This window comes from Leopardus geoffroyi, chromosome C3 (assembly GCF_018350155.1).
Source record: "Leopardus geoffroyi isolate Oge1 chromosome C3, O.geoffroyi_Oge1_pat1.0, whole genome shotgun sequence".
NCBI classification, from domain to species: domain Eukaryota; kingdom Metazoa; phylum Chordata; class Mammalia; order Carnivora; family Felidae; genus Leopardus; species Leopardus geoffroyi.
Window position 1 is genome coordinate 117,132,875 of NC_059338.1, and position 72,089 is coordinate 117,204,963.

General features: G+C 35.9%; 1 long non-coding RNA gene across 1 annotated transcript; it reads left to right on the top strand.

The window, feature by feature from the left end:
* The first annotated feature begins 35,295 nt into the window (after nucleotides 1-35,295).
* LOC123584815 lies at nucleotides 35,296-44,660 on the top strand. Its single transcript, XR_006705690.1, has 2 exons — nucleotides 35,296-35,802; nucleotides 44,470-44,660. It is a non-coding gene; the product is annotated as an uncharacterized LOC123584815 (long non-coding RNA).
* Nucleotides 44,661-72,089: the final 27,429 nt, after the last annotated feature.

A 72,089-nucleotide genomic window follows, 5' to 3' on the forward strand; every position in this document is an offset into this window, starting at 1 on the left:
AGAGCATGAACAGGGGAGGGTCAGAGGAAGAAGGAGACATAGAATCTGAAACAGGCTCCAGGCTCTGAGCTGTCAGCACAGAGCCTGACGCGGGGCTCCAACCCACAGACCGCGAGATCATGACTTGAGCCGAAGCCGGACGCTTAACCGACTGAACCGCCCAGGCGCCCCTACAATCTTTGTTTTAAAGACTACTTTGTCTGATATAAGTATAGCTACTTTATATTTTCATTTGCATTGGATATCTTTTTCCATCCTTTCACTTTTAGTCTGCGTGTATCCTTCCATCTAAAGTAAGTCTCTTACAGGCAGCACATGGATGGGTCTTGTTTTTATCAACCACTCTATGTCTTTTGATTAGGGAATTTAATGCATTTACATTTCAAGTATTACTGATAGGTATATTCTTATTGCCATTTTGTTAATTGATATCAGAGTGTTTACACTTCCTCTCTGTTCCTTTCTTCTCCTGTTCTCTTTCTTTATGGTTTGATGACCTTCACTAGTGGTATGCTTATATTCTTTTCTCTTTATCTTTATTATATCTGTTACACATTTTTGCTTTGTACTTACCATAAGGCTTATTTATACCACTTATACCAGCTTCTATTTATAAATCTATTTTAAGTTCATAACAACTTAAGTTTGAATGCATTCTAAAGTGCTACATTTTTACTCTTCCCTCACCACCATATTTTATGTTTTTGGTGTCATATTTTACATTTTTTTATCTTGCATGTTTCTTAACTAACTATTGTAGTTACAGTTATTTTTTACTGCCTTATCTTTTAACCTTTATATTGCCTTTATAAGTGATCAATCCTCTATCTTTAATATATATTTACCATTGCCGATGAGATTTATACGTTCATATGTCTTCTTGCCCCTAATTAGCACCATTTTGTTTTCAGCTTAGAGAAGTTCTTTTAACATTTCTTATAAGGTCAGTTTATAGTTGATGAACTTTTTTAGCTTTTGCTTGTTCACAAATGTCCTTATCTCTCCTTCAAATCTTATTGATAGAGTATTTGGTGGATAGAGTGTTCTTGGTTGGAAGGCTTTTTCTTTCAGGATTTTGAATGTATTATGTCACTCCTTTCCGGCCTGCAAAGTTTCTGCTGTGAAATCTGCTGATTGTCTTAAGGAGGTTTCCTTGTATGTTACAAGGTTTTTTTTTTTTCTTGCTGCTTTTAAGGATCTCTCCTTGTATTTAAATTTTGATATTTTAATTACACTGTGTCTTGGTATGGGTACTTTTAGTTTATATTTGGAATTCTGGACTTCCTGAATGTGGATGACTGTTTTATTCCCCAGGTTAAATGGGTTTCCACCTTCCATTATTTCAAATAATTTTTCTGTCTTTTTTTCTTTCTCTTTTCCTTCTGGGACACCTAAAGTATAAATGTTGGTCTGATTAATGTTGTACTATAAGTCGCTTATGCAATCTTCACTTTTTTCCTTTTCTTTTTTCTTTTTCTATTTTTCTGCTCTGATTGAGGTCAGGTGTTTGGGTTTTTTTTTTTTTCCCCCAGAAGAATTTGTTCCATATGTAGCTATTGATTTTGTTATGTCCATGGGAGGAGGTAAGTTTAGGACCTTCTTACATTGCCATCTTGAACCAGAACCCATCTAATTGCTTAAAAAAGGGAACTTATATGATTTTTGTTGGCAACTGTGACTGTGAAAATACATAAAGTAAACTTCATTTAAAATGGAGTTGGAGGGGCACCTGGGTGGCTCGGTCGGTTAAGCGTCCGACTTTGGCTCAGGTCATGATCTCACGGTCTGTGAGTTTGAGCCCCGCGTCGGGCTCTGTGCTGACAGCTCAGAGCCTGGAGCCTGTTTCAGATTCTGTGTCTCCCTCTCTCTCTGCCCCTCCCCTGTTCACACTCTGTCTCTCTCTGTCTCAAAAATAAATAAATGTTAAAAAAAATTAAAAAAAAAAATGGAGTTGGGAAACCCTGCAAGGTGAGCTTTCATGCACATACCACAGTACCAGTTGCAGCTTGCATAACCAGCAGGAAGAAGGAAGATAAGAATTATTTTGATACGAGAATACATTTTTCATTTAGAAAGATCCCTCCCTGTCCCAGCAACAATGCACTAACCACCAGTTGTAGTTAATAAAAAACTGCCACAACCTGAAACTCTTGTTTTCTCCAATGAACTTTTGTTTAAAATAACCCACCCAATTTCCTCCTTTCTAACAAAGCTGAACTTTTCCTTTTCTCTTCTGACTTGCCTATGGTTCATCATAGCTTGCATGTCCTGAACTGCAATTCCTCTGCTTACGTGAATAAATTCATTTTGCTAGTAAACTAACTGACTATTTTATATTTAAGGCTGACAAAACGCTGTTGTTCAAGTCTGCTACTAAGAATGCAGATTTTAGAGTTGTGCTGTCCAATAAAGATATAATGTGAGCTACATAGGTGATTATATAATTTCTAGTAGCTGTATTTAAAAAGATGAAAATATGGGGCACTTGGGTGGCTCAGTTGGTTGAGTGTCTAGCTCTTGGCTTCTGCTCAGGTCATGATCTCACAGTTTCTTGAGTTTGAGCCCCACATAGGCCTCTGTGCTGGTGGTGTGGAGCCTGCTTGGAATTCTCTCTCTCCTTCTCTCTCTGTCCCTCCCCCACTTCTGCTGTCTCTGTCTCTCTAAAAATAAATAAATAAACTTAAAAAAAATAAAAAAAATAATAAAATATGAAAAGAAATAGGTGGTAACGTTAATAATATATTTTATTTAATCCAATCTATCTGAAAAATTTCAGGACATGCCACCCTAAACTATGCTGCTGTGCTTTATTGATTATTCTGACAAGATGACATTTGAAAAACAACAAATTCAGGTAAAAGTTTGCTAAAGACAGGTCCTCCAAAAGGAATTCAGTTGGCAAAAATCTCAACTTGGGAGGATTGGGTCTTATCACAGAGGAGGAAACTGGATTTGGATACCACACCCACACAAACTTGTCACAGCTATTATGTTTTCCATTTATTCCTGTAAGAGTTCATTCACCTTTTCTAAAAATTATTGACTCTCTCCTAAGTTGCCTACATCCCTTCCCTTTTTTCCTGTTAAGAGGGTATAGAACCTCTCAAATCCCATCACATTTTGGAGTAGTCACTTTTTCTTTTCCTGTTGCCTCTTGGCATGTAATATTAAAAATTAATAAATTTCCATACCTTTTCTTCTATTAATCTGCTTGTTGTTAGCCATCAAAGCTAGAGAAGTAGAGGGAAAACATTTCTTCTTCTACATGGTCAAACTATTATCTTTCAAAACTTTTTTGGATACTAAATCTTAAAATTCCAGTGTGTGTTTCAGATCTATAGCACATCTTAGTTCAGACCAGCCACATTTCAAGTTTCAATAGTTCAATGTGGCAATGAGATGCCACAATGGACAGTGGAGATCTAGAGCTTTCTGCTTAGAACTCAGGACTGGTACATGCTGGTTATGCAATGTAGAGCCTTTGCTAATGTTCAGTTTCCTCTTCTATAAAATAAGAATAATAACATTCTTACTTCATCAGGTTGACATAAGAATTGAAGGAATTCTGTAGGTAAAGTATTCATCACACTCCCTGAAAAATAGTCTGCTCTCAATTAATGCTATTTTGTTGTTGTTGTTGTTGTTGTTAAGGAAAGGCTAATGATAGAACTCAATGTGTTGTGAGGAGGTTAGGCATATTTTCTTACAAACTGAGGAAACCAATTTTTGATTAAAGATTGATCCTCTAATCTAAGAACATGTGATTCCTCACTCCGTCTTTAAGATGATACTTCTAATTGTAAGGAAATTTAGAATAAGCAAAAAAGATCACTAATGTCTCTAGTGGAAAACTATGCATTGTTTAGATTAGAGCACACTTTCTAAGTTATGTGAGCCGAGCCTTTCATTGCCTTTGAGCTATTTTACAACACTGAAAATAGTAGATAACTGATAGCAATGCAAAATAATTCTTGTTCTTAGACATGCAAATAAATTCTGTCTGGTGGAGGTTCAATTGACTTTCCTCCTGTCTCCTCCCACGGGAAAAAGGTAGTTTTGCATCCATTTGTAAATTCATTTCAACATTTCTTTACTGGGGAATTTTACCCCGTATACTTGCTTTGAATCAGTTGTAGTATCTACCTGATTCCATTGTTAATAATTAGTTAAATAAAATAATTAATATGTATTTACTATATATTTATGAGAGTCATGATTTTATCCATTATGGACAATTTTCCTTTAACATACTTATCTTGCACTCTATTATCAAATTTATAAGAGCCATTATGAGCTCAATAAAAATTCAGTGAACTTTAAAGAATTAAGGATCATCTTTTTTCTATTTTGATTCTGGTTGTGAGTAGACACAGAATCTCTCTGTGGAAGGTTTGATGACACAAATCGTGTACAATGTTTGCCTTTGAAAACAAGAACACAGACTCACAGAACAGGGGGAGAGAGAGATAGGAAAATAATTATGAAAGAAAATACTGTTCCAACTGAAGTATGTACAAGTTGCTAGAAGTCATTAGCTGGCAGAAGTGATGGGCAGAGGTGTTCAGGAGATGCTTCTCTTGAGGCAGAAATCTTTGAGCTAGTGTTGAAAACTGAAAAGGAAATCTTATGCTTGAAAAATGGAAGAGAGGTCATTTGGGGCACATGCTGTGATGTATGTGAAGCTTGCATTTCTTCTCTATCCGTGAATTTATACATAAATTGCTTAATTAAGAAAATGCCTCTGTAAGACTCTTTTGCTTTTATGGCCTAAACGCATAAATTTGACAAGTGCATGCAACCTTTTATAGCAATTCAAAACTATTAGGGCTATTTCCTCTGACTTGCATCAAGCTGAATAAACACACTCTGTTCAAGTGGAAACTTGTTATGCTGCCTTTCTCTGCCTTTCAAAGCAATCAAAGCAGGGTCCTTGAAGCCTGAGTGTCTCACCTGTGCTGCCTAATGGCTCATTTATTTTGTTTATCCTGCTTTTGGGAAAATCAGAGTTAGCTTGACATTTGCATTGCTAATAAATCGCTTTCAAATTGCATTGGTACTTCACTTGGTTTAGATTGGTAACTTGCATTTGAACAGGACCATCTGGTCATTGCTGTTAGGTTTACATATCTTTAGAGAGTCCTGTTTTCACCTAAGGAATATGTACACATAGCAGATATTGGTGTCCATCTATGTGATTTTCTTCATTCCAAGTCCTTACAGTACCAGGTCTTTTATTTTATTTGCATGTCTCATAGTTAGATTAATCATTCTTCTTGGATTCTTGGTTCTAATACCTGATGTGCTGGTAGGTATTATCATCCAACTGATCACCCAGGAAAGAAATCCATGGTACAATTTTAATCTGCTTTCCGTCTTTTCTTTTATTCAGTCAATCACCAAGTTCAATTCAGCTCAACTTTGATCCATTTTCAGAATTAGCTTTTTTCTCTTCATTCTGAAGGCCTGTGACCAGTTTGTCCCTTTATCATCATTCACATAAATATTAATTTATTTATTATTTCCCCCATCTTTATTATTTCTTTATTATTTATTCATTGTTTCCCCGTATCTTTATCCCTTCCCCGACCATCCTTCAAACCTGTGCTTCCCAATTATTTTTACTTCCTGGCTTATATAGAAAATAATAAATTTGTAAAGCATCCCGAGATAAACAGAGGAGGCTGCTCATTTGGCAGCAACTGGCTCAGAAAGTTCCATCCATTCTGAGAGCTGATTGGAAAAGTTACTTCGAAACACTTACAAGCCTTGAAGGCGAAACAGTATGCTGCTATATCCTGGTTGGGAAGTTCTAATATACATTAATGCCATGTTAATTAGTTAATTGTTTCTGCTATAAACATTTAAAAACCCCACATAGTATCTCCATTGCTAACAGGACAAAGTTTAAATTTTTCATTTTATTTATTTATTTATTTATTTATTTAGTGTTACTTTTTCTCCCCCTGAAGTTAAATTTGTCATTTTAGATTGAAGGCATCTCACAATCAACTCAAATATAATATTTTTCATCATTATTTTCCATTTCTCTCCTATAAGAATGCTTTATACAGTTATCTTCATTTATTCTTTTTTTTTCCCCCATAAAACCTTCAGCATTTCTTCTTTGCTTTGAATGCTCTCTCTACTTCTGACTACATATCAGGATATCTAGTCCTGAGCATCACAAAGAAATGTTAGTCAACAACATCTACATAATTCAAAATTGAAAAACACATATAACTCCAAAACCAGATATAAGATTGCCAAGTAATAAGACATATTCAGATAAGAAACGTAAACTGGTTAAGAATAAAAAAAAAATGGAAGAGAAAAATGAAACTATTAGATATGAAGTTTTAAGTAGAAAATACGAATGAGAATATCATAAAATAATCAGTAATTATTTCTGGGATACTTACAATGTAACAATGACTGTTCTCAGTGACACATATCTAAGTTAATCTTCATAATAACCCTATGAAGCAAAATTATTATTATTGTCCTCCTACAGATAAGAAAAATGAAACTCAGAGATTACGTAACCTGATTAAAAAACAAACTATGGGTCTTAGAAAACTGTTATAAAAATTATTTAAAACATGAGGAAGACAAAAAAAAAGACAAAAGTGATGGATGAGTCAAAAACTATGAAAAGTCCAAGATATTACCCTTCTTGCAAGTTAATTGGCCCATCATATTTTTGTGGATGCTGGCAGAAAGCACAAGATTTTTGGTTCAGAGACAAACGACTTAACGACTTAACTACTTACAGCCTTGTAAGTAGTACAAACTTTATTTTTGTGTGACCTTAACCCATAGTCCTGAGATTAGCTCAGTTGGATATTGCAAATGCTTTGGGTTACATCACATTTGAGGAATGCTGAATTTAACTAATCCTAATCTTTTAAAATAGGCAGTAACCAAATCTGCCTGACCTTTGCTCCAGAAGGAAATAGTACCCTTATTGGACTAGATATCAACGAAATCTGTCTTCTCTTCTGCAGGGAGACTGTCTTTATCTTCCAACATTTTCTGCTACATAAGTATTCTTGAAAATAGTCTGGAACGAAAAGAAAGTTAATAACTCTGCTTATAATACATGCAGAAATATGAGAGATCCATGGAGAATTGCCTCCCAGCAATAAGAAAATGATTACTATGAACGACGAAGACTGTGTAATATTCTCAGTAGTATTCCAGAAGGATAGTGGGAGATATGGGCTTTGAGTTATGGAATGAAGAAGTCCCTGGACTCAAAAGCATGGCATAGAAAATACAGTCAGTGAAATTGTAATAGTGTTGTATGGTGACACAGGGTAGTTACATCTGTGGTGAACATAGCATAATGTATAAAGAAGTTGAATCACAATGTTGTACAACTAAAACTGATGTAACATTGTAGTTCAACTCTATTCAAAAAAAAATAGTACTATATAAGAAGAGAAATAGCAAATGAAACAGAGATAAGTATTAAACGATGTGAAAGAAAAAACAAAACCTTCCCTAAAAACTTCACACTCAAAGGGAGAGCAAAAGTTGCAGCAATCACAAGAAAAATTCATAATAGTTGCTAAACACCAAGTTAAATTCTGATTATTCATGACTATTTTCTCTAAGCACTAAAAGCAGATTGCCTTTAGAGACAAAAATCAGACTAGCATCCACCTAATCACAGAAATGTCACAAAACCAGAAAATAGTAGACCAACGTCCACAAAAGTCTGAATTAAAAAAGATGTGACTTAAATATTTATATCCTATAATTAAAACATACACATATAAAATGGCAACAGACACATTCTCAAATGCATAAGACCCTATGAATTATTAGAAAAAGAAACAAACTTTGGTTATTTGATTAAATTCACCTTATCAAGTGATGAAAATAATGGGACAATGTAACATCATGTGCTTCTTAATGTGATGTAATATAAAACAAAACATCACTTATAAAATATTCTTATCAAAAATTTTTAATCTGAATCAAATCAACTCTGTAGAAATAAATTACTGGAATACAGAGGATAGGAGAGCAATTTATTTATTTTGATTTCAAGTTAAAAAAATTGTTTTTAATCTTTATTTTTGAGAGAGAGAGAGACAGAGTGAGAGTGGGGGAGGAACACAGAGAGAGGGAGACACAAAATGTGAAGCAGGCTCCAGGCTCTGAGGTGTCAGCACAGAGCCTGATGTGGGGCTCAAACTCACAAACTGTGAGTTCATGATTTGAGCTGAATTAGGATGCTTAACCGACTGAGCCACCTAGATGCCCTAGATTTCAAGTTTTTAGTTAAAATTCTACTTAGTTAACATATATAGCAAAATTGGTTTTGGGTATAGAATTTAGTGATTCATTACTCACGTATAATACCCAGTGCTCATCACAACAAATGCCTTCCTTAATATCCATTAAGAGAACAATTTAAATGATATTCAGAAGAAATAATTGGATATGTTCAGAACCTGGAATATTTTGCCTAAAACTGGCATGAATTTTTAAAAAGTCATTGTTACGAAAACAAGTTGTGTTTCTGCTTTAGAATAAAAGAGAACTAAGGGACATAATGATCCTGGACTGTATCCTAGAACAACAACGGTGAAACTATCAAGTCTATTTTGAAGCAATTAAAGAAATTAGAATATGGACTGGATATTAAATATTATGAATAGCAGCATTGTAACTATGTTGGAGATTCTTTATTCTTAGGAGATACACTATTTAGGATTAAGTATCACTGTGTCATAAATAAATAAAGAAATAAGTAATAAATAGGGGTGTCTGGGTGGCTCAATTGGTTAAGTGTCTTTCTTTGGCTCAAGTCATGATCTCACAATTGGTGAGTTTGAGCCCTGTGTCTGCTCTCTGCTCTCAGCATGGAGCCTGCTTCATATCTTCTGTCTCTCTCTTTCTCTGCTCCTCCCCTGCTCTCTCTCTGTCTCAAAAAAGATCAAAAGCAAAAACAAAACAAAAAAAAAACTTAAAATAAATAAATGATAAATAAGTAAATAATGTACATAAATAGCTAGCAAAAGAAGTATATATAACTAAAATCACTGTGGGGACATAATTGTGAATCTAAGTAAAGAGTATATGGCTATTTATTGGTATATTATTTTATCTGTCCAAAAGTTTAAAATTTTTCCAAGTAAACATTTTGGGGGAAACATAAAAAGCTCAAGAAATCAGGTGTAGTAATGTGAAAAGATAGGTAGTCATATATTGAATACTTATATTGAATCAATCAATTTAAATACAGAAGTAAGCAACTGTGGGTGTGACATATTTAGAATATAATAAAATTCGCGTACTCTGAAAATGTAAAATATATATGTGAGTTACAAGAAGGAGAAAAATAAAAGGTGAATAGAGATACAAATGCATAAGTTTCATTATCTTTCATGGTATTTACTTTCAAATACTAATAAATCAACAAATAGATACCAAAATGTTATTAAAAGTCATAGAAATTGCCCCTGAAATATTTAATATAGGCTGTAAATTAACTAATAGAAGGAAAATTCTCCTTTACACTTTCCAAGAAAATAGAAACCAGTGAGTAAAAGCTAGAAAATGAAGAGCCAGTTAAAGACAGGAAAAATAACATAAAATTAGGTGTCAAAATATTGATCAAACATATCTATCATATCAATCAATAAAAAAGAGGATGTTCATCAGTTCGAAAGATTCTAAGATTGGATTAAAAGGAATTCAACTGTATGCTTATTCAGAGCTACATCTAAACAAAGTGCCTCCAAAGTCTTGAACAGTGATTATTAAGCAGCAGATACAATGTTAATTGTGAGGTGATACAATGGTGAAAAAAAGATATTGTACCAAGCCTCATGGATCTATAGTTTAATTGAAATTAGAGCTCAAAAGAATAAAGCAGGATAGAGTATGGTAAAGTGAATAAAGTCAGGAAGTCAGGTAAGGTAAAGGTTGAATGAAAACGAAAGCCAAAAATACACCAGATGAACACAAAGACAAACATCAGACAAGGTTGACTTCAAGACAAAATATATTCAGCAAGGTAAAGAGGGGTCACAAGAGAGCTCTGTCATGAATCTTAATGTCCCACAGCATAGCATAACATTCATAAAGCAAAAGCTTTAGGAAATTTGAAATAAATACAAAAATATGGCAAGGGTAGTCAAAAATACTTATGAATATAGAATATAGAGTACTAAATAAAGTAGCTCTAGTAAACATACCAAAATTTGTATCCTCAATTCAGAGAGCAAACTTCTTGGAAACCACGTTTGCAAAATTTGACCAAATATTAAGCCTCGAAATAATGTCAGTAAATTCCAGTAGTAAAAATGGTATAGACCATGATTGAATAGAAGTAGAAATAAATTGGGGCACGATTAAGCATCGTACTCTTGATTTCGGCACAGGTCGTGATCTGACACTACTGAGATCATGCCCCATGTCAAGTTCTGCACTGAGTGTGGGTGGAGCTTACCTGGGATTCTCCCTCTCTGCCCCACCCCCACTCATGCATTTGCTTGCACTCTCTCAAAATAAATAAACATTAAAACAAGTAGCAGTAAATTAAACATCAAAAATAGGAACCTAAAACTTCAATTACCTAAAAGTTAAGAAGAAAAAGAACTAAATGATAAACTTCTCAACATTTTTTTTAACATATATATTTTTTTAATGTTTATTTATTTTTGAGACAGAGAGAGACAGAGCATGAATGGGGGAGGGTCAGAGAGAGAGGGAGGCACAGAATCTGAAGCAGGCTCCAGGCTCTGAGCTGTCAGCACTAGAGCCCGGAAGCAGGGCTCCAACTCACAGACCCTGAGATCATGACCTGAGCCGAAGTCGGACGCTCAACTGACTGAGCCACCCAGCCAACTTTTTTCTGAACAAAGATTCAAAACAGAGTATTTGAAATACCTAGAAAATAAGGATAATGAAAACACTGAATATCATAGTTTATGTTATATGACTAAATCTGTCCTCAGAGAAAAATACAAAGCCTTTAGCATGCATATTACTAAGAGATAATATTATATGCAATCATACAAGAAGGTTGACTAAAATTCGTTTTACACACTATAAGACAGTTAAGAAACAAGGTCAGGTACAAACACAATATATTTACACAAAAATTAACCACAGTTTTCCCATTTACAAACAAAAATCTGTTAGGAAATATAATGGAAGAAAATATACTGTTTAAAAAAATGGAAGAAAATATACTGCTAGCAAATATAATGAAAGGAAATATAATAAATAAAATAGAAGAAAATATACTGCTTAAATAAAAACCATAAAATAAGCAAGAACATTTTTTAAAAGGAATGTATAGACGTCTATAAAAATATTATTTATAATTCTACTGCACTGAGGTGTGGAATGCATGGAAAATACTTTAATGCTTCTTGTTTTTGGATAAAAAGATGCCACACAATATAGATGTCAATTTCAATTCTTCCTTTTTCCTTTTACTAATCTATGAATTTGATATTATCCCACACGATAAAAGGAGTGAAGAGTCTTTTTCACTTTATTTTTTTTAAATTTTTTTTTTTCAACGTTTATTTATTTTTGGGACAGAGAGAGACAGAGCATGAACGGGGGAGGGGCAGAGAGAGAGGGAGACACAGAATCGGAAACAGGCTCCAGGCTCTGAGCCATCAGCCCAGAGCCTGACGCGGGGCTTGAACTCACGGACCGCGAGATCGTGACCTGGCAGAAGTCGGATGCTTAACTGACTGCGCCACCCAGGCGCCCCAAGTCTTTTTCACTTTAGATGTCTCTTTTTTGCCTTGAATATTTACAGAATGCAGGAATCACTACTATAATTCCAAATAAAGAATAAAAGTGAAACAAACCAACAGAATCTTGAAGGACTTTTAGGTGTGAACAAATGTCATTGCTAATAGCTAACACTTAGGAAGTGTTTACCATTTAAATGGATAAGTTTACTTAACGCAAGGCATTACCAGTTTTTACATGGTAAATCACAAATTGTGAGAATGACTGTTCTGCCACATTTTCATACCACACATAACCTTATCATTTTTATGAATAAGAGGTATTTCATAGAACCCTACATCTGAAATATGCTCATAAACTGTCACTATGTTAGACTGGCACCACTTCAGGTTGATTTATTTGGGTCTTAATGGCTTTTGTTTGTTTTAGACTCCTGTATGAAATTTAAATAGGAAGCATTAGTAGCTAATATACATGAGCAGTTATGGATAGTTAATGTCTAGAAGAGGGCCAGGTTATGAAAAGATGCCCCTGGTGATCATGAGGATAGAAGATGGATGGGGGTGGGGGGGGTGGTGGCTGAGGACTAAGAGTAGAAGTGGGAAGGAAACAAAGAAAAATGTCACCACTTGTGTCTTGTTATTGTAATTTACTATTCCCACAGTTAGAGTAAATAATTATTTAATTTGAAATCAGTGTCTCAAAATTCATTGAAGAGATTGCTTGGAAGTGTTTTTGTTTTTTTACTTGTTTTAATTTCAAAATTTTTATTAATGATCATTTTTAATGTTTATTTATTTTTGAGAGAGAGAGACAGAATGCGAATGGGGGAGGGGCAGAGAGAGAGAGAGGGAGACATAGAATCTGAAGCAGGCTCCAGGCTCTGAGCTGTCAGCACAGAGCCCATTGCAGGGCTCAAAATCACAATCTGAGATCGTGACCTGAATGGAAGTCAGACGCTTAACCAACTGAGCTACCCAGGTGCCCTATATTCATGATCATTTTTAAAAATTAGACTTCATGTGTCTTCATTATTTATTAGGAACATGCAAAACGTATTCTTGTAGGTTTATTATTTAGAAAACAAAACATCGTTGAAGTTTTAGAACTATGCTTCTGATATATAAAGACCATTTCTTTTCAGAATCATCTTGATGAGTGGAAGGAGCTAGGGACTGGTAGGTGATACTGAGAACTGGTTTCTTTTTTTTTTTTTATTTAAAAAAAAATTTTTTTTTCAACGTTTATTTATTTTTGGGACAGAGAGAGACAGAGCATGAACGGGGGAGGGGCAGAGAGAGAGGGAGACACAGAATCGGAAACAGGCTCTAGGCTCTGAGCCATCAGCCCAGAGCCCGACGCGGGGCTCGAACTCACGGACCACAAGATCGTGACCTGGCTGAAGTCGGACGCTTAACCAACTGCACCACCCAGGCGCCCCTGAGAACTGGTTTCTAATTGCGGGTCCATCTCTGAAGGACCCTTGGGCAAATTATGCTCTGCACACTTGCTTCTTAATCAAATGTGGGAGATTTACTGTGCAGATATGTGGAATAATGAGAATTTACCTACAGAGTAATTTTGTAATACTGAGTAAATAAACCTAAAGCCTAATGACTTCCGTACATAAATCTCAGTCATAATGGTAATTTCAGATCTCAGTAAATCATTTAATGTTAGAGAACAAGGATGATCATTTGATTTAATCTATCATGGACAATTTTCTATATTTTTCCTACTTTTATATTTCCATTTGAAAGAAGAAAACTGATAAAAACAGTAAACATTTGGAGTAAACATTTTGTGTTATTTTTGTTATGTCAGATTCCAAGCTTAATTTGCTATAATTAGAAATATTTTCCTCTCTCCTCTCCTTTTTGTCAAAAAATTTGTTGGGATTCTTAGAAATGAATAAATGACCTCCCTTAGGGAAACGTTGGAAATTCATGAACTGTGGTTTCTGTGGTACCTGTGAATTCCATGTGTAAGAGACCATTCTAGAATTAAAATAATATGTGTGTATATATATATATATATATATATATATATATATATGTAAATGGGTTGGAACCTGGGTATTTTATGTCCCCTTTTTTGTAGTCTTGTCAATATTACCACAATAAGATACCTACATATACTCTTTCAAATCTAGTGGTATCTCTTGGATTCTTTTCTGATGTAGCATTTTGGATAATGGACTTAGCTTCTTTTAGTTCCCTAAGGAAGCTGGATATTACATGTAACAAATTGATAATTGTGATGTAAATGTTTGCTGTCATGACTTTACCTACACTAAATATACGAATTTTGAATGGAGGATCTAGATCTGTGTTTAACTATCTATATCTACATAGTAGTGGAAATATTAACAGAGCTAGTCTTTTGCTAACTCAATATTACTAACTAGATTAAATATGTTTCTAAACTTAAAAAAAGAAAACTAAACACTGACATATTTTGAGCACTTACCTTGTACTGAGCATTTTCATATTTAATTGTTTATAGTAAATTGAATTTCAAAAAAATTGATGAAATTCAATTTGTCTGTTAATTAATGAGTTCTTGTGTTTCAAAATGTTTTGTGTACCTCAAGTATAATATACAGTTCCTAGATTCTTTGAGTTTTTTGTTTTTAACTGAGTAAGAGAAAATGGGAAACTGGTGAAAACTACCACCACACTTTCCTTTGTAGTTTTCAGCTTGCAAAGTAGTCTTCTGCTTCCCCACTTGGTTGTTATTATCCTCCTGTTTGATTCTTTTTGACATCTTTTATAAACAAAGATTTGGACAAATTTTCACCACGTGATTAGGAAATTTGGTCCCTCAGTAAACCAATTCTGATTACTAAAAGATGTCAGTCTGTCTTGCATGATGAGAACCATAGGGCTAGCAAGTTGAAAATATCGTAACCTAAACAGGACCAATGGCTTCTTCTGGCATTTGAGTACAAACTAGCTTTTGCAAACTAGTGGCAGCCCCTGTGACAATTGCCATCGTTTCTTTTCCTCATATCACTGTTGTTCGTTCTCTTGCCCTCTATCTGATGACAGAGACAAAGACCCAAGAGTGCCTGCAGCAGGACAAATGGCAACAGCTCTCAGCTCTATTCACTTCCCCACTGAAAATATGATTTGCCTTTCATTCATTCAATACATATTTACATGTGATTTGTTGAGTACTTCTCATCTGCAGTATACCACACTAGATATCGCAGAGAGGGGAAATGTAAAAAGGGACCTAACGACCCAATTGGTGGAGAGGCAGACATAATATATACAATAGAATAAAACAACTATTTTGTTTTCTAAAAACAAGTTGTTTTCTAAAAACTTGCCTCTTCAATAGAGGCAAGCAAATTGAATTATGTCTTAACGAGAAGATGCTGAACAATTAATTCTCACAGGGGTAGTGTACAGGAAGATTTCATGATGGAATTGGATGTTGGAGGATAAGGATTTGAATTTTATTCCAGACTTAAGGAGCACTATGAATAAAGACACATGGTTCTGAGCATATCAGTAAAATTATGAGTGGTTGGACATGATGTCTCACTGGGTAGAAGACTATAGTTGGTAGGAATGCTAAAAAGTAGTTGCCAGGCATATGACGAAGTGCCTTTAGAGCTATGTGAGGAAATTTGGTATCAGAAAGGACATACCAATTCTGGGGAAAAGATATGGACAAACAGATGCCTACTGAGCCTAGTGCAATTATGGGTATAACTGGGCAAATTATGTGTAAATAGAATTTTCTTTTATTTTTAATTGGAAGAAAAACAATGTGGAAGTCATAAGATAAGTAAACATTGTTGATGTCCGTCCCATCTTACACATATGCTGACTCTAAGGGCCTGTGTTCCTGTGCCTCTCAGCCTGAGAGCTTTCTATAGTGCTATAAAAATTTATGCAGCCCATGCACAGGGCAGCCTGTAAGTGAGGGATTTAATGTCCTAAGAGTCAAACTTTAGTAGGTAAGAGAAAAGACTGTGAGGATAAATATTCCAGCTTCCTCATCTGTTGAGAGAAAATTCTGAAGCAAACTCAAAATGATTTGTCAGATGGTCCTTAGCGAAAATGAAGTCTAGTCATATATTTACATTAATGGTTCCACTCATTAATGTATAATTTGTTGGGTTTTCTCTGTTCTCTGTCTCATTTCTGTATGCCTTCACTTGTGCTTCACGAGACCATTTCTACATAAACTATCTGCAACCGAGCCCTTTGTCCCACTATTTTTTTGGAGGTGGGTAGCCCAAATTAAGACAGTTTGTATTAGTAGTTGCCTCAGAGAGCACACCCTCAGACTAGAATCCTGGAAATGCAACTATTGTCCATCAGATGGTAACAAGAAACCCTTTGTTGGTGAGTGGGTGATTTGCAGTAGCACAATCATTTAAACTCTCACTTCTTGGTGGATTGGGATAATGTACAAGTAGATGTAGAAGCACTGGCTCAAGCAATGTATAGCACATGGGAAAATGTGGGAGCAATGGTCATTTGAGAGATTTTGGAATTAGATAGCTTTTAGTAAATATTCCAGATAACGTGAAGAAAAAAAAGGCATGCTAAGAGGGTTACCCGACTACTAACTCAGTGTAGGCTGGGATATCCAGAAGATCTCTATTCAGAAAGTTCAAATGGTAGCATATAAAGAAATTATTTAAAAGTTTAAATTTGCTACCATATTGAAAAAAAACCCTTCAATTTCTCTACTAATTTTCCTCTCTTTGATGCCTTGGTAAAACGCATGGGTGCCAGAGGATGGGGAACACCCCCTACAATGATTCAAAGATGGATAAAATTAGTGAAGATGTTAAGGGTCCAATGATCTGGGGCCATACTAAAACAATTCTCTGAAGAGAATGACATTATTTCACGTTGTACTTCTTACCACTGAAAAAATTAGGTGAACGTGTTTGTTTCATTCTTTTTTTTTTGAGGAATTTTTGAGGAATTTTTGAGGAATACTTCTTTGACCCGTTTATTCAGTGACTTTGATTGATGTTTTGAGAGGAGCCCAGAGGTTGAGAGGGTCCTACAGTCAGTTATAAAGCGTGGCCATGCCTTATGCAGAAGAGAAATAGTGATCTATTTGAAAAGCAATCTCTGCCATGCTGTTGGGAGCCAGTAGCAACTGAGAACCAGACCATCGGGTATTAAATTACTGTGAAAATGAGTTGCCTATCATGACCTGGGATCTGGCAGATCCACTATGGTCATAGGTCAGGTGGGCACAAAAGCAATCCATCATGTTTTATCATTTGGAGTTGGGCCTGACTAGATCCAGAGTACGTGATTCAGATATGTGAACTAGTGTCAGATGCATAAACGAGGGGCTTAGTCCTACATGTCACCTAACTATGTCAATGCCTCTCTTTCAGCCAACAGCTATTTATTTATGAGCATTCCCTATGACCAGCTTACAGCAGGAAGAAACTCAGGTATAGCCCTTTCATAGGTCTGCTCAGTATTCTGACATGAGCTGAAAAGGCAGACTACTGTCACAATAAAACCTCCTTTTTAGTCCTAGAGAACAGTGGTAAAGGGAAATCTTTCCAGTGGGGAAGAGCTGTGGAAGGAACAATTGAATAACTTTGTGTGGAGGGATAAGTTGTCTGATGTAAAGATATGCATGCAGTAGTCTTGGGCAGAGGTGAAGGGATGGTTGTTGGTCAGAACATGAGAGAAACAAGATTGAAAGATTGGAGGCAAATTGTGTGAAGGAAAGGTATGTGGATGCTTCTTCAGGAGTTGGCTCTATGTGTTTAGATGCCCCCAGAAGCCTGCACTGTAGAGGAGGCACTCAACGATCAGGATGACAATGTGATTGATGTATCCTTGCTCGTCCCATTTCTTACACTCTGGGCCCAGGAAAAGGCAGAGTGATGACGATAGAGGCTCAGTATATAAATCCAGCAATATGGGCTTTTTGGCATGGCCTTTCATGGCTGCCACTAAAATTTAAATCTAGAGTCTTGTTAGTGTATGTAGTATATGCAGAAATCATTTGCGTATGAAGTTTAAAATCTGGCCTGCTTTGCAGACTTAGCAAAATGTTCTTGTGTCTTAATAACTAAAAGTCTTGAATGCTGAAAGAACTTCTTTCCCTATTTTTTTTTTTTTTTGCCACAGCTGAGGATACATATTGAAATCTGTACTCCTATGTTTAAGACCCTGTTAACATGAGCCCTGCCTATTTAGAACAGCTACTCACCTTTGGACAAATTGACCTAACAAAATTAAATTCCTGTATCGCCCATACTCACAAAGCCAAAGACTGAAGGTGTTCTCCCAGATGTACCTGATAAAAGCAATATGCACAAAGTATAAACCAACTATGAAATGTAATACAGTGTGTTACAAACAACTATGTTTGAAAACTTTTATGGCCTTGTGCAATAAGCCCATAGCCTAAAGCCATGCATCCTGGCCAAAAACAGCCAGTCTCCACAGATGTTACTTTATTCTTCACATACCAGGGCTTATATATGATTAGCAAATTTCCTGGCCCAAATAATCAAATACTCAAGTTTAAGGGGACCAATCTGTAATACTTTCTGTTGTTGTTTTTCCTTCCCCTTACTTGAATACAATTAAAAGATGGGCAGGAAAAAAGAAAACATCAGCTTTGTTCCTGAGTTAGAGAACCTGACTTAATTCTTTGGCTTCCAGTATTTTACACGAACTTTGACAGACATCATGGAGACAGGGACCATTACCTGCAAGACTAAGACTTGAGTGTTCCCTCTCTTCAAGCAAGCACTGACAAGGGAGAGCCCAGAGTGGCTCAGACCTATATGTTTGTTTTCTTTTCTAGGACTCCCCAGTCAGTTACGTCATTCCTCATCTGCCAGGGACAACTGAGTAAAAGGCAAGGATTGGTCAAGAGTACTAGTCGGGGAAAGTTCCTCCACACTGCAGTATGAGGACTAGAGTTCCAACTGAAAACAGATCACTGTTTTGAACAAAAACACTTTACCAAGGGGGTACTTGACCTGTGCATCTGCTAGAAGAGGATTTTTTTTTTTTGCCTTGCCTATCATTTAGTTCAAGTCTAAGACTTGATAAGACTTGAGATGACAAGCCTTTACTTGACTTTCTAATCCATACTAGAAAGTTTAATTTTACATGTGAAATTAATGTGAAAGCATTAGTTTACGAATTAAATGATCTGGACCCTACAAATCACTTAATACTTGCCCTCCCCAAGTCTAATTTTTCTTCTATCTGAAATGATGGTAGTCAGAGATTGTGAGAATTCAATAGCATATATGAGAATGTTGTAAATAAGAAAGGATTAAATATAAATGTTAGATGGTAAGTGGTACCTATCTGAAATTCAATGCTTGTTTTGTCTAAATACACGATTAGATAAATATAGAAATTAAGGTCAATTACTACTAGCGTTTATAATGTTTGTGACAAATCATACTTGGAATGTGTTTTAGTAATTTTCCTCTTAAATATAAAAAAAGTGAAAATCACTAGAAATCTCATCAGAGAGAAGTATCATTAATAGTTTGGTGACAGTACCACAATCATGTTGTATATAAATCATGTTATACAAACTCCTTTGCATCTTGCTTTCCCCAATCAATACATTGTAGAAATCCAGGTCCCTTGATATCAATCTAACATTTTTTAAAAGTTTGTAGGATATTATGTGGGTATATGAACTGAAGTTGGTCTGATTATTTCCCGCTTGATCAGTATTCATATTCGATTGTTTAAAAAATACCACTGCGAACTTCCTGGTGTGTGTGTGCATTCTTTCCCTATGGGGTAAATTCCTAGATCTGGAATAACTGTGCCAAAGATAAGTGTATTTTAAATTCTATCAGGCAGTATCAGATTATTTTCAAAAATTGTGTTTCCTACCAAAAACATACCATTGTATATTCATTGCTGTTTCACCATCAGTAAGAATGAGAATCTTCTCATTTGTTTCATAGATGTTTGATTTACCTCAAATATAAATTTCCAATTCATAACGTTTATCCGTTTTTTTTCTATTGGTTGCTTTTTCTCATTGATTGTGAAAACTCTTTTTACATTACACGCATTCATGTTATTGAAGATATTTTTGCAATCCATTTTTGTTTTGACTAAATGTGTGGTATCTTTTGCTTTTGAAAGGTTTTGTTTTTTATTCTTCCATTGTGAACTATTTCAATCTTTCATTGTAGTGTCTGGATATATTTTCTTATATTTCTTCCAAAAATATTTGTTTAATTGTTTTACACTTACTTTCTTGTACCTACTCCATCAGAGTTTTATCCCCCCAACCATCAGAAGCATTTGACAGAGTTGATCACTCCTTCATTTTTGAAACCATTTCTTTTCTTGGCCTCTTGGCTATTACGTTGCTTCTGGAACCCCCCCAACTGACCTCCCACTTTCCACTCTTATCTCTGAAGTCTGTCCTCCATAGACATTCCAGTATTATATCTACAAAATGTAAATCATATACAATACAGTTCAAAACCTTCCAGTGATTTCCCCTTTTGTTTGGCATAAAATCCAAACTTTTTCTTGGGAGGTGTTCATGATTGGGCCCCTGTCTTCCTCTCAAACTTTTCCCCAGATCATACTCCCTCTTCCCTCCAGCCACCACTTTTGTCTTTTGATCTGCAATCATGCTAGGCTTACACCTCCTCAGACCTTTGTACTTCCTTTTTTTCCTAGTGAAAATGTTTTCTCTAGTCGCTCACAGAGCCCTCACATGCACTTCATTCAGGACTCAGCTCAGATGGTGTCTCCTCAGAAAGGCTTCTTCTGGTTATTTTATTGTAGTAACTCTGCACCTGATTTTATAGATTTCCTTGTTTCTCAAATTATTGTCCCACACTGGACCCGAGTTCCACGAGGCAGAGACCTAGTCAATCTTTTCATCGCTGTATTCCTTCTTCCTACAAAAGCCACAGTAGGTCTCCAATAAATCTTGAATTAATATATGAATACATGAATTTAATCTATAATATATCTGGAATTTTTAAGCATGTATATAGACTTTATCACTCATGATCATTCTATAAACACTAGGATCTCTTTGTGAACTTTCTATTATGTTCCATGGATTGATCCAATACCACTCATCCAATGGTTTATTCCTGGTCTGACTGTATCTCAATTGTGGAAGGATTTGCCACGTTTGTGAAGATCATAATGAATTTCCACAGCTAGAACATCACTGGTATTCCTCTGTTTAGATTGTTTTTTATGACTTAAACATTTTTGTTTGATTTTTAAAGGTCTGTGCCTTTATGTACTAATTTCTCAATATTTCTCAATTCCTAAGCAACATGTTATTCTTTTTTGTATCCTTTCTGTGAGATGGTACAGGATGCCTCTAGTTTGGGCACAGAGGCCTTGATTGTATCTGTGAGTCACCTACGAAATACAATCTCTTAGTTCATTGTACTGAGCCTCCTTTATTATTATTTGCTAACCAATCCTCATGTGTCTGACTTACCTCCAAGATTTCCCCAGGAAGGTAGGCCTTCCTGACATCGGTTCATTGGTCACAACTGCTTTCTCCTGACCTTTTCTATTCTATCTGCCTAGGAGCTCTTCCTTTCTTAGTTTCCTGGTTAATATCCTTTAGATCTCTGTGCAATCATCATTTCTTCAGGGAAGCTTTCTTTGTCTTCTCTGATAAAGCTAGCTCCTATTATTAAACATGCTCTCAGCTCAATGTACTCTCTTTCTTCGTGTTTCTCAGAGTTGCACACGTGTACATTTTCTGAGATTTGATGACGTCACCACCTGAATTTAAGTTCACTAAAGGTAGGAACTGTGTCTGGATTTTACTCTGTATTTTATCTGCAGCATCAAGCATAATGAACTGACTCATCACAAGCATTCAGTAGGTATTCATTGATTAAAAGACTTGGTACTAAACATTAGATAAACCACATTAAAATATATCATGCAACTGTGCCTGGGAAAATGTCTATTTTGTAGATTGATATCACCCTCCTCTTTGACATTCTTAAAGCTATTCTGTCCTTTCAATAAACCTATGAATAACGATTCAGGTGAATGAGAACTACATAGAATTTTGGAACACAGGCAGCCACAAAACCATTCAACATAATGTAAACTCTTATCTGATGCCTCTAATAGGAAACCAATGCTGCGCAAAAACAAAGCGCTGACTAGCTTTCAAGAGTGGCAAATTCAGCAATACTTTCTGGTGCTCTAGGAAATTATTAGCAATAAGCATTCTTTGGCCTGGCTTGACCCACAAAGCATTAAGTTCATCGTTCATTTTTATTGTTTCCTACTTGAAATGCTGTAATACTTTAACAAATTATCTGATCATCTGGTACATAGAGATCAGTTCACTTAAAATCCTGCTAATTACTTGTCATCCATTTAGAGACTATTGACTATTGTACACTAATTTTAAAGAAATGACAATGTTCTCTAGATGCCCATGGTATTAATGTTTACCATATTGCTTACTGAGACAATTCTTTATTTAATTAATCATCTTTAGCTAGCAAAACCTCTGAGTGGCAGCAAGATCTGCCAGTCTTGTCCAATCTGATTGTGTTGTTCATCTGCATTTCCACTCCTAAGAACAGAGTTCTTGATGATATTTTTGGAATAGCTACCTCATGGAAATTGGCTTTGAAGAAATGCTGAGGTTTATTTCTCTAAACTCTATGTTTTAATAATGTCACATTGGAAAGGAGCTTTACTATCATGGAACATTTTAGGAAGTATGTTTAAAATAGTTGAGGTTGGTGCCTGTCAGATGAATGTCTATTGGCATTGCCACAGCAAACATCTATCTTATACAATGGAGGAAGTTTCTGGGTTTTTGTGTACATTTCTGTTTCAAAATTTTTAACAATTTTATTTCTGATTAACTACAAATGTGTGGTCATTAGTGAGAATATGAACTCTGAGCTTCCTACAAATTTATTTTCCCAAAGAAAACAGAGCACTTAAAACACCAAGTATTTTGAATATAAATAATTATAAAAGTTTACATGAGAGATCAAGACTAAAAAGGAATGAATCATTTCCACCAGAATTCAATTTAAAACTCTGTCTCTATAACAAAAACAAAGATTAAAAAGGTCTTAACTCCAAGAACAGAAAAGGCAATATTTAACATATATTAAATGTAGTCAGTGGGAATTCTGCTAGACATTTTATTAAAACTTATTCATAATAATCTCGATTATTACGCACACAAATTGGTTGGAATGCAAAAATAAACGTTGATTCTTAGTTGAAAAAGTTCTTCTTTTGAAAAGCATCTTAAAGAATATTATGATCCTTCCGAATCCAATAATGTAAAGCCTTACAGTCCACCTCTATTCGCAATCTTATCCCAAGAATTCCGTCACATTCTGAAAAATACTTCATCTCATGTATCTTGAATACTTGTAGCTAATTTAGTCAAAAGAATATGATTTCATATTCATTGATTAATAGTCGTGAATGACAGTACATTAATTTTAATTTAGAACCAGAATGTACTAATTAATAGCGTGCATACGCTACTCTCAAGTACATGTAATTGACACTTAGAATATTCACATGATCTTTGAGCACATTAGAATGCACATGCAACGTAAGAACCATGGATGCATTTTATGAGCTTTGGAAATAGAGTTTGCTGTGTTTTAAGTTGTGTCACCCAAAAAGATTCATTGAAATCCAAAGCCTCATTCTGTGAATGTGAACTTATTTGGAAGTATGGTCTTTTCAAATATAGTCTGGTCAAAATGAGGTCACATTTGTTTAGGGTGGACCCTAGTCCAGTACGACTGGTGTCCTTCTAGGAAGAGAAGAGATACGGGGGAAAACACCCATGTGATAACAGAGGTAGAGATTGAAGAGCTGCAGCTGGCAAGCTAAGGAAAGTCAAGGATTGCTGGGAAGCTACCAGAACTTGGAAGAGGCAAGGGGAAATTCATTCTCCCCTACAGACTGCAGAGGGAGCACAGGCTTGCCTACAGCTTGATTTCACACTTCTAATCTCCAGATTTGTGAGACAATAAATTGCTGTCCATTGTTCATGATACTTTGTTACAGCAGCCCTAGGAAAGTAGTATGTGGTGAAAAGGTAGAGATGTTGGTGCCTGTCAATCATTTGCCTTTTCAGACCTGGGACAATTTGATTTTATGGTATTATTCTCCTACCTCAAAGAACTGCATGGCTGATATTAATATATTTTAAATTATAGTGAAGTAAGAGTAGTCCTGTTTTTAAAAATTTGTTCACACTTCTTGAGACATTTTTGGGCATCCTTCCTCTAAATCGAGACCACTAAACGTTTCCATTCCTGAATTCACCAAGATGTCACATTTTTTAACGTGCTGCATTCTCATCAGTTCTGGAAAATTCTCACCGTTCTTTTAATATGGGTTATCTTCTTACAGGCATTCTCCGTTGTAACAATAATGTTGCATAACAAACATCGACAAAACTTGTGTTTTGATTAGCGATGAACGTTAATTTAAATGATGGGCTGTGGGATTCATCTGATCTGGGTTAAGGTTGATTGATTTGGTCAGGCTGCCCATGCTTTTGTGATCAGCTGTGGATTATCTAGGCATCTTTGTTTATCTTGGCTAGGTTTACTCCCATGCTTGGGATCTGCACTTTGCCACCTGATCTAAGTTGTCTTCAGTTGGGATGGCTGGTAACTTGGCTCCGTGTCATATCGTTCATCTTCCAGGATGCCGGTCATACATGTTCTCTTGGCATTCACAGAGCTCAGGAGATAAGCAGGAAGTGTAAGGACTTCTCAAGTCTTTGCTCATGTTATATCTGCTAACAACCCATTGGCTAAATCAAACCATATGGCTTACCTCAGAATTGAAAGGTAGGAAGATATTTTCAACCTCTTTATGGGAGGAACAGCAAAATCGTATGTAAAGAATATGATACAGGGAGTGGCAAACCATTAGGGATATTAATGGAGTCAATCTTAAACATTTTTCAATTCTTCGTATTCTTTTTGGAATTCCTTCTGGATGAATATTTCACATCATTTTAACAACACTTTCCTATTTTCTAAATTGTCTTTCTGTTTTGCATTCTTGCTTGTTTTCATACCCTTTTACCTCACTAATTTACTCTTCAGATATGACTAATCTGCTATTTAATACAAAGTTTCATTTCCAAAGATTATTTTTTTATTTCTATGTTATATTTTGTCCCTTTATAAGATATGCTTTTTTATAAATATGCCTTTTTTAACATAGTGAACTCTTGTTAGAATTTTTAATCCTCCTTTATCTCTATAAGTACTATAAATATACTTACCTCAAAGAGCTTTGCAGGCTGATCTTTTTGTTTTGTCTTGATATTTTTTACCCTAAATTGATATTTTCTACCCTAAATTGATATTTTTATCTTGAAATCACTTTATAATCTGGTGACATATATAGATATGAGATGAGGGAAGAAGAGAGAGAGCCTCTTTAGCAGGGTTAAGTTACTATTTTATTTTTTAAATTAAATTAAATTAAGCTAAACTAAATTAAATTTTTTTTGAGATTCCACATGAGATAATATAGCATTTTTCTTTCATATCTGACATATTTCACTTGACATAATGCCCTCAGTATTCATTTATGTTGTTACAAATGGCAGATTTTTCTTCTTTCTTATGGTTGAATAATATTCCATATCACATTTTCTTTATCCCTTAAACCATTCACTGATGGATACTTAGATTGTTTCTATGTTTTGGCTATTGTTAAAAAAAAAAAAAAGAACACTTCAATGCGCATGGAGCTGCATACATTTCCTTGAGATAGTGATTTTATTTCCTTCAAATATATTCCCAGAAGTAGAATTGCTAGATCATATGATAGTTCTATTTTTAATTTTTTAAGGAAACTCCATACTGTTTTCCCTAGTGGCTGCACCAGTTTACATTCCCACCAACAGTGCACAAGGACTCCCTTTTCTCCACATCCTCACCAGCAATTGTTATCTCTTAGCTTTTTTATCATAGCTATTCTCCCAAGTGTGAGGTGATATCTTTTTGTGGTTTTGATTTACATTTCCTTAATAATTAGTGATGTTGGAAACCTTTTCATGTACCTGTTGGCCATCTGGATGTATGAGTTCCATATGTATTAACCTCTTACCAGATAGATGATTTACAAGTATTTCTCTCTATAGTAACCCCTAATTAGATATATAATTTGCACATATTTCCTCCCATTCTGTGGGATGCCTTTTAAATTTGTTGATTGTTTTGTTGTGCAGAAGTTTTCAGTTTGATGTAGTCCAACTTGTTTATTTTTGATTTTATTGCTTGTGCTTTGGTGTCATACAAAAAAATTGCCAGGATAAATATTAGGGAGCTTTTTCCTTATGTTTTCTTCTAGGACTTTTATGGTTTCAGGTATTACATTCAAGACTGTAATCCGTTTTGAGCTAATTTTTGTGAGTGGTGTAAAATAAGGGTCCAGTTTCATTGTTTTGCATGTGAATATCCAATTTTACCGGCACCATTTATTGAAGATTTATCTTTTCCCTCATTGAGTATGTTGACTCTCTTGTCAAATATTAGATGACCATGTATGCATGTAGGCTCTCGATTTTGGTCTATTCGTCTACATACCTATTTTGATGCTAGTGCCATACTGTGTTGATTATTATACTTTTGTAGTGTAGTTTTGAAGTCAGGAAGTGTGAGGCCTCTATCTTTGTTCTTCTTTCTCATGATTGCTTTGACTGTTTGGGTTGTTTGTGATTCCATACAAATTTTAGTATAGTTTATTCTATTTCTGTGAAAAATTCCACTAGAATTTTAATACATATTGCATTGAATCTCTAGATGGCTTTGGGTATATGGACATTTTAACAGTGTTATTTCTCTTGACCCATGAACACAATATCATCCCATTTATCCGTGTCCTCTTCGATTTCTTCTATCAATGTCTTACAGTTTTTCAGTGTAAAGATCTTTCACCTCCTTAGTTAAATTTATTTCTAGCATTTTATTCTTTTCAATGCTATTGTGAATGGGATTATTCTCTTCTTTTTTTTTATTTTTCAGATAGTTTATTATTAGTATATAGAAACAACTGATTTTTGCATGGTGATTTTGTATCCCACAACTTCACTGAATTTGTTTATTATTTCTGTATTTTTTTTTAGCATTTAATTATTTTTGAGAGACAGAGACAGAGAACAAGCAGGGGAGGGGCAGAGAGAGAAGGGGACACAGAATCTGAAGCAGGTTCCAGGCTCTGTCAGCACAGAGCCAAACATGGGGCTCAAACTCATGAACTATGAGATTATGACCTGAGATAAAGTCAGAGGCTTAACTGACTGAGCCACTCAGGTGCCTCTTGTTTATTATTTCTAACAGCTTTTTTTTTCATGGAGTCTTTAGAGTTTTTTGTATATAAGACCATCTTATTTGCAAACACAAACTGTTTTAGTTTCTTCTTTCCAATTTGGATGCCTTTTATTTCTCCTCCTTGTCTAGCTAGAACTTTTAGTACTATGTTGAATAACAGTGGTGAAAGTAGGCATCATTGTTGTTTTTTTCTCCTGATTTTAGAGGAAAAATATTCAGACTTTCATCACTGAATTTAATGTTAATTGTGGGCTTGCCATATATAGTCTTTATAGGGTTGAGGTATGTTCTGTCTATATCCAGTTTGTTGGATGTTTTTATCAATGAATGGATGCTGAATTTTGTCAAAAGTTTTTTCTTCATCTATAGAGATGATTATATGATCTTTATCTTTCATTCTGTGATGTTGGATATCACATTTTTTCATTTGGATATGTTGATCTATCCTCCATTGCAGACATGAATCTCACTTGATCATGGTGTGTGAACCTTTCATTGTGCTGTTGAATTTGGTTTGCTTATATTTTGTTGGAAAGTTTTACATCTATATTTATCAAGGATATTGATCTATAATTTTCTTTTCTTGTGGTGTCCCTATCTGGCTTTGGTATCAGGGCAATTGTTCGCCTTATAAAATGAGTTTCAAAATGTTCCCTCCTCTTCAAATTTTTGAAAGAGTTTGAGAAGAGCTGTTGTTATGTTTTCTTTAAATGTTTGGTGGAATTTAGTAGTAAAACTATCTGGTGGTGACTTTTCTTGGTTGGGAGATTTTTGATTATTGACTTAATTTTTTTTCTTCTTTTCTTTCTTTATTTTTTAATGTTTATTTATTTTTAAGAGAGAGATAGAGAGACACAATGTGAGCAGGGGAGGGGCAGAGAGAGAGGGAGACACAGAACCTAAAGCAGACTCCAGGCTTTGAGCTGTCAGCACAGAGCCTGATGTCAGTCTCGAACCCATGAACCTTGAGATCATGACCTGAGCCAAAGTCAGATGCTTAACTGACTGAGCCACCAAGGTGCCCCTTTATTTTTTTCTTTTAGAGAGAGAGAGAGAGAGAACATGATCAGGGGAGAGGTACAGAAGGAGAGAGAAAGAGAGAGAGAGAGAGAGAGACAGAGAGAGAGAGAGAGAGATATCAATCAGGATCCATGCTCAGTGTGAAGCCTGACATGGGGCTTGGTCTCATTACCCTGGGGTCATGACCTGAGCTGAAATCAAGAGTCAGAAGCTCAACCAACCGAGCCACCCATGCACCCCCTGATTCAATCTTCTTAGTTATTATTGGTCTGTTCAGAATTTCTATTTCTTCATGGGTCAATCTTGATATGTTGTATATTTCTAAGAATTTATCCATTTCTCTAGGTTGTCTGACTTGATGGCATATAATTTTTCATGATTTTTTTACTTGTTTGATATCATTTGTAACATCTCTTCTTTTGCTTACAGTTTATTTGAGTCCTCTCTCTTTTCTTGGCAGTTAGTATAGCTAAATATTTGTCAATTTTGTCTATGTTTGAAAAACCAACTCCTGGGGCACCTGGGTGGCTCAGTCAGCTAAGCGTCTGACTCTTAATTTCAACTCAGGTCATGATCTTGTGGTTCATGAGATCAAGCCCTGCACTGAGCTGTCAACATGTTTGGGATTCTCTCTCTCTGTTTCTCTCTGCCCTTCCCCTACTCTCTCTCTCTCTCTCTTTCTCAAAATAAATAAATAAACTTTAAAAAACAATTATTAGCATTGTTAATATTTTCTATTATTTTACTAATCTCTATCATTTAATTTTGCTCCAATCTGTATTATTTTATATTCTGGATATGGTCTTTTGTCATATATAAATACATGCATCTTTTCTCTTTTTCCAGTTTGTCTTTTCATTTTGATATCTTTCAAAGCTAGGAATGTATTTGTTTTGCTGTAGTTCAACTCATCAATTATTTTTCTTAAGTTTTGTGGTTTTTGTGTCTTGGGAAATCTTTGCCTAATCCAAGGTCATTAAGATTGTCTTCCATATTTTCTTCCAGGAATTTGATAGTTTTATATGTCTAGGTTTATGAGTCCTTTTGAATAAACTTTTGTGTATGGTGGGTGGCAGAGGGCAAGGTAAGAATTTTTGTCTTTCCCCGTTAGAATATCCAGTTGTTCTAGTACCATTTATTTAAAATACTTTTTCATTGAATTTACTCAATAGCTTTAATTAAAAATCAATTTAACATATATACATGTGGGTCTTTTTCTGAACTCTGTTCTGTTTCATTGATCTCCATGCCCATCATTATGCCAATACAAACTGATTTAATTACTATTGTAAGTCTTGAATTAGGTAGCATACATCCTTTCTCTTTCTTTCTTTCCTTCTTTTTTTTCCTCAAAATTGATTTGACTATTTTTTATTAGAAGTTTTTTTTAATGTTTATTTATTTTTTGAGAAGAGAGAGACAGAGCATGAGAGGGGGAGGAGAGAGAAAGAGGGAGACACAGAATCTGAAACAGGCTCCAGTCTCTAAGCTGTCATCACAGAGCCCGACACGGGGCTTGAACTCATGGACTGCAAGATCATGACCTGAGCTGAAGTCGGACGCTCAACCAACTGAGCCACCCAGGCACCCCTTGATTTGACTATTTTGGGTCTACTGCAGTTTCATGAGATTTAGAACTATTTATTTATTTTTGTATTGAGATTACTTCAAGTATATAGATCCAAATGTAGATAATGGACATATTAATAATATTGAGTCTTTCAGTTGATGAGTACAATATATGTTTTCATTTATTTAGGTCTTGTAAAATTTCTCTTACCACTATTTTGTACATTCTATATTTTAAAAATTTATTCCTTAAGTATTTAATGGTTTTGATACTATCATAAATCGTATTTTGAAATTACACTTAATGATTGTTTATTACTAATATATAGAAGTGTGATTACTTTTTAAATATTGTCCTTTTATCCTGTGACCTTGCTATGTTCTATTATTAGTTCCAGTATCTTTTTGGTAGATTCCTTAGGCATTTTATGAGCGTAATTAATGTTGACTGACAAATACAAATTTTTACTTTTTCTTTTTTTAAAAATGTTTATTTTTAAGAGAGAGAGAGTGCAAGAAGGGGAGGGGCAGAGAGAGAGGGACAGAGGATTCCAAGAGGGCTCTGTATTGACAGCAGTGAGCCCAATGTGGGACTTGAACTCATAAACCCATGAGACCATGGCCAGAGCCAAAGTTGGATGCTCAACCAATTGAGCCACCCAGGTACCCTGAAAATTTTACTTTTTCTCTTTCAATCTAACCTCTCTCCCTCTTGCTACCTCTCTCTCTCTCTCTCTCTCTCGTCTCTGTCTCTCTCCTTATTTCTTTCTTGAACTGACTAGGAAATTCAGTACAAAGTGGGAGTAGATAATGAGGTCTTGTTATTGATCTTGGGGAAAGCTTTCTATTTGTAACCATTAATTATTATGTTAGCTATATTTTTCATAGATAGTCCTTTTTATCAGCTGAAATATTTCCTTCTATTCATAGTTTCCTAATATTTTCCACTTTTATGACTATTGAATATTAAAAGTGCTTTATAAAGTGTGGTGATCATGTTTTTTCTTTTATTTTTGTTATTTTTAATTACTTTATTTTTAATATTCTAAAGTATGTTCCTTCATTATAAGATGTTAAAACTTGCATTCCTGGGATAAAGCTTAATTGCTCATGATGTTTTTTTACATATTGCTGGATTTGATATGCATAATAGGCATACCTTAGAGTATTGCACTTTATTGTGTTTTTCAGATACTATGTATTATAAATTCAATGTTTGTGGCAACCTTGCACTGAGCAAGCATACCACTGCTATTTTTCCAACAACATTTGCTCATTTTGTGTCTGTATGTCACATTTTGGTACTTCTTGCAATAATTCAACACTTTTCATTATTGTTATATTTGTTATGGTGATCTGTAATCAGGGATCTTAGATGTTACATTGTTAATTGTTTTGGGGAGCCATGAACTGTGCTCACATAGGACAGAGAACTTAATTCATAAATGTTGTGTCTGAGTGTTCCACTGACCAGCCATTCCTTCATCTCTTTCTTTCCTTGGGCCTCCCTATTCTGAGATACAACAATAATGGTATTAGGACAATTAATAATCCCACAAGTACCCTTTAAGTCTTCAAGTGAAGGAAAGAGTTGCACATCTCTCAATTTAAATCAAAAGCTAGAGAAAATTAAGCTTAGTGAAGAAGGCATGTCAAAAGCCAGGGTAAACCAAAAGCTAGGTCTTTTGTGATGAATAGCAAAGTGGTGAATGCAAAGGAAAAGTTCTTGAAGGAAATTAAAAGTCCTATTCCAGTGAACACATGAATGATAAAAAAGCAAAACAGCCTTATTGCTGATATGAACAAAGTATTAGTGGTCTGGATAAAAGATCAAACCAGCTACAACATTTCCTTAGTAAAGCCTAATCTAGAGCAAGACCCTAACTCTTTTCAATTCTCTGAAGACTGCAAGAGGTGAGGAAGAGAAGTTTGAGGCTAGCAGAGGTTGGTTCATGAGGTTTAAGGAAGGACGCCATCTCCATAAAATCAACGTACAAGGTGAAACAGCAAATGCTGATGCAGAAGCTGTAGCAAGTTATTGAGAAAATTTAGTTAATAATAATAGCTAATGAACGTGGCTGCACTAAACAACAGATTCTTAATATAGATGAGACAGCTTTACATTGGAAGAAGATGCCATCTAGGATTAGAGAGAAGTCAATGCCTGGCTTTAAAACTTCAAAGGACACACTGACTCTGTTGTTAGGGGCTAATGGATCTTGTGATTTTAAGTTGAAGCCACTACTCACTTACCATTCAAAAAATCCTAGAGCCTTCAAGAGCGATGCTAAATCAACTCTGCTGGTGCTCTAAAAATGGGACAACAAATCCTGGATGACAGCATATCTATTTACAATATGATTTGCTGAATATTTTAGTTCCATTGTTGAGACCTGCTGCTGAGAAAAAAAAAGTCTTTCAAAACATTACTGCCTATTGACATTGTATATGGCCACCTAAGAGCTCTGATGGAGAAGTGCAATGAGATTAATGTTGTTTTTCTCCTACTAACACAACATCTATTTTGTAGCCCATGGATCAAGGAGTAACTCCAACTTTCAAGTCTTATTATATAAGAAACAAACTTTTCATAAGGCTATAGCTGCCATTGATAGTGATTCCTTTGATGGATCTAATCAAAGTCAATTGAAAACCTTCTGGAAAGGATTCACCATTCTAAATGCCATTAAGTACACTTGTAATTTGTGGGGAGAGATCCAAATATCAACACGGAAAGGAATTTGGAAGAAGTTGATTCCAACCCTCATGGATGACTTTGAAGGGCTAACACTTCAGTGGAGGAAGTAACTGCAGATGTGGTGGAAATAGGAAGAAAGCTAGAAGGAGGAGTGGAGCCTGAAGATGTGATTGGATTCCTGCAATCTCATGATAAAACTTGAACAGATGAGGAGTTGCTTCTTATGGATGAGCAAAGAAAGTGGTTTCTTAAGATGGAAACTATTCCTGGTAAACATGCTACAAAGATTGTTGAAATGACAACAAAGGATTTAAAATATTACATAAGCTTAGTTGATAAAGCAGTGGCAAGGTTTGAGAATATCGACTCCAATTTTGAAAGAAGTTCTACTGTGGGTAAAATGCTATCAAACAGCATGATAGGCTGCAGAGAAATCGTTCATGAAAGGAAAAGTCAATCTATGTGGCAAACTTTATTGTCTTATTTTAAGAAATTGCCAAAAAAAAAAAAAAAAAACAAAATAAAAAGAAATTGCCACACCCTCTCTAGCCATCAGCAACCAGCACTCTGATCAGTCAGCAGCCATCAACTTGGAGGCAAGACCCTCCACCAGCAAAAAAGATTATGACTTGCTGAAAGCTCATATGATGGTCAGCATTTTTTTAAAAATTTTTTTTTAACGTTTATTTATTTTTGAGACAGAGAGAGACAGAGCATGAACGGGGGAGGGGCAGAGAGAGGGAGACACAGAATCTGAAACAGGCTCCAGGCTCTGAGCTGTCAGCACAGAGCCCGACGCGGGGCTCGAACTCACGGACCGCGAGATCATGACCTGAGCCGAAGTCGGCCGCCTAACCAACTGAGCCACCCAGGCGCCCCTATGGTCAGCATTTTTTAGCAATAAAATATTTTTTAATAGGTATGTACACTTTTTTTAGACAATGCTATTGAATGCTTAATAGACTATAGTATACTGTAAACATAACTGTTATATGCACTGGGGAACCAAAAAGTTAATTTGACTTGGTTTATTGCAATATTTGTTCTATTGGGGCAGTTTAGAACTAAACTTGCAGTATCTCTGAAATATATTAGTATGTTGTTAAGGATTTTTTGCACCGGTGTTCATGAGGGATATTGGTCTATATTTTCCTTTCCTTGTGATGACCTTATTTGATTTTTTTTTTAAACATGGCAATGTTGATTTCATAAACTTGGTGGATAGTGCTCTCTTCTTCTAGAAAGAGTTTTCTGTTTAATTAGTTTTTTTTTTTATTCTAAACATAAATTTAGTGGATAGTACTCTCCTCTATTTCTGGGAAGAGTTTTCTGTTTGATTAGTGTTTTTTTTCCACTGTACATATTTAATAGAATTCACTAGTTCAGTCATTTGTGGCAATGTTTTGAAATACGTATTCAATTTCATTAATAGATTCAATACTACTCATATTTTTCTAACTTCCTATCTTGTCAATATTCTGATCAAGTTGTTTCTTGGGAAAAGGAGTTTTTCCATCTATCTCTTTTGTTGAGTTTATTGGCATGAAGTTGTTCACTGTATTGTCTGAATATTATTCTAATGTCTATCAAATCTGTAGTGATAGCTTCTTTTTATTCCCGAGACTGGTAATTATCACTCTTTTTTTGGATCAGTTTAATCAGGATTTACCAATTTTTATGAATCCTTTAAAATAACAAATTTTTCTTTATCAGTTATCTCTTTCAGATTGTTTTTTACTTAGTCAACATCCATTCCTATTTTTACTGTTTTTTGTTTTTTTTCTGCTTACCTCAGGTTCACTTTACTTTTCCTAGTTCCTTAAGGTAGAAACTTATATCACTGATTTTAGACCTTAACTCTTTGTATAAGATATTAAACCTAATCACTCCTGTAAACATTCATTTAACTGTGTATCACAAATTTTGATATGCTATGTTTCATTATCACTCAGTTTAAAATATTTTCTAATTTCCTTTGGGATTTCTGTTATTGATGAGTTATTTATAAGTGTATGGTGTGATTTCCAAATACTTATTTATCTTATTTTTCATTTCTAAATTAATTCTGTTGTTATCAGATAATATCTTCTATTTGATTTTAATCCTTTCAAATGTACTGATACCTGTTTTGTGACTCAATAGGTGGTCTGATATGGTTTAAATACTGTGTCCCCTTAAAATTCATATGTTGAAATCCTAACCTGATACCTTCTCATTTAACCTTCCAGTCCATATCTTGCCATTGGTGTAAGGTAATCCTCTACTGCTTTAGGTTTTTGTTTGCTTGTTTATTTGTTTTCGGCTTTATAAAGGCTAAGTTACTCAAAAAACAAACAAACAAACAAACAAATAAAAAAACCAAAACACCTCTGGATGGTGGAGATCATTGTGAAAACCATCCTAGGTTCCTTATAAAATCTCCAGATAGAAGATAATTGCCTGATTCTAGTAGTTGCTAGTTGCCATTTAATTCTGCTTTTCTTGACCATAATATAAGGAGGCTTATACAAGTTAACAAATATTGTAAATCTTGTGTCCAGACAGCAAGCCAAAAACATATGCGTTCAGCATTTCTGTGATCCAAATAATTCATCAGTGATCATTTTTTAATACAAAGGAGGAGTATTGAGGAAAAAATACCCAAATTTGGAAAGAGACAAAAAGATAAATACATATTTTTCAATGTTTTACTGAGGCATTACCTTATATGTCCACCTAAGAAGTTTCTAATTCTTCAGGATAATGTAGGTTTGTCTGACTTACTGTTTACTGTTGATGGGGGTGTTTTACCCTTCTATATATTTAGCTGTTAACTCACAGAAAACATAATGATGCAAATGCTACAATAAATAATGATGCAAATAAATTTTGTCTAGTAGATATGCAAATGTATTTTCTTTTTATGTAAAAGAGTTTACAAGATAAAGTTCACAGTATTGCCCTAGAGGACATTAACCAGTTTTGCACATAATCTAGCAATTTTATCCTAGCCTTCTTTCTTTTAGTGGCTATAAATACAAGTGTTTCTCCTTTGAACCAGATTTGCCACCTTGCTAATTCCCTCATGGACATATTAAAAAAATCTTTAACGTCCTTAAAAATCAAACAAACAACAACCAAAAACCTGAATACTACTTTTCACCATAACTGGTTATAATCACCTGAAGCTGGTAAATGACCATAAACTTTGAGTTCTCCATTTGCAGAAACTTTTTTTCTTATTGAAGACCTTTTCCTGACCACATACAATAGAAATTTTTTAACCAACAGCACACAGATTTATGGACTCATTCTGTCTCATCCAGAGTTCTGGATAACTGAACAATGAACTTAACTGAACAAGGAGTCCGTGAATTCCTCATCCACCATGATATGTTCTCCTTAAATGACCAACTTAAAGAATTTCTTCACTCCTGTGTGCACTCTCGTCCCTTGTCTGGTGAGTAAATAAGCTCAGAGGTTTTTTTGTTCAGAGTGGTCTTCATTATCTGTGCTTTATCACCTTAAAGGAAATGGTTTCAAGATACATGCATTTATACCTGTTGTTTCACGTTCAGGCCTTGTGATATAATAGCAGTAAAACATACTTTTTAGCAATACAGACCTATGTTTGAATCCTAGAATTCCTCAGGCAAGCTATTTGCTCTTTAACTTTCTATTTTCTGCAAAATTGGACTAAGGACACCAACGCATAAGACTGTTTTGAGGATTATGTGAAATAATCCATAATAAGCACCTGATAATTAATAAATTGTGGGTTTCTTCTCACCTAAAATATAGGAACATGTAGTTTGAGAGCTCCTCTGAATCATCGACAAAAAAGATTTTTTTTTTTCCTTCAACACACTGCTAGGATTGCACTTTGAAAAACCACCACCAGTAACTTCTCAGAGCAAATTCACACGTACTTGTCACAAACCTACCTCAGTCTGAGAATCGAATGTTTTCTATTTTAGAGAGGGTATCCTGCAGGTACAGGTAGCCGTTATTCAGTTAAAGGGATTAATGTGGACAATTTGAAAGAAGGGTGAAAGTCTATTTTTAGACTGAAAGGCATTAATTTGGAAAACGGAGGTGAATTAATCTAGAGAAACATCAAATTTGAGGATAACTCTAGGGACGAAGGCATCCCCCAACTAGCTTTCTCTCTTTCCTCTCATGGATCCACACCAGGACACCTAAGGAAGGTGAGACTAGGGTGGATTGTATAATAGGAGCTCCTCAAGGAGAGGAATTAGTTCTATTCATCTGTGCCAAGGTTCCTGGTATTATTTTCAACTATTAATAAATTATTATTGAATAATCAAAGCTGGGTAGTTTCTTATTCTAAATTTGCGGCTCTAAGCATAAACAGACAAAAGAGCCTTGGCACGTTTAACTACTCAGTTCAAATATGTGATTGGACTGATTGCTTTCCCCAGTGTCAGAGAATTTTCATCGTTGGTAGCTTTGGTATGGTGTCAACACTTTTACAAGTAAGATGCAACACATCCTGGTGTAAGTAAAGAAGTTTTCTTAGAAAAAAAATTCTCAACGTGTTGTATAGTCTTCAAGCAAAAATACTGAAAGTCAGTGGTGCCTATGTATATACATTACTAATATATATATTAGCAATCCAGTTCTGGGCAAGAGTTCAAAGGAAATATCTGCTACAATGTTAGACACTTTCCAACAGAGTGGGGAAAAGATTCCAATAAAAATCATGCATTTGATCAGCTGCCGTATTAGTGGATGGGATTTTTCAGCTCTTAATCTAAATGTTCTTGTTGGAAAGGAAGAGTTTTACCTTCCATTTGGGTATTAGTGGGAATAATGTATCAATATCTTTCAATGGATGAAAATTTGTTTTGATAATATGATCTACTGAATAGAGAGGTCTACTCTTTAGATGTAAATTAAATTCAGATGTTTCTAAAAAAATGTGATAAGGAGCTTTTCCAAAAGACAATCTTTATCATTCTTTCAAGAAAAGAATTATAGATCCTGGATACTTGTCATTAGAATACATTTTAAATACTTAATCCCTTTAGCTTGGAATTTTGTTTCAATATAACTAGAATTTGATGATGCAGCAACAGTGTTATAAAATTAGCCATTTAAGATTGTTTCATGTACGTGGCTAAACCAATCTTCTGACTTTTTTTCCTTAATTCATCTTATATGTATCTTGTTCAAGAAATGTCTCTATCATATGACTTCACTCATATGATGACTTTAAGACACAGAACAGATGAACACAAGGGAAGGGAACCAAAAATAATATAAAAACAGGGAGGGAGACAAACCATAAGAGACTCCTAAATATGGAGAACAAACAGAGGATTACTGGAGGGGTTGTGGGAGGGGAATGAGCTAAATGGGTACGAGACATTAAAGAATCTACCTCTGAAATCATTGTTGCACTATACGCTAACTAATTTGGATGTAAATTAAAAAAAAAATAAAACAAAACAAAATAAGATAAAATAAGAAATGTCTCTTAGTAGAGTTGAAAATTAACCCTAGAGGAAATAAATCTTGTTCCATATTTAATCCTGGATTAAGATAATATTGGTTTCATAGAATCATATTTAAAAAATTAATATAGGGATGCTTGGGTGGCTTAGTCAGTTAAGCATCTGACTTCGACTCAGGTCATGATCTCACGGTTTGTGAGTTCAAGCCCAGCATCGGGCTCTGTGCGGACAGCTCAGAGCCTGGAGCCTGCTTCGGATTCTATCTCCCTGACTCTCTGCCCCTCCCCCACTAGTGCTCTGTCTCTCAAAAATAAATAAATGTAAACAAAAAATTAAAAATTAATATAATGCATTACTTATGCTTCAAAAATACAAATTGATTTTTGTACTTTTGCAAGAGTCAATATAAACTCACGAACTATAAAAATTTGTAAAGCCATGTGTTCCTCTTTTGTTATTTTTAAAACCAATACTGTGGGGGGAGGCACCTGGGTGGCTCAGTCAGCTAAGCAACTGACTTCGGCTCACGACACGTCATGATCTCCTGTTTCCAGAGTTAGGGTCTGGCGTTGGGCTCCCTGCTGTCAGGGTGGAAGGAGCCTACTTTGATCCTCTGTCTCCCTCTCTCTCTGCCCCTCCCCTGTTCACGAGGGTGTGTGTTCTCTCTCACTTTTTCTCTCTCTGTCCCTCAAAAATAATAAATAGACATTAAAAAAAATAAGCACGATACTGTGCATTTGCAAGACACGTACGAAGAGTAAGTGGACAAGGAAAAGAATATTAAAACAAAAAAACCAGATTTTTGTACCTAGTTGATCTCTTTATTTTTCCTCATGACACGGACTGTAGCTGATACACACTGTTTACAAAGCTTGGACTATGATCTGTGACTATGAATTTTGGAGGTCATTGGGAAATTTGATCTTGGCAGGTATGTTGCCCTCTTCAATGTTGATTACAAAGTTTAGAATCCCGTTGTTTTTCTGATAAGTATGATATGAGAACAATTTCTAGCAGAGTGAAAAACAAAACACATTGTCGTGAAGGAAAAGTATAGTTTACAAACTGAAAGAAGCTCATTTAATCAATATAAATCCTAATTGCAACAATTTATGCCAGTGCATCTCTATGACATATACTCTGACCAGCAGGTGGAGTAAAAATGGTTGGTACTTGGTTTAAAATTCTAAAAAGCAAGATGCATATGACTTCTGAATGTCAAGAGTACCAAAATGTCATTCTGGTTGATTGAATTCAGATGTGTTTGCACCTGGAAATCATTGTGGCCTCTTTTAGTTATTCAATGGTGGAAGATATTAGACTATGGCAATTTTGATATGTACGGAAAATATGGTGTATTTAAAATTTTCTTTTCCTTCACTCTTCTTTTAGCTCTTTCACTCTCTCTTTACTTTTGAATTTTAAGAAAAATACATGTTTGTGGCAAACATCCTGTTTTAGAAGGTTATTTGGTAAAATGTGGAAGTCTCACCTATCCTGCTTCTTTCCACTCTACTGTTAAGTGGTCTTAAAAAATTGACATAATTCAATGTAGTTCACAGGTCTGGAAGATATTTTCCCTCATTTTTCTTTGTTTTTGACTTTGTTTTGATAAAAAATTTTATTTGTTTGCAATAAAACATATCAGTCTTTTCCTTTATAGCTTCTGGTTTATATTGAACTTAGGGACAGCCTTCCATGTCTCCAGATTATAAAATAATGTGACCATGTTTTCTCTATTATTTATGGTTTTATTTTTTCAATTTATATCTGTAATCCAGCTAAAGTTTTATATGATTGTTTTTCTTCTTCTTCTTCTCCTTCTTCTTCTTCTTCTTCTTCTTCTTTTTTGAAGGCCTGAGGAAAAGACTTGCTTGGTTTATTATTTTTTCTTAAATAATTGACTAGCCAGTTGTCCTATCTCCTTTATTTTAATTTTAAAATATGACAACATTCTCTCTGTTAAGTTCAAACAAAGGAGAACAAAGCTTTCTATGGTCATTGTATCAACTCTTCTATTTTTTGATCTTACAACAAAAGTTTGCAGCATCTCAGTGGTATTGATAAACATAGCTCCAGGGAAAATTGTCATAAAAGAAGGAATTTATTGCATATTCAATCTGCTTCTCATTTGAAGTAGAATGCTTTTCTGATTTATTTAAAAGTGCAATAGGATGGTTGAGGAGAGCTTTTGATGGAGAATTTGTTGACAACTGAATTTTTATAAAGCTATTAAATGGCAGATTCCTAGTTATAGGAAAAAGTTTTTTGTCCAGTTGGAAGACAAAGTAAATCAGACAGTTTCAGAATTTAATAATTTTAAACCAACCATAACATTGAAGCTACACAAGGAATACGTGTTTCATTAAAATTTTAGTTACACCCTGAATTTTAGACTCTTGCCCATAGAGCAAGTGATAAGGGGAAAGCAATCTCGTGTTGGGTGTGTTATATGGACTTTTGCAGAAGCCAATCGTCCTTCTACGTCTGCAAACTCAATGAAAGAACTGATTGGTGCAATAACCTAAAACTACCTTATGAAATTAAGTATTCTTTTTTGGTCCCTCTTTTAACACCACCCCCATCCCACTCCTTCACTTGTAAACTTCTCATGCAAATGATATGGGCACAAATGATTGTCTCAGGGGCCCGGAACCAGATAAGCTCTAGCCCTGGTGAATACAGTCACAGAGAAGTAAGTAGGTCAGCAATAAATCACTGCCCGTTGCAACTAATGGATTTAGTCAATTAGAAACTTTAAGAGGCACAATACCATCAGAGAGGTGGAATAGTTTAATGGATAAAGCATGCGTTCTGCACTGGGTTCTACTCCTGTAACCAATATACTACCCATGTTAAATAACATGAATTTAAATAAATAAATTGAAAAAAAAAGCATCTGTTCTGATGTCTAGCTTCCTGGGTTCCAATATTGTCTCTGTTGCTTGACAACTGTGTGTTATTTATTATTTACTGGCAACCATGTGTCCTTTAGTCTCTTTGGCACTCAGTTTCTTCATCTGCAGAAATAGGGTTGTGAAGAAAAATTAATACAGGTAAAGCATTTAATATTCGATCAATTCTGGTTAATAGTCTTTAAGTTTTTGTTCTGTAAGAGGGACACTGTCTTTTAGAATCCATAATTTCAAGATTAAAAATTGTAAGGTAATAATACAAGCACTTGTCTTTCAAATTACTTTGAGACTATGGAGAAAAGTTAGCAATTGACACTATCCTAATGTGTCCAGACTTCAGTTCCTATCTGGATTCTACTTTCTTGGAAGCATTTTACTATTAATAGCAAGGCCTAAGAAGTTCTCCTTTGGAGTTTCATTTGTTTTACAAATGTGACTCTCCCTTCCCTCAGAATAGATAAGGAGTACCTCATTCTGTAGAAAATACAGAAAAGTATAAAAGGGAAAGTAAAAAATCAAGTACAATTCCATTACTCAGAGAAAATCTCACATAAGATTTAATGTTCTCTTCCACACTTTTCTTCTTAAGATTCACAGCTATTTTCCCCATAGTTACATTTTTTACAAAAATGTTTATTTAGTTTTGAAGGAGAGAGAGACAGAGTGTGAGTGGGGGAGGGGCAGAGAGAGAGGGAGACACAGAATCTGAAGCAGGCTCCAGGCTCTGAGCTGTCAGCACAGAGCCCAACGCAGGGCTCGAACTCACAAACCATGAGATCATGACCTGAGCCAAAGTCGGACGCTTAACCGACTGAGTCACCCAGGTACCCCCCATAGTTACGTATTTTTAAAAACAATGTCTAGTAGTTATATAATATTCTTTTATATTTCAACCTTAATTTATCTAACCCTGTGGATATGCTTCTATGCATCTATATAATAATATCGATCTATTTCTTGGTTTCTCTTGCTACAAGTAATGCTGGTAATATGTCCTTTATTGCATCTTTGATTATTTCCAAAGGAGAGATTTCTGAAACACTATGGTGTTATTGAGGACCTTGATACATATTGTCAAAGTATTTCCCAGAAAGTTTGTGCCGATTTATATTCCTACCAGGTGTGTTGCTACTGTCTTTAGGATAATGTTTTCTAATTCTTGCCATTTTGTTGGTTAAAAATATCTTCTATTCTTATTTTAATGTGTATATCTTTGTTTAATAGTGAATTTGATTATTTGCACAAATTTTTTTTATTAAGAATGAATTCTATATTATTTTTGCTTCCCTTCCCTTATGTTCATCTGTTTTGTCTCTTAAAGTCCTCATATGAGTGAAGTCCTATGATTTTTGTCTGTCTCTGACTGATTTCACTTAGCACAATACCCTCCAGTTCCATCCACGTCGTTGCAAATGGCAAGATTTCATTCTTTTTGATTGCCAAGTGATACTCCATTATATACACCACATTTTCTTTATCCATTCATCCATTGATAGACATTTGGGGGACAAAACAGAAGAGACTCATAAATATGGAGAACAAACTGAAGTTTACTGGAGGGGTTCTGGGAGGGGGGATGGGCTAAATGGGTAAGGGGCATTAAGGAATCTACTCCTGAAATCATTGTTGCACTAGATGCTAACTAATTTGGATGTAAATTTTAAAAAATAAAGAATGACCTTTAAAAAGAGAATGAATTTCTCTGTCTTTTTAACTGAAGATCTACTTTGCCAGTATTTTTTAATGTGTTATCAGTTTGTAAGGGTTAACAATCAAGATTAAAGTAATTATTTATATTTATGCAGCCACTTAGTGCATTATATTATAGACTCAATTTGTCTCTTATACGACTGCGCCATTTGAGTTAAGATAACTGCAATGTTTTATTTGGGACTAATTTTAAACCTACATGCATCTGCTACTATTACCTTTACCCCTCTTTTCAGGTCCCTATCTCTGAGGACCTGTTTTCTGGATGCTTACACATAATTATACTTTAGCTCCCGAGAAACCTTACCCAGGCCTACTTTTGCATATATTTCTTTAAACTCAGCCACTTTTTGACACCCTTATTCCATTAAATTCTACCTGTTTGGCACACTAATCTCTCAGGACTGAAGAATATTTTATTTTTAAATCAGATCACAATGTACTAATATACTTCCTTCCCTGGATAGGTAAATTTAGCATGTTAAGGAGTAGTTTTAACATAGGAAATAGCACAGTATACAACAAGTTAGAAAAGACTTTTTTATATAGACAGGTGTTCTGATACACTGAGATAAGACTAGCCCACCAGGTAGATATTAGCTGCTTAGCTATCTACAGTGTGAGCCTTGGGTTACTTTTAATTTATAGTTTCCAAGATCTCATGAGATTTCCCATTGATTTCTGCATCTGTTAGAAAATGCATAAATCTTTAAATGCTGGATATTACAAATCTTAGATCTCAAATAGCAGGGATGACCTGGCTTTGACAGAGTTAAAAAGAATAGTAACACCCTAAAACAGCTAGAAAGCTCCAAGGAAGGGCAATTTAAATGACTAAGGAGATTTCTAAACTCTGAAAAATGATGGAATAGAAATATTGAACTCCAGTCTGAAAAGTCAAATGCTGATGAATGAGAAAGAAGACTAGCGTTCATCCGATCACAAAAGTGAAAAAGAGTGACAGGGAGATTTGTTCAAACTCTCAGTATTAGAATTATGAGCTGTCAAACATACAAATCACAATTCTAGAGAACCATCAAGGAACATATGTAACTAGTATACATTAATAAAATTAGAGACTTTAGATAAATTTAGAGGTGAAAGACCCATAAGTGTCTAGGAACTGACAGTGGTTAAGGCCTGGTCTTCCTCCAGAGATTTCCTTGCTGATGATCTCATGGGGCGTGTTTTCCTTCACTTCCTACCATCCTTTTCCCCTCTCGTCTCAACAGAATGATGCTGGATGCTATTGTCTGAGGTTTGCTTAGGTCCAGTGTAATAGTCCTAATAATCTATGTTAAATCAATGGTCATCAATAAAGATATATTAACCATAAACTAAGCACATGTGGTTGCAAAATTTGACAGCATCTGATAATTTTGGAACCACTGATTCTAAAAGAGCAATGATTTTACAGAATTTGAAGGCATTTAGGTGGTTTCCTTAGAGTAGGAAAAAGCTATCATACTGTATGTGTAATTTTCTGTAATTTTACCACTTAAACTAGATGTATCTGAAAATGGCTCCTATATTCAATAGACTATGAAATAAAATTGCCTTTTGTGGGTACTAATACAGACTAATATAAAGGTCACTGTCATGTTTTAGACTTTCAACAATGTTAATTGTGCTACAAATAACTGTGGCTAGCATTATTATTTCATGAAATCTAAATTGTATAAATTGGATTTTAATATGTAAGGTAGGTGGTAGATGAATTATATTGAAAACATGTACATACCATATTACTCTTTAATTGAAATCCTTTTTTAGGTTTCTTTTAAAGCTAAAGCTAATATCTCTTAGCGTCTCTAGTTATCGAAACCTGGGTTTGAGTTCAGTGTTTATGCGAAAACAAATTATGTGGAACTGGTCATAGGAATTTATAGAATATTATCTATCTTGGGCTGTTCCCAGATACTACAGAAAGTCTTCTTTGTAACAACTCCTTCATATTACTCTTGACGCGATTCTCCTTTTTGTATAACACACTAATTTTATTTTATTTTATTTTTTATATGGCAGGTATAGAGAGTGTCATTGTTGACAAGGTGTCACAGCAGCACCAACACTTTGCTGACCAGCCAGATGGGTTTTGACAGCTTCACTGAAAAAGGACACAGTGTGATCAAGATACCAATATTAAGAGTGAATACAAAACATAAGAAGTGACAAAAGCTCACCTAAGACCTATAATAAATGATTCTGGAGCCATATTAAGTTCCATCTTTAAATTCTACTTCCAGAAAGGTCTCTCTTTTTAACTTATCCCAAAATTATTTTATTAGTTGACCTACTTATCACCATTACAGAGTTGTCACTGCTGCTAAAGATAAACTGGTGCTATGGTCGATTCAAAGTGACAGAGACATTGTTCCTGGCTTTAATGGACTTATGATCTAGTAAGAGAAATAGAAAAGTACACAAAAATTTATGATGCAAACAGGCACAAAAGAAGCAGAAATCCTATGCACAGTTCATAGAAAAGAGTGATAAGTGGTGTTGGCGAAATTAGGGAAGATTTCATGAAGGAAGTGGAATTCTGAATTGGTCCCCAACAAAAAGCAGAAGCAGTGCCTGGGTGGAGGGTATTCTTGAGAGGAGGTAGGAGCATGAGTGAAGTCAACTAAAAGATAGTGAGTGGTCAATGGTTTGCTGAATCAAAAGTGCATGAATTTACTCATTCCCTCATGCAGCAAAAAGTTAATGAATGCCTAGTTCTAATGCCATATTCTAGGAGTACAATGGTGAATGAAATAGATTTGGTCTGTGCCTTTATGGAGCAAATTACAACCTGGTGAGGAGACAGACAGCAAGTAATAAACAAGCTATGAATATACTGTTTCAAGTGGTAATAGGTGTTATGAAGATATAAACAAAGGTTGGAGGCAGAATACAAGGGAAGTCTACTTTAGATAATCAGAAATCTCTGAAGGGGAGGGATTTACCTTCAGACCTGAAAATTGAAAAGTAGCCTGAGGAAAAAGGAGTCCGAGAGGAGAAAGAGTGTCTCAAACAGGGCAAATGGCATATCCCCTGAAGGGATATAGAACTTTTGTTCGAGAGACTGAAAGAAAGTCAGTGGGACTGGAGGATAGTGAGGAAGGAAAATGGAAAGAAGACTGGAAAGACACACGCAGGCCCAAATTAATCTATGAGATTTTCAGCTGCAGGAAGACATTTCGTTGCTATCTGAAATTTGATGGGAAGTCATGAAAGAATTCAACAAACATGTAGCATGATTTTATTGATTACTCTGGATGCCATGTGGAAACTAAATATGTAGAAATAAAAAATGCAATTGGGAAAAATAGGCAGGAGGCTATTGTAGTAGGCTAGGTAAGAAATAATGGTAGTTTATAGAAGTTTATGGAATCAAGATGTATTTACCAGGTGGCACACAAAAAGACACATAGACCAATGGAATAGAATAGAAACCCCAGAACTAGACCCACAAATGGAAAAAAGACAGTCTCTTTAACAAATGGAGCTGGGAGAACTGGACAGCAACATGCAGAAGGTTGAAACTAGACCACTTTCTCACACCATTCACAAAAATAAATTCAAAATGGATAAAGGACCTGAATGTGAGACAGGAAACCATCAAAACCCTAGAGGAGAAAGCAGGAAAAGACCTCTCTGACCTCAGCCGTAGCAATCTCTTACTCGACACATCCCCAAAGGCAAGGGAATTAAAAGCAAAAGTGAATTACTTTTTTTTGAAGATAAAAAGCTTCTGCACAGCAAAGGAAACAACCAACAAAACTAAAAGGCAACCAACGGAATGGGAAAAGATATTTGCAAATGACATATCGGACAAAGGGCTAGTATCCAAAATCTATAAAGAGCTCACCAAACTCCACACCCGAAAAACAAATAACCCAGTGAAGAAATGGGCAGAAAACATGAATAGACACTTCTCTAAAGAAGACATCTGGATGGCCAACAGGCACATGAAAAGATGCTCAACGTCGCTCCTCATCAGGGAAATACAAATCAAAACCACACTCAGATATCACCTCACGCCAGTCAGAGTGGCCAAAATGAACAAATCAGGAGACTATAGATGCTGGAGAGGATGTGGAGAAACGGGAACCCTCTTGCACTGTTGGTGGGAATGCAAATTGGTGCAGCCACTCTGGAAAGCAGTGTGGAGGTTCCTCAGAAAATTAAAAATAGACCTACCCTATGACCCAGCAATAGCACTGCTAGGAATTTACCCAAGGGATACAAGAGTACTGATGCATAGGGGCACTTGTACCCCAATGTTCATAGCAGCACTCTCAACAATAGCCAAATTATGGAAAGAGCCTAAATGTCCATCAACTGATGAATGGATAAAGAAATTGTGGTTTATATACACAATGCAGTACTACGTGGCAATGAGAAAGAATGAAATATGGCCCTTTGTAGCAACGTGGATGGAACTGGAGAGTGTGATGTTAAGTGAAATAAGCCATACAGAGAAAGACAGATACCATATGTTTTCACTCTTATGTGGATCCTGAGAAACTTAACAGAAAGCCATGGGGGAGGGGAAGGAAAAAAAAAAAAAAGAGGTTAGAGTGGGAGAGAGCCAAAGCATAAGAGACTGTTAAAAACTGAGAACAAACTGAGGGTTGATGGAGGGTGGGAGGGAGGAGAGGGTGGGTGATGGGTATTGAGGAGGGCACCTTTTGGGATGAGCACTGGGTGTTGTATGGAAACCAATTTGACAATAAATTTCATATATTGAAAAAAAAAAAGATGTATTTACCAGGATTTGCTGATGGCGATAAAGACACAAGGCTGTTAACACAGGTTAGGGACTGAGCAGAAAAAAGTCTTGTGATTCAGTTCTGTGTCACATACCTCTGGAAGCTTTCTCTGACCTCTGCACGTTGGGGCAAGTGTCCCCTCTACAGTGCTGTTACAATACCCAGCATTGTACATTTCACATTATAATGTAGCTACCTGTTTATGTGTTTGTTTTCCCAACAAATCAACAGCTAGTACCTGGAGAGCACAGACCATATTCAGCATTATTACCTCATTCATAGACTCAATAATAATTTGTTGAAGACATGACTTTAGGTTGAATTTGGCAGAATATTTTGGCTTTCTGAGAAGATATTAGGATAAAGAACTAGGGGAGTAAACAGATTCAAGCAATAACAATGTAAGGGGAACTGCCTAAAGAACAAGCCAAAAAGTTAATCTGTATATTAATCTGTAGATAGTACAAAATTACTTGAGTTTGTAATTTTTCAGCCATTTAATAAGGCAAACAAATCAATGTTTTTAGTTGTATTTCAGAGAATTTGGATCAAATAATATTTTATTAAAATCTCTTTGTCCTCAAATCTAAAGTTATTATATGATTAGTTTGAAGTCCTATAAGTTTGGAGTCTTACTCAAATCAATTTTCATTCTATGGGTAATTTGGAGTAGGAAGCCATTATGGAGGCAGAAGACTTGTTTTATAGTCATCCTTCACCATTACAGTGGGTGGGTTAGTGTCTATGGCTTTCCTTTATCATTTCTAAAATCCTAAGAGGTTGTCTGGTCTGGCTGTGCTAGTCATATAGTTATGTGTTTAGGGGAAGTAGGGGAGGAATCTGACTTCAAGTACTTTACAATCTTCCTGGGCATATGTCTCAGACATTCCAGTAAGTTTGATTTGCTTAAGTATAGTCTCTTGAATGGGAAATTTTTAAAGATTTTGTAAAAAGAGCTCTCATTGTCCCAGCAGGAGTGATGCATGTGGGATAAAGTGAATCTGACGCACATTTAGGAGAAAAATAAAAACAAACTCAGTCTTCAAGTATTTATAAAGACATAGATGGAAACATGATTCAGTTTTCTACTGTAAAAAATATTTTACAAAAACAGCATAGATATCTGTACTAGAAATGCATGCTGCACCCCACTACCCACATCCCCTTCTAATGAAAACTACCCATTTCAAAAGCTCTGTTTCTAGGGAGGTACATTTTGTGTCACATAGCTCTTTGTCTCTCTGCCCCTAGAGAGCAATCTTATATAGTTGGTCCCTAGAGCTGCTTTAGATTTAGTTCCTCAGTGTTGTCTAGTTCCAGGCCTAGTCTACATATATTCCTAAAATAAACTCTCATCTTCTTGAGGCAGATTAAATTAGTCTCCATTCCTTGCCACTGAAAGAGCAAAACTAAAAATAGTGTTGATCAGTTATGTATGAGAAAATGAAAACCCATTGTAAAAAAAAAAAAAGGATTAGGGAGAAAGAAATCTATTTCCAGTGAGTTTCGAGGATGGTTCTAATTTATTTTTCTTTTATGAGTGGGCCATCTCTAGGGACAGAAACTTTCGTAGAGCTCCCATTGCAGCTTCCAAGAGTTGCATGTTGTTCTGGATCTTGCCCTAGATCTCTTGACGCTGATGCTGGTGGTCTATCAGAACCACTCCAAGGAAGCCCGCTGCAAGCATTGATTTCAAGGCCTAGCCCCCGGAGATTCTACGGGAAGTCTGAGGTACACCTGGGCACCTGTAATTGTTTAAGAAGCTCCATAGGTGGTTCAGACACACAGTTAGGTTTCAAAACCATGCCTGATGACCTCGAGCAGTTTTGACTCAGAGATGCAGTCATATATCTTGAAATGTTAGGCCTCTCTGCTAAAATGTGCTTCTGTTCTCTACTTCTGATTTAAAGACAGAGAAAGATTTATTTTTCTTTCTTTATCTACTCCGTTGGCAATAACACAATAATATTTGAGTCTTTAAAACTGGTCTCATCTGGCTTTGCTTCCTATGGGAGGAAGAAATAAGTGATTTATCGTTTTGGAAAACATAAATTGAAATTCTAGGGCCAGCATGGCATCAGAGAGTCCCATGAGAACCTTTCCCTTTAGGCAAGACAGAACACCAGAATTTCTGAATCTACTTTCATTCCCTCTGACTGCCCCAGCTTGTCCTACCTCGTCTTCAGGAAGTACAGAAGTTAGAAACAACAAGGATATTTGGTGTTTAAAGCTCTTAAAAATATTTGCCTTTCTATTCCACCATTTGGGATGCATTGAAACAGACCTGAGCACAGGAAATTGCTAAATCACAGGACTAAATACATTGGAATGATTATAAATCATTGATCTCCAGCCTTAGATTCTAATTATTTATCATTATTTATTATTATTTTATCTTCTAATTATTTCTTCATTCTCTTCAACAGCTATAACTGATGACAATCTCATCTGGGATGACTATTGTCCTACTTTACCCAAGACTAGACTAGAGGGTTGGGGACATTGATTTTTAGTAAAAAGCCAGGCAATTCCCGGGCAAACTGGAATGTATTTGTTATCCTAATCTTATCAGACATTATCTTTACATTTTCCTTCCTTCCAATGAAGGGTCTAATTTCTTACTTCACAGAAAGAATAGAGGCTATCAAGCGGAAAATTTCTCAACTTCTTGTCCAATCCACTAAAAAGCTTCTGGCCAGGAACCTGGCTCCGTTAGTCAGCTTCTTTTTCTGCTGTCTTCTACCTCTTCATATTTAGTAAATCTGGCTCCTCAGCATAGTGTTAAAGGAAAAGTTGCCAATTCCAAGCATGCTCAGGGGAGAGTGTCCCTACTTGGTCCTGACCTTGATAGAGCCTTTCTGTCATGCCCATATTTTCGTAACATATAACAGAGCATGACCAAACCCAAGGGACGCTTGACAATGTTCTCCTCATTCTTAGAATTCCTCCTAATACAGAACCGACTCCCCTTCTACCTTCTGTTTTCAGTTAGGGAAGTCTCATTCGAATGCATTTCTTGAGTGAGATCGCTCTCTCTTGGCTGGCAAGCAGAGGGATCCAGCTTTGTTTTTTCTATCTGCCAGCCTTTTATTCTTTAACAATATAAGTATGTTCAAGTGTTTCTCATCTTAAACACAAAACTCATTCTTTGTACATTTTAGATACTCTTGACCATCTCTTACCCTGTCTCTCTCTTTCTCCTTTCTATTTAGTTTAAAAAATAACTGTGCTTTTGTTCTCTTCCTTTCCTCCATCAATTGCCATGTGTCTTTGTGTCTTCAATGCACTTCAATGAATCTTCTCTTGCATGAACACTGGTGATCTTCTTGCTAACTTTTATGAGAAATGCTTCATTCTATGATTGAAAAATTTGTATTTTTAAAAATATACTTGGGCGCCTGGGTGGCTCAGTCGGTTAAGCGGCCGACTTCAGCTCAGGTCACGATCTCACGGTCCGTGAGTTCGAGCCCCACGTCGGGCTCTGGGCTGATGGCTCAGAGCCTGGAGCCTGCTTCCGATTCTGTGTCTCCCTCTCTCTCTGCCCCTCCCCCATTCATGCTCTGTCTCTCTCTGTCTCAAAAATAAATAAATAAATAAATAAATAAATAAATAAATAAAAATATACTTAAGTAACTTATAAAGAATAGTATAAAATCACCTGTAACTCTTCCATGAAGAATTGAAAAGTTATTTTCTGTGGCTTTCGCCATTATTTACAACTTTTCAAATTATTTGCAACTCCCACTTTAAAAAAACTATTCTGGTTATATTCATAATCCTGTGGAAGTTCCTTCTCAGTCTTTGCTAAACTTTCATCTTGTACCCAAAATACATTCAAATATTAATGTTTCGAATGTTTTATATCTTCATTTCATTATATTATTTACTCTATAGATTCTCCCTGAGTTCATTTTTTTCTAGCTCCACGGCTGCATCCACAACTTATGTTCTGAGGCCTGTCAGATCTCTTCCTAGATACCTACTTTGATATGAATTTTCTCTAAGTGCCACAATCTCAACACTGATTTTTGCCATCTTGCATTTGCCCCACCTCAGACTTATTTCACTATCTTTCAATTTCTCTATCCCAAACAGTGTATATTGATGATACAACATCAACTCAGTTACTTGGTTATTACCTTTGATTTTTCTTTCTCATCCCCATATCTGGCCAGTTACTAACTCTTGCCTATGAAATCTCCTTCACATTTATTAAATTCATCTCTTTCTCTCTATCTGTGCTACTATCTCTGGAAATGGGGTTTTAACCTTTTAAAGCTGTATTTGTGCAGTAGTCATAAATGGAGTCTTTGCCTCTAGGTTTGGCCTCCTTCAATCAGTTCTCTACACTGCTGCCAAAGTGATCTTTCTAAAACATAAATCTTAATATTGTGGTTAAGGTTGTGGGTTCTTGAATGAGACAGACCTGGATTTATAACCCGTTCCAATACTTACTAACTGTAACTTTGGGCAAGCTGTTTAACCTTTCTAAGCCTCAATTTCCTCATTGGTAAATTGGGACTATGATACCTACATCAGAGCATTGTCTTGAGAATTAAATAAGTTATCTATCTCGTACAGTGCTTGCATTAAATGGTGCTCAGTATTTGGTTGCTGCTATTACTATGGTTATTCTTCTTATTGTTTTTGTGGATACGTATTATAACTCTTTTTGGCTGAATTTCCTCAGTGTTTCTTCCTGAGTTTAAGATAAAGTCTTAACCTTTTGGGTGATATAGAAGGCCTTTTATGATGGCTCCTTGGTTGGCCTGTCTAATCTCTTATCTTGCTGTTTTCCTTTCTCACTCTACCTTCCAGTCATAGTAAATTATTTACAGTTTTTCCAACAGTATTTTTTTTTCTTCTTTTGTAGATTCTTGATTTTGTAGATTCTTGATTTTGACTATTTGCCTAGTCATCTCCCCCATTAGGCTGTGAGTGTCTAGTAAGCACCAATAGTGCCTTATTTATTTTTGTGCTACCAATTTCCAAGCCAGAACCTGGCAAATAGTAAATAGCAAATAGGAAAAACATTCACATGTTGAGTGTTAAGAAGGTTTTGGATATTCATAATTATAATGACCCAGCATGGAGATGCTATAATGCATAAAATAATTAATTAATAACAACTTAAAAATAAAGAGATAATGAAGTGCCTAATGTTGCACTTATATGTGAAGTTATATGGTGTTTATCTATAAGTTATAGATAAATACTATATAACATATAAGAAGCTATATGGAGGTTGAAAACTTTATGTTGTTTGGAAAATTTCAAGAAAAGGATAACATTTGAGCTGTATTTTGAGTGCATGATTCAATTAGGTAAAAGTAACAGAAGATTTTTAAGAAAGGGGTACTATGGGAGCAAAGGCAGAAAGAGTTAGTGTATATGGAATGTTCCCTGTGCACTAAGCGCCATGTTGACTCTGACACTGTGTTTGTTAGCTTGATTTTCCACTTAATTCTGTCACTGACACTATCAAGTGGATAGCTGAGGACACCGGATGTCAAAAATTTTAAGAAAATATTAAAGTCCACACAGCTGTCACAGAGTGAAGATGGTGTTCAAATCCAGTTTTGCCCAACTCTGAAGGATCGCTTTCTCCACCATGGGCTGATGTGCCACAGGTGGAATGTAAGCTTGAAATAATGAAAATAAACCTGGATCTAGATTATGACAGGCCTTCAAAGTCTGGCAGAGGAAGTGTTTGAACATCCTCTATTCAGTAGTCATAACCTTCTTTCAGCTGTCTTGTGAATTGAAGAGGCTGTATCAAAACCAAGGGTTGTTGGCAAAATGTTCAGCCATCTTGCTATTAGTATTCTTTCTTCCAACTGTGAAAGCCAGTGCTGATAGATCATATGCAATTTTTTGCTCGTTCTGCACATTGCCTCAAAGCCCTTATTAGGAAGTATTCATTAGAAGCTTTTGGTTGATCCATAACTATTCCTCCTTCTTAGCATCAGTCCTATTTCCTTATGAGGAGTTACCTTGCCACCATTTTGCACAAGGTGGGTAAAACCATAAACTATATAAAACAATTTAGTTATGAAGTATGAAGAGCTTCCTGAAGGCTGTGGCAGGATACTTTTGCCAGATCTTATACTCTCAATAGTACCAAGAAGTGAACATGTGATCTAAGCCTAATCAGACAAAAACATTCTTTCCAAGGAGTTAGAATCTTGAGCAGAGCTATTTGGGATTTAAAAAACAAGAAAACAAAATCAAGAGCAACAACCCCCATCCCCATGCCAAAAAAAAAAAAAAAAAAAAAAAAGTAAACTGTACATTCCTCTCAGACAAGAAAGCTACATGAGACAGTAGAGAGTTACCTGCTGCTTTCCTGCTTTCTTTTTATTTTTAAAAATATTTTTAAATTTCAAACCATCTTCTCTAGCATTCCATTAAAATAGTGAGTTTCCCAATAATATTATTCCAATAAGGTTTTTTTTTCCTCTTTTTGCACAAGTTAGCCAGAGCCAATATTTGTGGCTTGCAACCAAAAAAACTCATAATCCATACCATTTTTCTTTAGTCAGAGTTGGCACGTAACTTAAAAGCCAACAGGCCCATGATTTAATACCAATGGCACATGATTTAAGTCTAATAGGATTTAAATATGGAAAATATGCTGTGGTATTTTTATACTGTCAACTTGGCTAAGCTGAAACTATATTTCCCAGAATTCCTTTTTCCATATGGTTATAAGTTAAAGTTGGCCCAAAGAGAAATTTTTGTGATATTTGGAAGGTGGAAGGGAAGCAGGAGCCATTATGAGCTAGAGGTCTTCATTGTCACTAATAATGACACTAATAATTATGCAAATGTGACCTCAAGTCCCTTGTACCTATTAAGAACTCCATTACAAATGCCATTCCTGAACAATAGAGATTCCAGACTGACAATAAATACAAAATCAAAAGGCTTCCATTCTCTCTTCTACCATCTATCCTTGTGGTCCCATTTTAGGAGCTGGATATACCAGATCTGGATTTCTCAGAGAACTCCAATTTGTCTATTCCCATCAGTGCTTCCAAAAGTCTCTTTCTCTAATCCTGCAACTTGTGTCCTCAGTTTCAACAATTGCATAGAATCTTATTCCTATAATAAATCTCTTATTCCAAATGAGTCATATATGTTCTACTTTCATGATTGAATACTGATTACTACAATTATTGGTATCAGAATTGGTTCCGAGAAAACAGACCATTAAAGATGATTATTTTTTTTATTTTTTTTAACATTTATTTATTTATTTTTGAGAGACAGAGCGTGAGCAGGGGAGGGGCAGAGAGAGGAAGACACAGAATCTGAAGCGGGCTATAGGCTCTGAGCTGTCAGCACAGAGCCCGTTGCAGAACTCGAACTCACAAACTGCAAGATCATGACCTGAGCCGAAGTCGGACGCTTCACTGACTGAACCACCCAGGCGCCCCAAAGATGATAATTTATAAGTGATTCTCTGGTCTTATTAGATTTAAAGACATTAATGTTCTTGCTGCCAATAGCAAAGGGGACACCTACAGTCCATGACATGTTGTGGTAAAATGGTTTCCTAAATTATCACCTGTGGTTTCACTTATAATCAAACGACTATAGAAGAAAAGGCTTTGAGTCACCAAATAGTTGCTGCTATAGAATACTTCTAATAAAAATAAATATAATGGTTGGCTGGTTGGTTCTAAGTGTGTTAGAAACCGTGGAGAATGAAAATGAGCTCAGGGTTTTAAATTCCCAAATCAAAGTTTGGGTAATGGATTAGAAAGCTTCTATGAATGCTCTAAGAAAAATCCATATTTCCTACAAAATTTCTGAAAATCAAAGTCTAATGTGCAGAGTAGCTGAATTACAATTAAATCTAATCTCTCAGGGTTTCTTATATTAGAATTAATGCATTGACTGGGAAGGAGTAGGGCCATGAATATTGGGAAGGAGATACATGGGCTGGTTTTGACGATGTAGAGGAACTTGAATCTTTACATTTTATTGAGCCTCACCTGCCAGTAGAAGCACCTTTTGTCCCAAGTCTGGGAAAATTAGTCTCCCCTTGACTGAAGAACTTAACTGTCCTAGCCTGAGGAACTTAATTTGCCAGATAATGCTGATCTCCTCCTTAAAGATGCCTCACCACTTCTGCTTCCTTCTTTCTAGATCCATGGCAAGACTCAGATTCTGGCATGCTTCTGGGGATCACAGGAAAATTATGATATGAAAAAGAACTGCTATACGCACCAAAATAATTTATACGATTTATATTCATATATAATGAAATCTGGGAATATGTATGGAAGTGGATTGAAAAGATATTGGATCAGGGTGGGAGAATGTAATGTTGGGTCAATTTGAATATATTGAGTTTTGTTCACTAAGCAGAGATTCTCATTCAGTGTACTTTGCGTGGCTGGTAAGTAGTCCCAACTTTGGGCTTGGTTAGTTGACTAAAATGAAGTTGAGTTGCCAGAATTCTTTTGATATCCTATAGAGGACACTATGGAAAGGCTTATAGATGTTTGAATGAGGGGTTACATTTATCTTATAAGACTGGCTTACCTACCTATATATGTCTGGAAGACATTTCTCTTATGAAGGCTTTGAGAAGTACATTGATGAAAGGAGGACCGTTGTCTTTAAAAATCTCTACAGTAGCTTTTCCCTGCAGGCCAAGAATGACAGTAAGAAGTGGTGCCAGCAGAACAGGATCTCTGAATTCAGCTGGGATGATGGGGTCTCAAGGTGGCAGAGGCCAAGTGATAGCACTTAACTGAGACAATATAGGTGGAATTACTATAAGTAGCACATTTGAAGTGGTAATCAGGTAATCAGGAAGTGGATTTCAACCACAGAGACAATCGTCTTTAGCTAGTTGATCACGGCATCCCCAAGACTGCAACATACGGGCACATTATTCAAGTCTTACTTGATTTGTAAAAGGTGGAAAAGCTCTGTGTCTGGTGAATAGAAGTTTGACTTGGATCATCAGAATGAGGAATCATTTACCATTCCCGTGCCAGTTCACACTTACAGTGTATTTTGTGCCCAGCTCTTAATTTATGAAGGAGACTGAGTGAAGTTGCAAAGAGGTCAATGCCATTAAAAGCTTAATGTTACTCACAGTTCCCCCAGAAATAAGAGTCACAGCTTGCCACACAGAGCCGCAGGAGGAACACCAAGTTTTGATTGGGAAGCAGAAGCTAGTGATAGGTTTAGGCCAGAGCCTTTATTGGGGTTTCTGTGGGAAAGGCAAAGCAGTGCAATGTAAACAGTTGAGGACTGGCTAGCTGGAATAATTTCAGTGGGCTCTAAACTCTAAGGGTGAGTTGTAGTTGCTGGTATCTGAGCCTGGGATGATTAAGGCAGAGGAGTACTGCCTCCTGATGTACGTAGGTCAGATAAAGCAGGTGTGGCTCTAGCTGGATAGTTTGCATATAAACTCATCCAGTATATCTTTCTCTAGCTTTCCCCAAAAGAATCTTTGGCCATTTTTTAAGGGTTACAGGTGCCTTAAGAAAGGGAAAGTCATCATACAATTCAGGTATTGCTTGAAACTGGCTCTGAACTGCTAATAATTCTTAGAGACACAAAATGCCACTGTGACCCATCAATTAGATGGGAGAGTTTTGGAGATCAGAATATTAATAAGGTTTAGGTTGTTTTTGTCTCATGCAGGGTTATCCCCAAATACACTGTGTGGCTGTTTCCCAGTTACAGAATGCCTAATTGGAATAGACATACTAAAAAATTGCCAGAATACTTATATTGGTTCCTTGACTTGAGAAAGCCTCTAGAATAACCTATAGCTACAAAAATAGTAAACCAATGGCAACACCTCATTCTCGGAAGGGTTTCAAGACTAGTGCCACCATAAGAAACTTAAGATTGTAGAAACGATCATTTCTAATAAATTCCCAAATCACCTCTCCTATTTGGCCTGTGCAGAAGAAGACAGATGTTAGAGAATTAATTAATCATCTGGTAAATCAATTGCAGCAGCTGTTTAAGATACGGTTTCTTCACTGGAGCAGATCAAAACATCCTCTATTACACAGTTATTGATTTGGTGCACGTTTTTGTCTTCCTACCTGTTACTAAAGACCCCCTAACACAGTGCATTTTCATTTGGCATGGCCAGCAATGCACCTTCCCCATCCTACTTCCAGGACTATGGCAACCTTCCAGCTCTCGGCCGTAACCAGTCTGTAGGGACTCTGATTGTCTCTGCATTTCATCAAACATCCTACTCCTCCACTACATCAATGCTTGTACCTGATGAACAGAAAGTAGTAACTGCTCTAGACATCTTGGCAGGATACATGTGTATCAGAGGGTAATTGTATTTCCACAAAATTTTAAAGGAGCGTACCTCAGGAAAATGGTCTGGGGTATGTTAAGATATGTCATTCCAAGATAAGGACAGGTTGCTGTGTCTGGCAAATTCTGTGGAAAAACAAGCTCAATGTCTCTATCTCAAGAGCTTCTTTAGATTATATAGATAACATATATCTCACTATTGAATAACTGGAAAGGTTGCAATTTTTAGTGGGGGCCAGAGAAAGATTCAGGGGCATGGACCATATGACCCAGCAGAGCTAATGGTACTTAAAATGTCTGTGGCAGACAGAAAAGTTTTACGGAATTTTTATCAGGATCTATAGGTAAATCACAGTGCAAACATTTAGGATTTTGGAATATGCCACACCACCCTTTTCAGATGACATTTCTATTTTCAAGAAACTTCTAGCTTGCTACTGGGTCCTAGAAGAGCCTGAACTACTGTCATGGGTTATCAAGTTATCATGTAACCTGATCTGACCATCAGAAAAGTCAGGTGTTGTCTGACTTATTAAGCCATAAATTTGAGTACGTGGTGCTTTATTCCACCATTAAGTGGTAGTGGTTTATATGAGATCAGGTTTGAGCAAGTCCTAAAGGCATAAGCGAGTTGCATTTATAAGTGACACAGATTCTCATAGTGTCTATTGCTTCTACACTTTAAAAATTTTTTCTCATTCCACACTTATGGTTATTTAATGGGAGGTTCCTTATGACCAATATACTGAGGAAGAATATTTCGGGTCCTGGATTACATATATTCCTGTATGACATGCTGACACTATCTGAAATGACTAATAATTTGGTTTAGAGGGAACACGATTGGAAAACTGGTCTTGAGGTGGTCTGCATAAGTGGTATATGGATGAATGTCTCCATGTGAGCACAGAGTATGAAGATATTTGTATCCCCTGTGAATGCTCAGTAAAGAGTACTCTTAACAAAGGAGAATCTTAATAATCAGGTGGTTAAGATCACTTGTTCTGTGAATGTCAGTCATCCTCTTTCACCCATTACCTTGTTCTTGCCCAATAGATGAATTAATAAAATCATTATGGGTTCAGCAAACTGGATTTTTACTCACTGAAACCAATATGGTTAGAGCTGTTGCTGAGTGCCCTACCTGCCAATAGCAGGGGCCAACATTTAGCTCCAATATGGCATTATTCCTCAGGCGGATCAGTTACCTATGGAAAACTGATTACATTTGATCACTTCCATTGTGGAAAGCTCAGTGCTTTTTTTTTCTTTTTCTTTTTTTTTTTTTTTTGGAATATTTTCAATATACACTTTATACCCCTGCCCAAAATGCTTCTACAAAATCTACCATCCATGAATATTTAGACTGCCTTTATTCACTGTCAAGGTAACTCACACAGCATTGCTTTTGACATGGGAATTCATTTTACAAGAAGTAAAATATGAGATTGGTTCATGCCTATGGAATTAACTGATCTTATCATGTTCCCCATCACTGGAACACAGATGACCTGATAGATGAGTTAAATGGCTTTTTTTTAAACAATCAGCTGTGTGGCAGCACTTTCTAGCTGGAATTATGTCCTGTAGGCTATAGTATATGCTCAGAGTCAGTGATTGATTCACTGGTACAATATGGTGTTGTTTCTTCCAAAGTTAGGATTCCTAGGTCCATGAATAAAATATTGGCGATGACAACAGCTTTTCTCAGTGTTATATTTAGTAATCTACTAGCTTTTTTTTCTGTGCCCGCAACTCTGGGTTCTCCTGGTTTAGAGCTCTCCTCTGCTCCATATCTAGGACTTCATCCTCAATGACAGCTATATTTGACTCTTCATGTGATAGGTTACCTAAGTTTTATATGCATCTATTTGGGCATGATGCTTAAGGAATACAAAAACCAAAGGGAGAATGATGCTGTATCTTGAACATTCCTCCTTCACTTTCTGCACCCTACTCTGCTCAATGACCAAGAAACCTGGGTTTAAAATTTGGCAATATCCTTGACAAGGCATAGACTATATCATCAAATGATCTCCAGCAGTGGCCATAACTTAAGCAAGGATCTCTTTTCCTTCTCCCATAAAGTCACAGATACTTTAGTACTTTGGGTTTGAAATACTAAATGATTCCATTTAGTTTGAACTTGTGTCTTCCCTTCCCAGGTTGAGATAGGAAAAAAAAAAAAAACTTTCTTCACTTCCTTTTCTTGATTTTTCAAGACAGCTGGACTAGTGCCCAGTCATATTGGCAAATCACACCCCTAATTTATGCGGAAGATGATAAAGCTTCATCCTTGCTGATTTTTAGTGCATAGAAGCATATGGAATCAGAAAGTGCCAGACCCAGCTTTGCACTCCAGGAATGTGTGGGAAGGCTTACCAGCACTTATGGGGTGAAGAAAAAGGAGACATGAGTGAAACTCATAAAACAGGCTAAGTTTTCTTTCATTACTCTCACTTTTGGGTATTTTAGGATACATTTCTGAAAAGAATATATATATGAAAAATATAAGAATAATACATGGCCTAAACTGTACTAGGCCTCTTGCTATTTAAAGGGATTTCTTTATTGTTTAGGATTGTTTTTGTAAGTCTTTCTTTAACAAATCCAATGTATATTATCCCCGGTGGTTTTTTTTTTTTTTTAATTGCCATTTTCTCTCCATGTCCACAAGAATCTCATGAGATTATAGTGTAGTTGAATACTATTTTATCCAATAAGAATTTTTCATTTAATTTTGAAATCTAAAGAATGGGGACTGTAACTAAGGTGAGATTTTATTTTCCACTTTAACTACAATACTAATTTCTATAATGCTCTAACTGGTAAAATACACACCGCAGAGGAAGTGTTGGATTTCCCTGGACACATTTTCACATTATAGTCTCCTGTATTTGTTATAAACATTAAATTGTGCCCATTCTTTCAGCACCTATTAACACTCATTCTCAGAACATCAACTCTCTCCATATTTGAATTCGATGAGAGCTCTAGTTAATGGGGCAAATCTATTCCCTGGAGGTTACACCCAGTCTTGTCCGAGAAATAAATTTAAATATGTTGTCATAGTTCCAAGTATTAAGCAAGTTTTTATTAAAACAAATGTTCCTATCCACTCAAGCAGACAATAGCACTGAGCCTGAGTAAGGAAACAAAGAAAGCTCTAATCAAGCAAGATAGAACTTTCCAGACTAAAATGATTCTTTTAGTTTGCCACTTTATACATATTATTATGTAAAGTGATATATATGTACATATGCATAATATACATGTATATATGTACATATGTATATATACACACACACACATACAAATATGATATACAATTGCGGAAATCACAGAGAAATTCTGTGGTATTGCAATACAATACCATTCATCATTTTTTTATTTTATTGCAGTTAAACATCTATTATTTGCTTTCTAGCATATATTTTCCTCTCTTCTGCTAACAACTTTCTGATTTTCCTCCAGGAAATATCTCCAATCCCTTTTCAGTCCTTTGCGTTATGTGGGGCTCTTCCTCCAGTTCAACCATGAAGTAAGCGACACAGATCTCAGCCAATTAACACATGGCATTCCTATGGCTATAGTGATTGGCCAGGGATGGTTGTGTGATCTGAGTGTCAGTAAGATGCAATGATGTTTCTTCTGGGTGTGCTAGGATAAAGAGTCTTTGTTTTTCTCTTTGGATATGTACCTTAGAGGATTAGTAACTACTGCTGTTGCAGTCTTTGTGAAATCAGGTGGAAAATGGAGCCAACTTCAACGTAGCATCTCCAAAGAAGTAAAGAAAATGACTTTTGGTGCCATCATTTGTCATTTGAGCCTTGAATGAAAATAAGCCTGAATATCTACGCCTGGACTCCTTACTTATTTAATACAATAAATCCTCCCCCTACTCCTTTTATGACTTAAGTTGTTATTAACAGAATAAATAATTCTACCTGGAACAGTCATCAAAATTAATGGCACTGCTTTTGGCACTGAGGATATAGATGGATATAAAACACTGTTCCTAACTTCAAGAAACTCACAATCCTTGAGAGAACACACACATTATTCCAATGTATTAGACTTATTCATGGAGTAATAAGGAAGCGCAGGTTTTGAAGAGAGCAGGCTATAGAAATCTTCCTAGAGAAGTGATATTTAAATTAATTCTTCAAGGAAATACACATTTAAATAAAACTGGCTTGATTTCTACCTAAATTTTATTTTCTCCCAAAACACTGACACAAGGATTTGGGTACAGTAATTTATTATTACCTCCTAAATAAATTAGGGAGGTAATTCCGAGAAGCACAAGTGATGGAGTGGAAGAAATGAGACAGGAATGGGGAGAAAAAAAACCAATAGAGCATGTGTTAATGAGTTAATTAGTATGGGCACCTGAGACTTAGTCCTATTGGTGATTCTTGGAACGCCTATGTGGCCAGGGAGGCCAGGGTATTTATCCATCCCCTTTTTGGTTGAGTATTGCCTCTTGGAACTTTATCTCCCTTGCACTTCTTGGTTTCACCTGTGTGTGGTGGAACAAGCTTCTGTGGTACTAGAGAAAGCCCTCAGATAGACTAAAAGAGCTATATGCTGCAAGGATGCTGGGAACTAGCAGCAGATAAATTGAGGTGAGCCTAAGGGATATGGGGGAAAGTATCAATATGCATGTGCTACAATTCCCATTTTCTGGGTGAAGTCTTCCCCTCCTTATAATTTTCATGAATTCCCAGTGCTTTTAGTTGGTTTTGAGTTCCTAACTCAAGTGAACTATTTCACTGTAGCTATTTTCTTCCTTCTGTTTTGTGCCAACCCTATGTGGAACTCGGCCATTTATCTTCAATTTCCTCTGAAAACTTATAGAAGGCATTTTTGTAGGGTGCCTTTTGATGGGTATGTGTGTGTAGCACAATCTTCATAAGATGAGGTCAGTGGAAGAGTTTTCATCTCTGCAATAAAAACATCTTAAAATTTGGTATTTCACATTCTTAGCCTTGAAAAGTCATAGGCCGCTATTTTGGGCTGGGTTCCTTAGGAGTGGAACCTGAGACAAGGTTTCCTGGGCAATGATTTATTAGGGAGAGGCTCCAGTGTAATTTGTACAGGAAAGAAGAAAGGGACATAGGGAAAGAAGACATAGGACAAAGGGAAAAGCTAGGCAAAAACATGGATTCAACTGACCCCACAGTGAGCTCTAGAACCAAAATGGTACTACACTACTGTCCTTGCTGAGGACAAAGGACCAGTCTTTTTGTACCTCTGTGCTAGTCAGCTGCAGGCTACCTCTGAGAAGAGGGTATATCTTCCCAGGCATTTCTGTATTGGTGCTACTATAATTAAGAGGCGATTTTCAGAAGAAGGGTGCCGCTGTGAGCTGTTAGCAGCCAATGCTCACAGAGGTGGGGGTGGGGGTGGGAGCACCTGCATCTTCTTGTCAGAGGGGATATAAGTAGAACACAACCACCTCTACTATGGTCACTCTGACCTGGCAGTTTCTCACTTGTCAGTCTCCTCCATCGGTTCTGGCCTTCTGCAATAGTGCTCACCTCCATTTTTCTCTCAAGACTCCCTTCTCCAATTTCTGGCCAGTCCTATCGCTTCTAAGTGCAAATCAACATTTGATGTTATACAAAACAATCGACTCTCAATATCCTTCTCAAATAAGGACTCTCTTTGCCTACCCAAAGGATCAGAAATGTGTTGAGTTCATTCAGTAAAGGGTTATTTGCTTCATTCATTTTGGTTCTTGTTTAGCTTCATGGAAAAGCACACAGAGCCCTTGAAGTTTTAGTCTCCATGCCCCTTATCCATTTCTGAATGTGGAGCTATGGTTTATCATTGAAATGAATGCCTTCATTAGCAAAACAGCCTATAGTCAGTTTGATTTTACACAGCAATGATTTTATCTACAAAGGATGAATAGCCACTAGATAAGGAGACAACTTGTTTCTGGTGGATAAAGCATCTTGCTTTGGGTCGTACAGAAGTGACCATGGTTAACTTTGGAAACATGCCAATAGTTCAATTTGGTTTGAATTGACCTGGTAAAGGGACAGAGCAACCATGTGAAATGAGTTGCAGAGGTAAGTAGGTCGGGATCATAGTTTTAATTGTTGAATATGTGACACCAAAGAGTATAGACTTTGCCTTGAAAACATCATGCGCTATTCACACTGGCATTTAAGAAAGACCATTCTCTTACCTTCCCTGTGGAGTGTGGGCTTGAGAAGGGGACCAGTGGGACAGAGACATCAGTTATTAGTTTTTCTGCAAAAACAGGAAAAGTAACGCCATTTCGAAGTGAAGATTATGACAATAATGATGAAGAAAATGGTAAGTGTAGATAACATTTAAAAAATAGAAAGGACAGGATCAGATGATGGATAGAATACAAAGAGAAGTAAGTACTCCAGAAAGATTATCAGCTTTGGGGCTTGCATACTACCATTTTACTAATACTCTTTGTCTTTCCCTATTGTTATTACTACTCTCTCGATAAAATAAAAATGGCATTATTCTTTACATATTGTTTTGTAGCCTATCATATCATGAAAATCTTTCATTATAATAAACATGGCATAAAAATATCAATTTAAATAATTGCTCAGGGTTTCGTAGTACAAATGTGGAATAATTTATTTAATCTTATTATTGGCATTAGATTCTTTACTGTCTTTAAATTTTTTTTTTGTTTTACATTTTTTATTTATTTTTGAGAGAGAGACAGAGCACAAGTGGGGGAGGGGCAGAGAGAGAGGGAGACACAGAATCCGAAGCAGGCTCCAGGCTCTGAGCTGTCAGCACAGACCCTGACACGGGGCTCAACCTCACGAACCGTGAGATCACGGCCTGAGCTGAAGTTGGATGCTTAACCGACTGAGCCACCCAGGTGTCCCTCTTTACTGTCTTTAACTATTACAAATCATGTTGTTACAATTATCCTTAAAAACAAACATGTATTCATGTTCTTATTACTGTTTGAGGATGTTTCTAGACAGGAATTGCTGCATTTTTAAGTCTTCCGATAAATATTGCCAAATTGTTCTTCAGAAGGTTTATGTCTTAAGATATTCATAAAACCACCTACTTTTTTTTTGAAGTGTTTTAGAAATTCCACTCTGTGACAGAAGCTTTCTCATGATAAGGTAAGTTCTAATGGCAAAAATTTAAATGTTTTAATGGCTACTTCTACCTTTGCCTAATTTCTACACAGATATTTGGAGCATTAGAGATTTTTATAGTTCTAGTGAGAAATATTGTCCTTTGCAATCCTATATGTCACTAATGGTTTTCCTTTTGAGAAAATAGAAAATACTCTCAAAAGTCAACTTCAAACTTTATCTTTATAGTATTTATTAATTGATAGTTTGTAAATTTGCTTCCCCACTAGTCAACAACTGACAAAAATTTATTGAAAACTCATACTTCTTCTAGGTAACGTGGATAAAACTATCCCTCCTTCAAGGTAGTTGACATTCAGCCAGTAATCATGATGAAATGATAGTAGCAGGCATCTGACATTATGTGGTGCTTCCTATGGGCCAAGTGTTATTTTTTAAGCAACACTATGAAACCATTAATATTATTGTTTTTATGAAGAAGACAAAAGATATAAGATATTTCAATGAAATATAGTATGCATTAAACTGCTGTAAATCACAGGGTGTGGTAGGAATACATGAGAGGGGTTCCCAACAGTGTTGCAGGTTTAGCAAGGTTTAGTCTTGTAGGTCTTAGCACCGGTTTTCTGGAAGAGTTAATACCTAAATTGAGACATCACAGTTGTAGAAGAGTTAGTGTATATTTTAGGAACCTCATATTTGCTTTCAGTAGTGTCTACGTTGAGGAAATGTTGTTTGTCCACTTTGAGAAAATGTGGCCTAGGGTATGATTCTTGAGACTTCTTTCTGAGAGTTTCTTCATTATTTCCACTCCCATTTTGCATTCGACCACACTACTTCTGCATTTTGGCCCAATTAGTCCACTAAAAGAGTGTAACTCAAGGTCACCAATGACTTTCTAATTGGAAAAATTCAATGTTAATGTTAATTTTTTTGACTCCTTTTCATTTTACTCATCCCACACCCTCCACTTCTGATAACTTCTTATGAGTTTTTGTTTTTAGATTCCACATAAAAATGAGATCATGCAGTTTTTGTCATTCTCTGTCTGACTTATTTCACTTAGCCTAATGTTCTCAAGCTCTATCCGTGTCACAAATTGCAAGACTTCCTTCTTTTTTGTGGCCGAATAACATTCCATTGTGTGTGTGTTTATATATATTTTAGTATATATTTTTTAGGCATTCAGCCGTCAGTGATGATGCCTAGGTTGCTTCTATATCTTGGTTATTCGTAGTGCTGAAATAAATGTGGGGATGCAGATATCTTTTTGAAGTACTGTTTTTAATTGTGTATTCATGGATAAATACCCAGAAGTGGAATTGCTATCAATGTTAATTCTTCAGTTCTTGTGTTATTTAGCATCTTTCAGAAATGTAAAACTATTTACTATTCCTTCTCATTTAAAAGTCTCTGCTACTCATCTAATGTTATAAACCAGAAATCTGCAAACCATCCTGTGATACTTACTTTCCCTCACCCATCTCATGTATAAACCCTGTCTTGTTCCCTTTCTTTTTTTTTTAAGTTTTTATTTTTATTTTTTTAATTTTTTTTTCAACGTTTATTTATTTTTGGGACAGAGAGAGACAGAGCATGAACAGGGGAGGGGCAGAGAGAGAGGGAGACACAGAATCGGAAACAGGCTCCAGGCTCTGAGCCATCAGCCCAGAGCCTGATGCGGGGCTCGAACTCACGGACCGCGAGATCATGACCTGGCTGAAGTCGGACGCTTAACCGACTGCGCCACCCAGGCGCCCCATTTTAAGTTTTTATTTTAATTCCAGTTACTTAATTGTTCCCTTTCATTTGTATATCTATCTTTCCCACTGGACAAACTAGTAGGCCCTGTTTGGTGTAATTTCTAAACCAATCTTAATTGGCTATCATAATCTCCAGGCTTTCTTACAAATAGGATTTAGAAAATGAAGATTCATAGCCCAAACCTGGGGCAAGTCAAACAATTGAGGTACTTCCAATGCTTCATTTTAGTTGCATCTGAAAATTGGTGAGTCAGAGATAAACCACACATTCAGTTCTCATTCACTCTCCTGGGCAGATTTATCTGGTTAATTCCACTGGCTTATAGGAAACTTGGGTTTCTCCAGCACACCAGTGCTGTTTAACTTTGGAAGAGACACTGAAGCTCTGGGATTAGTTTTCTTATACGTAAATTTGGGCCAATAATAGTACCTCCCCTATAAAATTATTTTGACGATTAAATGATCTAATGTACATAAAACACCTAATTTAGTGTTAGGTGTGGTGTAAATCCACGAGACTCTTGTTAGTAGTAATTAACAGTAGGAGTAATAGTTGTTCTAGTTCTTTGATTGTAATTACTACTCCTTATTTGGTTGGGAACCCTATTCTCAGTTTTCATGACTTGGGGCCTAGTACCATAGTCTCTGTATAGCCTCTATTTACTATCCAGTAAGAGCAAAATCTCTGGATCTGTGGCTGCAGGCTGGTTGATTTTGGAGTCGTAGCTTTGGCTTAGATCTATTACTGCATTGTCACACCTGCAGTCTGAACATCCAGATTGATTGAAACATTCCTTAACTTGTAACTTCCTTGGGATATTTTGACCTCAGGTCAATTTCCAGTACTTACCTACAGCTTATGTTCTGAACCCAGATTTGTCACACTGGTGTACTGATTCCCTCTACTTTCCACTTGGATGTCCTTTCTCAAGGGCTTAACTGCTACCTGGCTTTTGTAGATCTCACGAATTAATGTGTCTCCACTAATATGTAAGATGATTTTGAAGGACAGAGGAAAACTATTTCTTCTGTATGGAGGAAACAAGGTGTTCATGGAAAGGTGGTATTTAATATGGCTTTTAAAAATTGGGGGGAATCTGAGTTGGAGATGATGGAAATACAGAGAAGTTTCCAGGCATGGGTAGCAGCTGGGTAAAATGTTGGTGGCATGAAAATGAGGTGACAGGTGATGACCCTGGTTCCTGAATTTATAGTTTAACTGTACTTACATGTAATTCCTGCTGAAATCCATACTACTGGATCCAGACTTCATTCCTATCTATTCTCCACCTGATTCCGAACTAAATTGAACCCAAAGATTAAAACCTATCCAATTTCTCTTAACTATTGTGACTATGTATCTGTCCAAAGAGGCATTGAAACTTGGAAATGTACCCTTTGTTCTTATGGGTTTTCTTGCAATTTTTCCAATTTCCCCATGATTTGTTCTCGCATCACTGTCTGTATCTCTCTTCTTTAGAGGACTAGCAAGAGGTGTAGGTAAGATGAAGAGACTATTGAAAGGAGGGATCTCATTGTGTTCAGATTGGGCAAAGTCTTTATATCTCAGGTCAAGCTTTGGCAAAGGATGGCCTGTGGCCAAATTTGGCCTGCCTCTTATTTTTATTCTACCTTCTGTGCTAAGGATAGTGTATACATGTTTAAGTTGGTTGAAAAAATATTAAGTGAAGAAGAATATTGCAAGACACAAAAACTATATGAAATTCCAGTTTCAGGGTCCATCAATAAAGTTTTATTGGACAACAGCATAATCATTTGCTTATTGCCAGTGGTTATTTTTATGCTACAATGGCAAAGTGGAATAGTTGTCACGGAGACAATGTGGCCCCCAAAACCTACAATATTTACTATCTAGCTCTAAATTTACAGAACAATTTGCTGACCTTTGTCTTGGGTCTTCACTTTTTCTTATAAGATATATTATGCCTGGACTGGCATTTCATTAATATTATCTTGCTTCTCTTTTTTCTTATAAAAAGGAATTGACTTTTAAAGGTATAAAGCCTGTTTTAAACACTACTGATCATATAAGCCATAATGTAGCTAAGCGGTAAAAAATGTCCAATTGTACTTGTTTTTTAAAGCCTCCTCAATATCTACTATAGGGTATATTGGCATAGAAACTTACTCTAATGAAAGAAGTCACTGTAAGAGTGGAATAAGGATCCTCATGCATTGGCTGCATAGGAGTCCCATTGAGGTATGGGATGGTTGTTGAGGGTGGAAATGGTGCCATCGATAACTTAATTGTCATTCCTTAGCATCTGAAAAGGAATCCTTGGAAATTTATTTTTTGGAGCGGTAATAGTTGTCCTGACAGCCTCAATCAATTTTAACCTTTGACTAAGCACTAGAATAGTAATATGTGACTGAGTAAGTGACCCTGAGTTTGTTCTCTGATTTAAACACAATTGAATCAGCTTTGTTCGTTTGTTTGTTTTTAAACTGGGACTTGAGAAACAAAGCAAAACAATTAGAAATAAAAACCATGGCAAACAGTAGGACACAATGTGTATGTCCCTACTAAGGAAGTAGGTTTATCTATCTGCCTCTCCTCATTGGACTGAGGTCCCTTCTAAAAACCTTCATAATTCAGTTCTGTCTAGTGCCTTATCTGGTGAGTAAATAAAAGAAGAAAATGAAAAAAATAAAAGGGAAGAGATATTGTACAGTGATAAAGAAAGCAAAACACTTTTTTCCAAAAGCAGAGAAAAATTAAATATATGACAACATATGAGCAATAGTGTTGACATGTTTCTAGATTAAAAAAAATGAAATATATTTCTCTTTTGACCTAGCTGATTACACTGAGAATGGTGGTTCAAACTCAGCTTACAAGGTCTTTTCTGCTATATTCTGTTATTTTTTGACACGTAGTGTTCTCTTCTTGAGTGAGTCTAATCCTCTAAATTCAGATATTGTCTACTCTCTGTGTATGTTAAGAGATGACTGTCATATTTAATAAATATCTAATTACCCTAAACCAAGGGTTTTCTGGAAAACAAATGTTGCTGTGACAATAGTTGTTCGGGCTATTGTACATTAAAAAGAAAAAAAAAAGATTTATCTATGTAAGGACAAATTGCAAAGTTATTCTAGAAATAACTTTTTCTTTTTTTTTTGAGCTACTGTGTGTGAAGTATTTCAAAAGTTTCATTGTAGTTAATCCTCACAGCAGTCCTTACAGATGCTATACAGATTAGGATACTGAGACAGACACAAAGAAAATAACTTTTCCAAAGAAAGAAAAAAAATGGAATGTGTCTAATTCTACAGCCCAGATGCCTAAATGAGAGACCTGTTTATGGGTGGGATTCTGGACCTGATTGTTTTTGTGAGGTGATAGACCTTCAGGATAATCATTTGAAGACTAAGACTTCAGTTGTTGAGAAGAAAACATCTCTGAATATTTCCTATTTTCTCCTATAGTCTCACCTTGCGGTGACGATGAGTCAGATCAGAGGAAATGCGTGCCACTCTAACTGGTGTTCCACATAGAGAAGCATTTGCTTCGGTGCTGAAACTGAAGGAAGGCCTCTAGTGTAATCAGATCTGCCTTGACAATCAGTGAAGAAAGGCTTCAGGACTGGTTTATTTTTATTTCCCAGCCAGGAGTACTGGGGAACTATGGTATCAGTATTTTAAAGGAAACTAGTTGACATGAAGCCAAAGAAAATTGATATTTCAAAAAAGGGAGGAAACTCATAAGATATCAAAAAGAGTCGAGTTTTTGATGCATTATAGCAGTATTATAAGCATTACTTAAATTATGTTAAAATTGTTATTTTCGCTTTAAAGATTAGTGAAACCTCTAATATGTTTTAAAATAAACCAGGCTGGGTGTCTGAAAGTAATTGAGCCATTTGGGCCAGTTAAGAGATTTTTTTTTTTTTTTTGGCTGTATTTTCCCATGGAGATAATGTAAATGCAACATTGCAACATTTCTGCTAAAGACAAAATCCTATTGACTTCATTGGGCTTTGGATCAATGGAGCCATCAAGAAAAATAGCTCTGATTTAAGTGCCCCTTTTTACTCTTGTGTGAATACCAACAGCCTGTGGAAAAATACAAAGAAATATTAATTGGATGCTGCTATGTAATAGCTTGTTTCTAGACCAAGGAAAAGGCAATTCTAGTGAATTACAATAATATATTTTACTCTCAATAAAATTATGATGTGACTTACTAATTTTCTAGTAAGAGCAACTTACTTGGTGGAACTTTTTTTTTTCTGCAAAATGTTATCAGATATGGAAATGTTACAGTTAATAAAACCAAACAGCAAATATAAATGGAGTATATATTTCATTTAAAAAATTAGACAACTTTTTTAAGATTACTACAGGTAGATGTAATGTACCTATTTTTCTTTAAAAGATTACAATCATTGTATAGGCTGAGTATTTATCCTCCTTAAATGTACATATCTCTCTCTTTCCCTATGTGTATTTGTGTGTGGTGGGGTAAGGAGTATAGACTATCTGATTTCCTGTTGGAGAAAGCATATATTACTTCTTTTATTATAGAAAAAGCAAAGTTTATCATTTAGGAGAACAGGAAACCTCCAAACAAATCACACAGAGAGAAAGGAAAAAGCTACGTTTTAACAAAGAGATATTTTAGTTGGGGGACAGGGACCTATCATTATGAAACAAATGCTTAGGGGCATTTGGGTTCAGTTCCACACACGAGTGCCTCACTGTACTTCCTTCTGGAAGAAAGCTGTTCAGGTGCCATCTTCCCATTATGGAGGGCTTGTGGGGGGATGGGGAATTTTTTGGCCATGCTCCACCATCATTTAAATAAATCTGGTTGAGTTGGGAAATGAACTCTTATATATGAATTTCAAGTTTTAAATAAACCATTGGTTTGAAGAGGTAACAAATTAAAAGGCAATAATCGAAGTCACCATTTTGAAATTTGATACATGTATAAAAATTCTGTTCAACTGCTAAAAATACATGGCACCTCTTAATTTTGTCAGTGTCTCAACTAAATTCCTTTTATCATTTTCTGAAACCTACTGGGTTTCCATAAAACCATACTTAAGAAAACTCAGATTCCTTCTGGAAGCAAATATATGTAGACTTTCATCCCAAGGAGTCCTATTAAACATAATTGTACATTTTAAAAGGGTGAATTTTACAGTATGTGAATTATGCCTCAATTAAAAAAATAGAAGTAGAAGGACAATAGGAGATTTTTTTTAATGGATATGCTTTGTTATGGGCTGAATTGTGTCCCTTCAAAATTCAAACATTTAAATCCTAACCCATAGTCCCTCAGACATGACTGTATTTGGGGACAGGGGTTCCAAAAAGGTAGTTAAGGTAGAAGAAGGTCATACCGGTGGGCTTTAATCCAATATGACTGCTGTTCTTATAAGAAGAGATTAGGATACAGACAGACACAGAATAACTTGCTATCTGCAAGCCAAGGGAGAGGCCTCAGAGGAAATCAACCTTGCCCACATCTTGATCTCAGACTTCCAGCTTCCAGAACTGAGAGGAAGTGAATTTCCGTTGTTTAAGTCTCCCAGTCTGAGGTACTTTGTTATATGGTAACCCTCGAAAATGAATATACTTGCTGTCTTAATTTCAGTAGTTTTAGCTGAATTTCTTTTAGATCCATTTGTATAAGGCAGCATATATTTTATGCTAGACGGTCTAAGGTG